This window comes from Sinohyriopsis cumingii, chromosome 3 (genome assembly GCF_028554795.1).
Source record: "Sinohyriopsis cumingii isolate HCF-2022 chromosome 3, ASM2855479v2, whole genome shotgun sequence".
Classification (NCBI taxonomy): domain Eukaryota; kingdom Metazoa; phylum Mollusca; class Bivalvia; order Unionida; family Unionidae; genus Sinohyriopsis; species Sinohyriopsis cumingii.
Genome location: NC_142963.1, coordinates 100,484,680 through 100,556,768, shown reverse-complemented (window position 1 = coordinate 100,556,768; position 72,089 = coordinate 100,484,680). Strand labels below are relative to the sequence as shown.

The window sequence follows — 72,089 nt, the reverse complement described above, 5'->3', positions numbered from 1 at the left end:
ATATATGGTAAACAAGCCAACAAAGTGACAAATTTCCCTCTGACCCAGTCTCAGGGACCCAGGAGGGATTTTCATGGGAATAAACAAAAGGACAGAAAGGATGTCTCTATGACACAGGAATGCAAGTAGTCCTACTGGTATACCAGTTGAAGACCACGGTTCTCAGGAACAAATACAGACAGGAAGTAGAGAGAAGGCAATTATTTTCATCTAAGTTTCTTTCCAGGTCAGCCTACCAATAACATGAAATGACATCATTTTCACACTGCCTTTGCCAGATATTCCAATGGGGCTCCTATTTTTTGCTGCTGAATGGGAAAGTAGTAGCCATTTTGATCAATGGACCTGTCAATTGGTTTCATAGGGCCTCAATATTATGTACAGTGCACCTCCTACGTAACATTGTACAGTGTCCTTTATCTATAGAGGTCCCCAAAGACACACTGAAGGCAGACATTCCACTGCAAGAAATCAATATCCTCCAGAAAAGGGAGATAAATATCTTTCCAAATGCCAGATCATCAGTATATTTTTTGAGCACCCTCAGTTAATTCCTTCACATCAGTGATTTGCAGGAGGGAAGAATTCCATGTTTAATTTAAGCTGCACCTCGGCATACAGAGTCTTCTCAAGCCAGTTATCTATCAAGAAGCTGCATCACATACCCAAGGCAACAGGACATGGCATCTCAATGGTAATGGGAAGTAACTCCCTCTACCTCCTAACTATTCTGTCAAGTTATTATGATCGGGTAACATATTTGAAAAAAAAATGAAACTAGTTTTTCTAGTAAAGTGTTTCTTCGATAATATGTATCCGATCATAATACACATACACCCACCTAGCCCCTTGGCAGTTATTTCCTTCCAGAGAACACAAATTCAGCTCCTGTAGCAACTGAAGTATTCACAGAATTTCCTGTCAGCCATGGTATCTAAGTGAGATCGCTATTTAACTGCCACCTATATTGGCAGGTAAATTTTAGCTCTTTTAGCTGAAAAGTTTAGCCAGGGAGAGCTGGGTTTGCAAGGTAGTAGTATGGTAGAAGGTCTCAAAAGGTATTAATGATTGGGCGAGCATTATCAAAGGAACCTACTTTACTAGAATAATTGGAGGAGGTTCGGGGTTGTCAAATTTAGTAGTATTCATATCAGTGTAGAAGTGCCAGACTTTGCATTTTATATATGGAGTAAAATACGACTTCAGAGAAATGTTGGCCCTGTCCACAAACCCATCTATACTCTTTATTACAGATGGCTTAAACAGTCTCATCAAGGCAAATAGATGTAATAACTTTTGTTCAAGACCTTAAAATGAATTGGGTTTTCACTTTGTGAACTATATCTATGCAAATTAGCACAATGGACTCGCCCACATCAGTCCTCAGAGTTCTTAAAGGAGACCAGAAACCAATGGAAATATAGAATAATAATAAAAGCACTATAGAAGAAAACTTATTCTTAAGTATCATCTGTGACTGTAATGCCAATATTTAAATATTGGCATATCTTCTAGGAGCTGAATTTATGTGACCTCGTATGCAAAATTTCTGTGCTTATTTGGTTACTTTCAGGATGTGACATCATAGTAGTGACTCCAGCATACCAAGGGGGACTTGCTAGAGTAAACGACAATACCGTTTTGTGTTGCTTACGGGTGTAATAGTACATTAAAAAAAGCCTGATGGACAACATATTTTTTTCTTTTCCATAAAGGATACAATATTACAAGTGAGTCGATTTCAAAGCAACAGCATACAGCACACTGTGCTCATTACATTTCTCAAAGGAATGTTACTGTAGGGATTCTGAAAAATTGGCATACACAAATGCTAGGCCTAGAGTAAAAGTTGGCGCTGTTCCAGACATACCGTTGGATATTTTAATCCTGGGAAGTCTTAAATGTGTGAGTTACGAAAATAGAAGGCTGAGTAAGTGACCACAAAATGCAGCAGTCAGTTCACATATCTTTTATCTACACCAGCAGTGCTAAAAAAAAAACATTGATAGCCCGACACCCAGGGCTCCTCTAATTTTAGTTTGAGCCCATCCTGTATTGAAACTGAGGTGCCTGTTGGGCTTGACGAATCAAAAATTTTTTGCCTGAGTTAACTTTGATCATGTTGGTGAAATGAGTAAATGTATTATCAAGATGCTGACATACATGCCTTAACACGGCACAATCTAAATCAAGTCACCACTATCCTAGGCGAAACTGAGATCCGATTTTAATCAAATGGAAGCTTTGCTAAAATTAAGATTCTAAACCTGTTGTGTTTCGAAAAAAAACACAATTTTCAGTAATCTTTAAAAAAAATAAAAATTATATAAAAAAAATTCAGTCTATGTCTGCTACATGTCGTATGCATAAACGGTAATCTGTAATGATTGGAACTTATTGTAGAACTATCCCTTGGGCAGTTTAAATAGCAGCAATTAAAAGAAAAGAGATCAAAGTTTCACATTAACTGGCTGACAATAGATTTTAGAGGGAGGAGATTACTGACCCAACCCCCTTGCCCCAATGTGTGAGTGCCCATGGGATGTGCCATTTCTCCCTGTGATGCCTTATTATTCCCCTAGGACAAGCCCCTTTTTCATATTCTGGTCAGCTCTGGCTAAACTGCAAAATAGCTAAAGTTTTTATTTAAGTACGCAAACAATATAGCCAGTGTGACTAATTAACAGTAAGTCCTTACCCTTGCATTTATCTTGTGAAAAGGGGCCTCGAGTGGTCTACAGCACTCTCCTTTACGGATCACTGCCATCTCACCTCTGTCTGCGTGGGTTCGAGTCTCGGATTCAGCCAATGTGATTATGTGAGAAAGCTTGCCAGTAGCTTCTCGTCGGTCGGTAGTTCTTTCCGGGGTTTTCCTCCACCATTAATACTGGCTGCCAGGTATAGCCTATCGTGTGCTGAAAAATGGTGTTAAACCCTACAACAACAGCAACAACAACAATCTTGTGAAAAGGACTGCCCTTTGGACATACTTAAAACAAACCATGTTCGACAGTTTGTTTATGTAAGCACCAGCAACTGATTGCCATATAAACGATGCCTATTTTGTTGTAACTTATGATGCCTAGACTTCATTATAAGAGTTAAAACCTGCAGTCACAAGTTCACATATATGTGGCAACTGTTTTTCCCACATTTTATGCCCCACCTTATTTCCCTAGCTTTAAGTCTTAATGCATGTAACACTGTTTACTGAATAAAATATTTATTCTGAATTAGTTCTTTGGGGGCACATATGCTGCATGGTATATTTTGCTTTATTCCTTGTTTTAATGTAATCATGGTAATTAAACTTTACATATTAGGTAGAGGAATGTCAGGTGTTTGGCCAAGTTTCTTTGGTGGAAATGGAGATATGGTTTTGTTTGCAGAGAAAATTTCACAGCACTCAGTGATCATTCATTTAAGCTCATTGGTGACAATTTTATTCTTTTAATTTCTTTTTACTATAGTACTGTTGTAGTTGTTTAAAAACATCTGAAATTTACATGAACAATGTTTAATCTGAATGTGCTATTTACTGAAGAAGACAAAACTGTCATGTGATATTATTTCGTCCAGTGCCGGATTTAGACATGTGATTTGGATTGTTAATGTCGCTTTGACAATTTTTCAGTCATATCGCTATGATGTCTGCAGTGTGGCAGTTTAGGCATAACATGGCCCTAAGCTATGGGAAGCAGTAGAGGCTCTATTTGGTATAAAATAAAATTGTGAGTCCCCTTCAGTTGGGACCTAAGCTGTAGCTTGTTTAGCTTATGCCTAAATCCGGCACAGATTTCATCACTACAATATTCATAAGTGATAAAATAGAATATGGCATCTGTGGATTGCATAAGTTATATCTATTTATGTATGGTTTTGTTATTTTATATCTTCTGAGAAATGGAAATTGACAGACATAATGTAATGATCGGGACTTCTCTGCGACAGGTATGAACAACTGTCCGGACTTGTGGAATTTCAGCCAGGGCTTGAGTTTATTTAACACATTAACCCCTGGAGGTTTTTGCCATTTTTGCCTGAAAATCGAGTAGGAAACACATTTTGAAAGCTATTTCTGAATAGACTCGAAAACACCAAATCCCCGGTCATATTTCAACAACATACTGCCTAGTTTAGTAGTTGTGTTAGAAACATCATGTTTCGTTGGCTATTTGACTCGCGCATGAGCATAAGGGTAAAAGTTGGATTTTTTTTTTTTTTTTTTTTTTTTTTTGCTAAACGGAGCCATTATTCTTGTATGGAGACCACTCTTTATTCCAAACACCCATTTTATCCTACTTTTTGCAAAGGCTCATCTGTCTGTTTGCAGTTCATACCGGTTTGCCTTTGATATGAGACCAAAAAGTCTAAAATCCGGACACAAAATGGGATTCCGACCACGGGCGAATTTTGCATTAAAAGAAGTCGGGTCCAAAAAATGAGGTTTTTCTATCTGTATTTTGTAGTGCAGCTAGATATTCCAGATTATTTGGTATCATTGTAGAGCTACATATGTCTACCTTTCTATAATACCATTCACTTTAGTGTATCATGCATGACCATGACGCTACAGAGCTCGGTAGTAGGCTACCACCTCCAGCCCCGTAAAGTCGTCGCTATCCCGTTGCCTGTGTCTAAAAAAAATTTTGTTGTTGTTGAGAAATGACCAGTACAGTACGTAAACTTTTATATCAAACAGCAGATTCAACTGTTGAATGTGCAACTCAAATCTGGTCTCAGGTCAGTCTCGCTCTCCATGTTTATGTATGTAGGTATAACGGTGGGCGGTGCGTAAGGTGTAGGTAACATTGTATTTCGAAATAAACAACAAAACTAGCTGTGATTGGTGCATTATGTAAGAGTTGTACTTTCTGTTCGGAACATGCGAGATTATGTTAATTCCTGTCTAGATCATATTTTTTATTGATTTTTTTTTAAAATGTGGTACACGTGTCTGAAACTGTGTCTGTTGTGACTAGATAACTCTTACCCCTGTCTAGTTCCAGCAGAGTTATCTCTCTTAAATGCAGTGGAGTACATGGTTTTGCCCTTGTCAAATTGACGATCTAACACTGCTCTCTAGAAAAGTGTGACGTGCACGCTAAAGTAGGATAGAAAATATATTTATTAACCCAAATATTAACATTAAGGTCTATGGAAAAACAATTGGTACCGTGATACCTGTATTCGAGGACTGGAGTATTGCGTCAGGGGACCACGCGATCTGTCGTCTCATCAAAACTCGGAAAAACTCGGCAATTTACGGAATCGTGATATCTTCCACGCAATATAATCACTACCCGCTGACGATATTTAATTTATAAACATTACAGTCGAATTGAAATCTGTAGAGAGTTACATACGTAAATGGAAAAAGTTTGATTTCTGGTCTCCTTTAACACATCACTCTAGCTATTGTTAGCCATGTAAGTAATTTGTGAAATGGTGGTTGTTTACACATGGCCTTTATTTAAACTGCCCCAAGGATAGTTTTAAATCCGCTCCAATCTGTAGTGTTTACCGATCATATATGCTACACATTACGGGCATATATTGATGTAGTATTTTTTATTTTTTAAGATTACCGGGAATCGTGTGTCGAAAACAAGACCGTATTGGGGAGAATGTGTACAAAATTGCGTTTTTAGCGTGACACGTGTTATGTCAGGTATGTACATGTACATGTACTAGTGAAATATGACAATAATACATAACACAAAATATGATGGATGTAAAATAGCGAAACAGTTACAAAAACAGACATAGCAAAGGTGTGTACGACGGAATGCAACGGTAAAAGCAGCATGCAACACAGCGATTCTCCAAACACAGAACATACGGTAGAAGATATAAGCACTCAGAAAAAGAAATTTAAACATAACGTGTCAAATATATCACATAAAACAAATATGTATATAATGAGTATTAAATATTGCTACACCATTTACATTCATAACAGGACATACACTTTAAAATGAATCTCTTCAATGTCTTGTATATTGGACACTTTTTTTTCTTTCTTAATGATTGAAAGTTGGTAGCGGATTGCATATCTAGTACAAGTTTATTCCATGCCCTGGACTCCAATCACATACCATAATCGATATGATCTATACCCATAATTTGATAGTAGAGTGTTTAGAAAAGTTGTTTCTAGAACACTGGCGAGTGGGACGAATTTGTTGTCCACTTTAATTTCCTACCGTCATGCTACTGAAATCTTGCTACTATAATAAATGCAGTAGACAAAATCCTATGACTTTGGTACTGATAAATCACCAAACAAAATGGAACAAAGGAATACCAAATACCAACGTTGCAGACAGCTGAAAACCTTTAGCCAGGGAAAACTGGATTTTGTGAGTTAGTAGTAGGTCTCCTATTGTATTATCATTGGGCAAGTATTGTCGAAGGAACCTATTTTACTTGAATAATTGTTGTTAAGTTTAGTAGCATTCATATCACTGCTGAAGTGCCAGACTAATAGACCGAATTTGAAACTGAAAAGGATAAATGTATCTAAAATTGTCAGTTTGCTGTATCTTGTTAACTTTTGACCAGTACATTTAAAAAAAGTTGCCACGAAACTCTCCAGCAGCATTTTTGACACGAGTCAAACTGCAGTTAATATGTATTGTGATATGGAGTCCTCTCTTTATTACACTTTGATGAACCAGTATACCTATGTTTAAACGAGATCATTTTGTGTAACTGTAATGTTTGCGACTTTTTGTATAACTTATGACAGCAAAACTTGCTATTTTTACACGTAGTGTTCCTATTTAGGCGGATTCTGTACACCCCAGACTGACTTATATCGATATGTTGTTTGCAGTATTTTCCGAGAATTATATTCCCTCCGTTAATCATGAGTTATTAAATTTATTTTTCCTGTGCTTCGCTAATTGTTTATTGCTTTCGAAATTGGTTTTTAAAATTAATCACACTTGAACACTCCTCTAACAACTGAAATAATCATGCTTTTCATTTTATATATAGAGTAAATACGACTTGAAAGAAACTTTGCCACTGTTCACAAGCTTGCCATACTCTCTATTACAGATGGCTTAACCATTGTCATTGAAGGCAGTGATAAGTAATAACCTTTGTTCTCCAACACGCATCTACCATCTCTTTGATTTACCTATAACTTCTAACAAATTGTGTTTTATTTATTTAATGAAATAATGTAACTTTACTCAAAGTACTGGCCTAAGGATAATTACTATTAAGACTATATATTATTATTATATGAGGATATTTATTTAAATCCCTATGGTCGACAATATATGGACCTTGATTACTACAAATATTGACACCCTAGTTCTAGTCAAGCAATTCACCTCAAAGTATTTAACACGTAACATTAGTTAGTGTTAGCCAGTTAAGTAATATGTGAAATGGTGGTTGTTGACACCTGATCTATGTTTAAGCTGCCCCAAGGACAGTTTTAAATCGGCTCAAATCTATATTGTTTACCGATTATATATGCTACATGTTACGAGCATATATTGATGTGGAGTTTTTTTTCTTCTTTTCTTCAAAGCTTACTGACAATCGTGAAACTGCACACGACAACTCTTGAAATTGCACAGGACAACAGTATTTAACACAAAATAAGATGGACGTAAAATAACGAAACAATACAACTTGCTGAGCGATGGTACGTATGATACAATATAAAGGCAAAAGCTGTAGACAACACAAAGATTTAGCATGCACAGAAGACACGTATAAAAGAGTATATAAGCACATAGATAAGAAGATATTAAAACATTACATATGAAATCGAAGATCGAAAGTATACTACTATTTGCTGGAAGAATGTTATGATTGCACAATTTAGCGAGACAAATAATAACTGTTGAGTGCAGAGGAGTGTGTGATTAGAATTTTTAACGTAGCTTTTAAAAAATATTTCTGTCATATCGCTACGATGTCTGCAGTGTGGCAGTTTATAGTGATGTTTAGCACTGGGGCATCATGCTGCAGACATGTAGCATGATGTCCCATCCAGACACATTATCCTGAAACCAGTCCGACCAGTCCTAACACTAACCTCTTAGTGCTGAGCGCCAAGCGAGGCAGCTGTTAGTACCATTTTTTTAAAGTCTTTGGTATGACTCGGCCGGGGATGGAACCCACGACCTCCCACTTCCGAGGCGGACGCTCTAACCACTAGGCCACCGCTCCGAACGCAGAGGAAGCAAAACTCTTAATTTTTATAAAATCACCGAGAGCTGCAATAAATGCTCAATGAGCTTAACATAAAAGCGAACAAATATGTCAAGTGATAATCTGTATAAGTTTGGACCGCTCCAGTGGCCTAGTGTTTAGAGTGTACTCCTTGGATGCGGGAGGTCGCGGGTTCGAACCCCGGTCAAGTCCTACCAAAGGCTTATAAAAATGGTATTTACAGCTCCCTCGCTAAGCGCTCGGCATTAAGAAGTTATTGTTAGGACTGGTCGGCCTGGTGTCAGGATAATGTGACTGGGTGGGACATCGTGGTACATGTCTGCGGATGATGCCCCATTGCATGACATCACTATAAACTGCAACACTACAGACATAGTAGGGATATGACTGATTTTTTTAAAAGCTTCATTAAAAATCCAGATCACACACACACACGCGCGCACTTTTGGAAGAGGTAAAAGTATGGTCAAAGCTAGTTGTTTTGCAAAATAAATTATTAGAGAATAAGAATGTTGATTTGTCTATTTCTGTCATGAAAATAGATATCCTGCAATATTTCAGAAAAGATGCGGATTTAAAAAAGTGCACTCAGTTATCACGGCATGGAGGTAAGAAGCATCAACCCTGCTAGCAAGATGGTTAAAACAGTGCAGTACAAAAAAGATTAAATTATACATGTGATGTTGATGAATATACAGATTTGGATTTGGCTAAATTTACAGTGCAAGTAGCAAATCTCGTAAAACTTCACGCGATCGGCATACAACGACTTCTCTTAAGCAGCTATCTAACTTATGGAAAACAAACTTTGCTTTAAATCGGCACATTGGGATTCAGTAAATGAAGTAAATGTCTTTTAATCAAAAACATGAATGGGAAAGGTTGACATGAATCTGAAATAATTCATGTCTGAATGGATTGATTGTTGTTGTGAGGTTTAACGCCATATTTTAGCACACGATAGGCTATACATGGCGGCCAGTATTAATGGTGGCGGAAGAACCCGGGAAAACCCCGGGAAGAACCACCGACCCACGAGAAGCTACTGGCTAGCTTTCTCACATACCCACGTTAGCCGAATCTTAGACTCGAACCCACGCAGACAGAGGTGAGATGGCAGTGATCCGTAACGGAGAGCGCTTTAGACCACTCGGCCACTAGGGGACCCCTGAAGGGATTGAAGAAAGTTTGTAAATTACTGAAAATAAAAGTTCCCTTTATAGATTGATGTCCTGTTGGCTTGTTGGTCATGTCTATAATCAGGTATTACGACTGTTTTGTCCTAAACTAAGTAACAGAAAAGAGCTAAAACCAAAAAGGTTTCTATAATTCAAAAAATAATTTATTTCTCTAGAATAAAAGTGAAAGTTAAAACAAATTAAAGTATTATGATTTAAATCCCAAATATCCTAAAAGTTGTTACAAGTCCACAATATATGAGATTTCAACTGAATTCCAGTTGTGTTCCAATTAAATTCCAATATCGAAACTGTTGATGTGCATGTAGCCTTTAATGCGCTACTGTGCGAATGGTGTGGATTGTGGCCATGTGCTAACAATCTCTTGATGTATGACAATAATTAATCACAAATGCCCTTGTCTGAATTCACTATAGTACCAAGTTAAAGGATTTAGTCAAACAAGTATTATTGAGCACTTTGTAATTCCGGTGAACAATTTAAATAAATAAATCCACCCAAATTTAAAACTGAACACAACGATAAGACTGATTCCGCTTCAGATGTTAAGGGAAAAATGAATAATCCTTAAGTAAACAAGTTTATATACCCCTCCACTTGACCAAATCGCAAATGCCATTTTCTTGAAATAATGTAAAAATTTCTTTTCCGGAAATTTCTAAGGCCAGAATCAAGACTGTATCTTTAACTCAGACTAATGTAAGCATGTTTACAGTTAAAAATTATCTGAATATTTAATTTATAATCATAGATAAATATTAGCTATGTATTATGTTGCTTACAAAATTAATATCACCGGTCAGATAAACCATTAACTTCATTTTGGTCTAAGGTTAATTACACAAAACAAATGTACATAATACATAATCATTGAAAAAGCCAACAAACAATAAACATTAAATATATATAAACCTGGTGTTCAACAAAAAAAATTTCATCTGCCTATTTTAATTTCCCCCGTTTATTATTACCAGTAGACTTTGTATAGTGGCTCAGTCGTATAAATGATTGATGCATATGTACCTAATGAATGATATCTCATCATATTCAGCTTCACTGCTCTCTACGACGGTACAACCTCTGATTTGCAGGACCTGTGCATCACAACAATTTTGTATCTTATCATCTTCGTTTGTGAAGAATTCTGTATTTGATTTTGGGTGTCTGTGTTCTATCATACTAATTCAACCGCGAATTCCGATCTCGATTATTATGGTTTAAACTGTCAAACATTCTGATGTGATTCCTGACGTGTTTACAGACGCATCATGAGCTAAACCTGTTGTTCTGTAACAATGTACTTAGTATATTTATAATCTTTCTTTCTGAAAATTTTAAATTGTTCTAACATGTCATACAACGGTAAAGCATATTTTTAATGTAATAGTCTTGTGGATTGCCTAATTGTTTGAAGACTATTGTGTGACATCACATTTCAAAGCTATATTTGGTCTTTCATAAAAATGTAGGTTTCATTGCAACAAAATGTTTCAGTGCCTCAACGAACTTGTCATCGTCTAAGTTCTTAGACAATAGCGATAGGGATTTGGCTCATGAACCGAAAGCAATCAACAAATCCAATTGTATGTTCCTTATCGTCCATCATGAACCTATCAGTTATGAGATCCGTGATAACAAAAGTTATTTTTTTTTGGTGTGCATATGACTCCATTGTCTTAAGCTAAGCAATAGAAAAGAAGGAAAACCAATGAGCCGACTCAGAATATGCTTTCATGTTTTTAACCTACTTTTATAAATGCCGACAATGATGTACAAGTTAGAGTGCACATTTTCCTGCAGTCCTAAATCGGCAGGTTCCAGTCAAACGCAAAAAGGTTAAGAGAATTATGCAACATGACTAGTTTAACTCTGAAATAAAGGAAGCCATGAAATTGCGTTATTTATGTCACAAACAGAATACCAAACGACGTTACAAACAATGCAGAAAATATGTTGTTATTGTTGCTGTAGGGTTTAACGCCATTTTTCAGCTAAACATGGCGGCAAGTATTAATGGTGGAGGAAAACCCCGGAAAAAAACACCTACCCACGAGAAGCTACTCATCAAATTTTGAACCTATTATATTATTTTAGCATTTATATTATTAAAATTTTTGATAAATGCAGTTTATGTTATGATCTAATCAGCCGAGTTTAATTTTCTGTATTAGTAAGCGATTTCTTGACATCAAACCTTGTCTGTAATCTAATCGATACTGAATATGACCTTTCATTTTACCACAGCTAATGAAAAAAGCAGCAGAATTTAGTTTTGAGTGAAATGATAATGCATAAGTCTTTATGAAAACAATACAAATAAATATGTATACAGTCTAAAACTATTACATAAAATGTCGTACTCTGTTGTACAGTTATGTTTTTATTTCGTTTCGTAAAATCAAAGCTTATTTTACGTTCCTAGCCAAAAATATCATACCAAGCACCCACCCTGCATGTATATATGAACCGCTCCCTAATCTTGATTTAAAGTAACAGTAAGTAAGTTAATGATAAAGTTAGACTGGCAGTACTAACGGGGGAAAAACACAACTCTCACAATCAAATCATGGTACGAGTATGTTCACAGATGCATTTTTCTTGTGTGTGTGGGGGGGGGGGGGTATTTTCTTTTGGATGGTTTTCTATTCACTCAAATTTTATGCTAAGAATTATAAGCAATCACGAACTGTCCTTTATTATTAAAAACACAATTCACGCGAAGACAGCAATCTAACGATTGCCGACAGTGTTTAATGTGATTTTAACATCTTCAAAAGCACGTGCTAATCGGGAGGATACAAAGAAGATGTATAATAAGGAAAGTAGGTTGCATGTACCTATATATGGGCGTTCATGCCATTGGCATCGTGAGTTGGTTACAAATAATAATATCGTACATGGTAGAGACTTTTTAATTCGTGCTCAGCGGAGATTCGAACCCAGATCCGCGTTTAAATAGCACCCATCGTCTTGCCTGCACACACCAGCCCATATTCCATCACGATCAAGCATGCATCACCAAAAATGTATGCTTCTTAATCGGTGTTTTACCATAATATTCGTATAATTCCTAATTCCAGTATAGCTACATGTACGTCTGTTAAATCTTGTCATGTGTGTTCCATTTGAAAAACAGTATGTCGTGTTCCCTTTTGTATTTAAGACGGATTGTAGACTAGGAACTCTTCCAACCAGTAATAAAATCATTTAAGCGTACCATTGGGGAATAAAATATGCGTAGAAGTGTTTCTCTGAACAACAAATTATACCAGCTTAGTTTTCCGATATAACATGATAAAATGACATATTTCGCATTTTCCATTATTTCATTCTTGATTTTTTATATAAAAAAATTTGTTGTTATTTTATTTTTTATCTGTTTGTTTTTAAACCACCATTTTATTATGTTCTCCAAAGTCTTTTTCCACAATACTGATTAATTTATTCCGATGATAATTGTTTTGTTTTTTTTTATCTTGCTCTTTGCTATCTTTATAATCCGTCCGTCTTAAACCCGTTTAATTTTAGTCTTCGAATCTTGTAGCGAAAACAGATTTTGGTGTGGGTGGGTGGATGGTATCATACAGAGCTTATATTGGCGTCACTGTATTCTATAGTTTTATAGAAAATGTTACCTAGTTTATGAAATATGTGTAGATCAACCCATCATTCTGGAATAAATAGGTACATTTCTTGTCATATATGTATTATAAATATCTCTGAATGCTTTCTGTTTAACTTTTAATTCTTTTCTCTTTCATCTGTAACTTCGTTGTAATTTATTGACATGGTATTAAAAGAGAAAGCAGATAAACAGAACTGTGTTATTTTCTTTTCTCCCTCGTTACACTCTTTTGGTAGTTTACTTTCAGTCCTTTCATTTGAAAAGTACGTAGATTAGTCCAGTATCCATAATACATAATCCTTTTGGTCTTGTATAAACACAAACTGAGTTGCTCATTGTTTTGCTTGTTTGTTTGTTTGTTGTTTTTTTGTGGTTTTTTTTTTTGCTGTTCCAAAGAAATTTATACAATTTATTACTATTACTTTTCCACTTAAAAAGTGAGCGCGCTATCCGAAAGTGTAAAACGTTGAATATAATTCTTTTATGAAAAATGCGTGTTGTACGAGTCCTTAATCGTATTGAATATCAATACTGCCAACTATTATCAAGCATTCTCCTACATAATCCAGGAATAGTATTTTCCGTTCTGTCTGGTGTATATTTATAATTCTCTCTCTCTCTCTCTCTCTCTCTCTCTCTCTCTCTATATATATATATATATATATATATATATATATATATATATATATATATATATATATATATATGTGTGTGTGTGTGTGTGTGTGTGTGTGTGTTATTACTGTGTGCATTTTGTCTAGTCAAATTCATATGCCAAAGGTAACAATATGCCTTGAATTTTTCCATTTGAATGTCATTAATAGAATCCAGTTTGTAAGATTTCAAAACCTATTGTTAGCTTGGTGTTCCAACAAATTTGGTTTTAAAATTGGGTTATATTTTTTTATTGGAAGTAAAAAAGTTAAAAACGGGTGCTTTATAAAGGTTGCAGCTCGAATAAGAATGTTGGGAAATGAAACGGTTTATGTGATAATTAAAACATTTTGAAAACCTGAAGAAAATAAGCAACAACAGTTTACAGTGGATGAAAACTGCTTTACCTGTATATATATATATATATATATATATATATATATATATATATATATATATATATATATATATATATGCACACACACACGCGCACGCGCGCACACACACATACACATAAAAATGATCTTTCCAGAATCCTTATGTTAATATTTGCTTTATAAATTGTATCATATATGTGCTGAGAATGCATCAAATTCTATTGAAATTTTTTTTCTTCTCCTTTAAACATATTGACTTCTTCAATTGCTATGTTCATCACTACCCCACTCCGTATACGTCCTCTTCTCTGTTGAAGTGGTCTGCACGTGTTGATGTTAAATCTCAACTACCAAGATGCAGTTAGTTAATTATTTCATCCAAGTCTTCTGAATTTATATGTAGATGACTATATAACAGAATAAATCTTCGTTTTTTTTAAGCATCTTCTACTGTGCATCTAAAACATTGTTCAATTAATTAATTGCCATTCAAAAGAAACTGAAACTAGGCTGAATACGTAACTCTCTCTCTCCATTAGTTGTAAACGTCAGAAATATAAAATTTGGAAAAAGGCGTCATCCTTTTGGAAAGTTCTCATAGAGAGATGGGTGTAACTCAGTGAGGCATATTTTTAATCACTCTATTCATCATAACAATTCAAAGTACTTATGCAGTACCATAATCCAATGACTGTCTGTTCGTTGTGTGTCGAAATCTTTATGATCTGCTATAGATGAAAGAGTACGCCAACTATTGAACGTCAGCTACAGGCAAGCCGAAATAGTGTTCAGAAATGAGCAGAACAAAACTGGTCCAAATTTTAAAAACCTAATCGGTTTCGCTGCACTTATGTGGATTACAGAAAATTCATGTTAACCCAATCTTTAATTTGATAGTTAGTTCAGTCCTGTTTTGGAGAAAGACAAAATTTCAAGGTTTTTCTTTCCATCGTAAGCTGACATTCCTTCCACAAATTAAATACCCGAGGGGCAAATTAAAGATAAAATGACCTGGATTTAATACGAAAAGTGGCTAACACAGATTAGGGAGCAGATCGGAAGGTCTTGCTCCGGTTATTCAGGTCATTAGAAAGATGTTAGCTTGACTATGGCTCGAGTTAACCTGAACATCTTAGTTCCGAGTGCTTGATCCGATTCCGAGTCACTGACTTTGACTTTGTGTGTACATGTATTTAGAACTTCACCGTCAGAAAGCCTCTATGTTGAGGCGAACGAACTATCGCGTTATCTCATACGAAAGAATCTGTCTCTTTAATATATTGCCAAATATCCTCTGAGATGTAGTCCGTAGGACTTAAAACCAAACATTGTACACTCCGAAACCAAACTTAATTGCTCCTATTGGCATTTCGAAATTGCCTGCATTTAGAAACAACAAAAAATAAATGTTGGAAATAATGCACAATTTTATGTGCGGAAATCACCACTTTCGTGATCACTCCGCCACATATTGTCGATTTGTACCCTGTGGGACAGAAGTATTTCGATGCACACTCAACTAAGAAATATATAATGATGTGTCACCTCACAAAAATATTGGTATAACACATTTTGACCAGATGTTTACAGAACTTTATCAACGTTACCTTGATACTTTAACGTGTATATACCATAATAGTAAAATTAACATATGTCTGCTTTGTTGTCTATCTTGTTGTACTTTATGCTTACAAAATTATTTGGAAAGGTTTGTATTTATAGCGTTTTTGTACAGTTGTTTATTTTTCTTTTTTTCGAATTTTAAGTTTAGTTGTCACCATAAAGCTTCTTTTGCAATGATGTGCTGATAACCACTACACGCATACGTGCATATCAATCCGAACACAGACATGATTCGCATAACTTCACGCTTGATGCTTATGGATAACTATCACCACTGGGCAGTTTATACTGTCATATAGGTGAAGAAAGCAAACAATTAAAGACTTAGATAAACAACTGCCATTCTACAGATTACTTAACTTACTGAGATAAACGAGTGTGATTTTGTGAACGGTTTTTTTTTTTTTGAACGAGAATGTTTAAGGAACCGACACTTTAATGTGGTGGGTTGATGATTTTTATATGAAACTATGATTTGTTTATGTTACCTTAATATTATTGAGAGAAGAAAAAAAATCACCCGATACAATGGATGTAATTCTTATTTACTAACAAACATGTAGAAAATTAGTTCAAAACAGGATTTTCACCCCCACCATCCATAAAATTAAATGGTCAAACCATTAGACATCTTTATTTGATTATTGGCTTGTGTTTTACTGCACTGCTTTTTCCTATTTTTTTCTTTCTTTTCTAAAGTCGCTTTTTATTCCAAGCTGAACAGAACATTATATGACGTGAAAGGATTGCAGCTTGCATCTTGTAATTATCTACAGATTTTACTATATTTACCTCTGTAACCAATCCATTAAATCATACAAGTATGTGTCAATATAAAAATGTAAGATTTTATACAAAAATTACATTGAGATAAAGTTTAATAAATTAACAGTCAATATAATAATATGCAATACAATCCGGATCTGCTGTTTTTGTGTGTGTGCTCAATATCCTCCTCCGTACCAACGTATCTGGTTCGTTACTTTATGCTCCCTGTAAGAACCAGACTAGTTGCTTTACTATTTCTTAATTTAGACTAATTAAAGTCTAACATAAATTAGTGTTAAAGATTTAGGAAACCAGTCTCGCTGGTTAACAGGAAGTGAGGTAGGACAATAGAACAGAAATACCCGTATGTTGCTTTCGAAGCCACCTTTGGAAGTTGTGTTCAATGGTGAGTCTTACAAATTTGTAAAAATTCCTTGGACGGAGGCATTTATATTTCATAGAAACAGCTGGACGTACACTTAAAGTTTGTATACATTTTATTTTTGCTGTAAAATTTTATGAAGTCGTTATTAAAAGAGCGCATGTACCGATCCGCTTAGTTTACAATGCAGGATCAATGCAGTATGGCTTATCATGGGGCTGTGGTACATGTGGTTACAGAAATTTCCAGCGGTCTCGTGAATGTAGCGTTGAGTTTGCATTCTAATTTTTTAAAAGTGCTTTTATGATAGTTTGCTTTTTATTGTTACTGTTTATAATTGCACAGTCCTAAGCCATGAGTGTTTTTGGTCTGACCTAATTTAGAAAGGAAGATTGGTGGATCGTTTACTGTTGGTCAAGTTTTGTTTCTTCACCTTTGCAGCATGTTTATTAGCATACACAGTTTATCAAGGATAAAGGTAACAAAAATTAAAGATTGTTTACAGTTATAGTTATGACAACAAGTAATGTGTGGGTGATATTATTCCACAATAGGTACGTATTCAGTAACAGGCACCTCAGCTTATATATAATCCATGTTATTTTATGCAAAGGTAAAATGATATGACTATGTATTTGACATCTTGCATGAAAAGAAACAAATGCCTGGAGTATTACTGCTGTTACATGCATATATCTTTATTGATGCATTTAAAGTCCGAGAGTAAAGTAAAAGTTCTCACGTGGTTACAAATGCAGTTTCCGTTCATATTAGATTTAGGCTGTTGATCAGTCTTCAATATTAAAAACCAGTCATTGAAGATAATGATAAAGTGGAGATAGAATACATAAAAGTCAACATACAGTATGCAGCTACAATATAGACTTTGTGAGACTTGTACATCCCCTTTTCTACATTTAATGATCTTAAAATGGCAGCATCAGCAGAGAAATTAACATATCAGTAGAGTGTCTAGCTGGCATTTTGTGCATAGTAGTTATGAACTTAACAGTGCAGGAATACTTGTAAACAACAAGAACGGTATTTGTGACATCGTATGAATGTTTTACTAAGTGGCATTTTTGCATTCTTCCCCAGCATCATGGGTTTTGTCACATGTAGTATTAACTGCTTCAGTGAATAATAAGAATTATTTTAAGTTATGAATTTGACAAAAGTAGTCTTCTCTGTGTTCCTTCATTTTCTTCTTTGTATTTTACATTCTCTGCTTCATTATGCCTGCAGAGTAAATCAAAGAAGCCTAAAGTGAAAAACCAGAGACATTTTTCTCATCTGGACCACTGTGCAGAAAATACATATTACCATAAAGGTGCATTAAGCAAACTCAACCAGGCTGTGCTTCCTATTAAGCAGAAGTCTGAGGATAGTTGCATGTAGCTTGTAACGCAAGAATATGTTGAAAAGAAGACTGATAGAGAAATTCATATGGAGAAAAGAAAGATAAATTATTAATCATGTCCACACAAACTAAATTCTTCACTTTTATTTCAGTGAAACCAATGATATGCCAGCAAGTGCATCTGATAGTCTTGGTCGTTTAGAGGAGACTTTAAAAGCCTCAATTTCAAGAGGTCAAAGTGGATCTCTAGACGACCATCTCTACACCCATACCAAGAAAGTTCTCTTGCATGAAATTGAGTTCACACCTGCAGCGAAACACTACTCTCTGCAGATTGACACTCTCCGGTCCAAGTATATCCCACTCAACCCATCACATGGATTCAGGAAGTCACTAAGTAGGGCTAGTGATGAGTCCACAGAGGGTGGGTATTTTCTTGCTTTTAAAACAGTATACTACATCTCAGCACTTCAAGTTACATCGTTGACTAAGAATTCAGAATTGCCTTCACTGTTCAACAGGTTGCTGTATGTCAACCTTTAGAATCACAATACAGCAACTACAACATGACATCAGCACTTTGCTGTTTACAAGGATATATCATGTTTTATGCTAAAAACATACAGCAGCTGCAGTTTAATTCACAGCATCATCCTTTTTCTTTTTTGAGACTGCCAGATTTTACATTGTCACCATCATTACATGTGACTTACCTGGCTTATGATCTAATGAAAGCAATAAGTCTTAATATATGTCAAATTAACACAACTGAAGTAATGGTATGGATCATTGAAAATGTGGACATTAAATATGGAAAATGTTGTTGATGGTAAAATTACTGTCATTCTGCTGACAACACAGAAGAAATGAAGGTTATAGCCCATTTATCAGCGTTGTCAGTTGATTTCAAAACTGAAGATTCATTTGACCTTTGACACCAGAATATCAAGAGTCAAAAGTGAAATCTGAAGAGTCGTTTGTTATTGAGTTCTGAGCTCATGGCTGGGATTGTTCATTGCATGTGGAACAAACTGATGCTTAAGATTTCTTACAGTTTTAGGAGATTTATTCATTTTCTTCTCAGAATTTTTATATAGTTTGTTTCTTTGGAGTCTTGAGAGTTGGAATGATCATCACTGGCAGGTCATTTCTTAGACCATGACAGAAAAGAAAATGTACTTTGAGCCATGGTGATTAATTAATTAAATACAAGTCAGTATATGACAAATCAATAACAGATTAGAGGTTTATATCTTATACTTTACTGCAAAGATATTTTTGTCAAATAAAATTGACGAGCAGTTTTAGTTTCCTTCACAAAATCACTGACTGGTGATTGCTGATGACATTAATTGTAATTAAATGTCATTAAAGATAAAAATTGCACAGGCTGTCAATTGTTTTCTTGTCAAGATCTTCCCTTGAATCACCTTTTTTTAAAAGGTTGCTGACTGCTCCTTCAAACCTTCAAAGTATGGTCATCCAGAGGAGACTGTTTGTTTCTTGTTTCTTAGGCAGTTGGTTTTAGTATTGGTTGAAGGCTTTTATTTAAGCTTTTTGACTTGAACTGAACTAAAATATATGAACTGTCCTGAAATATTTTTTTTAAAACATCTTGAACAATGGAATAACAATTAGACAATGCAAAACAATCTAAGCATCTACTTATATGTGTGTGTTAGATTTGGATTTTTTACATAGCTTTAACAATTTAAGCTATATTGCTATGATGTGTGGCAGTATATAGTGATGTCTAGCACTGGGACATCATGCTGCAAACATGTAACATCGTGTCCCACCCAATCACTTTCAGGCCAACCAGTCCCAAAACTAACCTTTTAATGCTCAGCACCAAGTGAGGCAGCTGCTAGTACCATTTTTATGAATCTTTGTTATGATTTGGCTATTGATTGAACCCACAACATCCTGCATCTTAGGCAGATGCTCTAACCATTTAGGCCAGCAGAGTGGTTTCTAATCCTTCTGTATACTGTCTTTCAGACAGAATTTTTATGCCATAGGTAAATCAGGGTTAATTGAGACCGATGCAACATCTGTCAGAAAAAGTCAAATTTAAAATTCCTCATATAATGTGAACCCTGTTATTGATATGAAATTTTATGCCAGGCAGTATATATAGAGGTGGTTTTTAGACCGTATGATATTGTATTTTAATGGGGTTATTTGTTATTGATTATGACTGTTGATAGTGATCCACGCTTTATGATTACTCTGTAATTTGCCTTAGGAAGCTCTGATAGCTTGGTTTATTAGTTTGGACTTGTATTCAAAGGGTCGTTGGATTGATACCTGCCCATGTCAGCTGTCTCAGTGTGTCTGAGAAAGCATAATAGCCAAATAATCCCTGAAAGTACTATGAAAACCAGCTACCTAACCTACTATAGTTTGTTTTAACTAAGACCTTCACTTTTGATCTTCTTTTGTTATTAATACTTCCTTCTGGCTCAGGATTGGAGAATAGGGCCAATGTGCCATCCTGCATATCATAAAATGCAATGTTGGAGGCTGGCTTTATGGTGGTTCAGTGGCTAGCATGCCAGACTTGGGACCAGGAGTGTGCAGATTTGAATCCTACCATTGGATCATCCCAGGTTACTGTTTTGTCCTTTGGCAAGACACTACACTTCAGCTGCCACTTCATGAAATCAGTTACTTGTATTTGCATGCCATAAAATGCCACATCAAACCACTTACTGTGAAATCCACGCTCCATTGTATATCATCTGAGATTTGAAATAATCACTGATATTTTTAAAACCAAAGGTACTAAAACTTGATAGGTACTTGGAGCATTACATTGTCATCTCATTAATCATGGCATGAATGAAAACTATCACGTGAAAGTCAGTTAGAAACATAATTGTTTATCAAGTCACCAGGTTTATCTGGCATTGCTGTGTTGCATCAAGGCCACATGATTGCATGATCTGTGCATTTCCATAACTTGTTGCAGCATAGATAATGCATGATCAGTTGGAGAAATTATATATAAAAATAGTTATAATCCTACACATTCTAATCATGCTCGTGCAGATCCTTGAAAAATGAAAGCCAAATAATCACCCAATTCAGGGATGATAACTTCACTGTTTTATAAGTGAAAGTAAACCTGTAACAACATTACACTCACCTGCTGTACCTTTTGCATAGACAGGTTCTAGCATTCCAATTTCTTGACCATGTCCATTTGAAAAGCTCTCATCCATATTGTATAGTGTTTATTTATGAATATGGATAAGGCAGATTGCAGAGTTCTTCACTAAGAGCTGAGATAATGGAAATTAAGTCTTCAGAGACAAATGGTTGCAAGTAATTCTTCACACTCTTGAACAAGTGATGCAGAACATCACAAACTTTGTAATGCAAGTGTTTAATCTCTGTCAAGAGAGATTGTCCCATTTTAAAAGACAGATGCAGTCTCTTTTTGGGGCTTGATCATTGCACTGTGTTATGATTGACAAATGTAGGGGACATTAATATTATGATTATACAGATAGTTTTCACATTAAATTTTGACTAGGCATCCCTAAACATTTGATTAAAATGCATATTGAGGATACTTTCATACTTAATAGATTTTGATTGGAATAATAATTTTTGTTTTCATTATTATTAGGTACAAAAATGAATGGTACTCAAGATGGTGGAGAAGGTCTGCCTTCCCCCCAAATCATGTTGTATCCTGAAAACAAGATCAAATTGGAATGGAGCAAGGTTCACAAAGTCGGTGCTGGACTAGTGAATCTGGGGAATACCTGCTTTTTGAATTCCACTCTGCAGTGTCTGACATACACCCCACCACTAGTCAACTACTGTCTTAGCAGCGAGCATAATGAGACATGTAAGTAAAGACAGTTTCTGACATAATGTGTGTAGTTGTTGACAAAAATACTTAACTGATAAACAGGTGAATACTTGACCCAAAAGATACATAAGACCTTTATAAATGTTAGTGTTACACACTTGTATTTTATATAACATACTGTAACTTTATAGTTAATAGAACTTGAGAAGACATTCCATTGTAACTGAGCCTAGTCCATTTAATTCGTATGTAGCCCCTTCCCAAAACATGATCATTAAGGTCTTTACAGTCATGTGTTTTGGTAATAATGTAAAAGTCTTGAATTTCTTTGTTTTATATGTATTTTCATTTATACTTTTTAGGCAAACAGGCTGGCTTTTGTATGCTCTGTGAACTTCAGAGACACATCCGACGCTCTTTGGAACAACCAAACAGTGCCATTCGACCTCAGGCTATTCTGCAAAAGCTGAAATGTAAGTGGCTTATATTGTATCTTGCTCATGCCTTTGAAGACTAAAAGAACCTTCTCTATATGTTGGCAGGATAGAGAAATCTAATTTCAAGCTAACAAGATTTGCATCAGTCCTTGTTACAGATTTTACTCCATAACAAATTGAGGTTTCCCTATCCTGCCACGTGAAGTTTTTATTTACCTATTGTGTACATTATTATTTGTCAAAATTGTTGCATGATATGAAATGTGTGTACATTATGCAGGGATTTCCTTATGAGCTGAGAGTTGGGTGATATACCTGGCTGCTTTTCTTTTACACCTGGCTACTTCAAAAAATAAAAAATTGTATCCCAGTTTGGGGAGGTCCTCTTACCCTGAATCCCTCCCCTTTGGCAATTTACCCTCAGTCATTAAATCAAATGGAAGGTCTTAATATGTGCCAATGACATCATGTGGCAGAGGCCAAAAAGGAGGTTTTGAACTTATTGTAATCAAAGAACAAGATAATAGATGTCTCCAACCAAGGAGAAGAAGAAAAAACTTTTGCATTACTGTGTTATGATTGACAATTGTAGGGGAATGTGGCCAAGTTAATATTTTGATTCTCATTAGCTTGTTATACAGCTAGTTTTCAATTACCACTTGAGTTAATGTTCTCATTTCAACAAGAAAAGTAGCTTTTTGCTCATTTTTATATGTTCATAATTCTTTAATTTTAAGACTTTTACCTCACAATTAATTTGAGACATGCTAAAATCTAAGTGACTGTGGTAAATCACTGCAAAACGAAATGGTTTTAGCACAAAATTTAACTTCATGGGAAAAACCAAAAACAGTGTTTTGATTCTTGCATTAAAGTTTAAGCATCATCAACATAAGAGTAATGCAGATTTCTTATTTTCTGTTGCAAATTAAAAATGATGACATTAACGATAAGGCAGCCCTTTGCCTTAAATGTAAATATTTTATCCAGCCTGCTTTTGACCTGAGGAAAATAATAAAGATACATTGTTACTTTCAGTAATTGCTCGGCAGATGAGCTGGGGTAGACAGGAAGATGCTCATGAATTTCTGCGCTTTGTGATAGAAGCCATGCAGAAAGCCTGTCATAATGGCTACACAAAGTAAGTTTCATTGCTGAATTTGTTTAAGTTTCCTTGAATCATCAATTTAATCTGTGACAACACATCATAGGCTGTTCCATTTTAACATACAAGGTACTTCAGCTATGGCACAAGCATATGTCTTTGCTCAAGGAGTTTATATGAAAATAAAATAAAATTCTAAATTGCATTTGTAGGTGTCTACTCTATATTGAGGGTGCATTCCCTTGGTTCCAAGTATCAGGGATGGTCCTGTCTTTTAAAAAGTTGTTACTAAAAAATTCATCAACCTCAATATTTTGTTGCCAGTTTGCAAAAATGTTGCCAAGAATTAGATAGATTCCATTGCATTGTGTGTCCAAGTTTGTGGCTTCCTTTCATGGTCCCTTTGAATGTCTTCACTCCAAATCTATGATTGTATGTACTCCAAATCCATGATTGTATGTACACATTAAACAGTCAAAAAGGTTGTTGCCCAAAAAATCACAATTTGCGACATTGGCAAAGCCCAGGATGATCCCTGAGTATGTTTCATGAGAACAGCGCCAAGCTATGCATGTTAATTATCTGTTTTTTTTTATACATTTAGCTATTGAGCCATCACTGTCATATCTATATTTAACTGTAATCTTCCTTGTGATTATCTGCCCATCTATTTCTCTATGGCATCAGTCACTAAATATCTGTCCAACTCTTTCTTCAGGCTAGACAAATTCAGCAAAGAGACAACAGTCGTGAATCGCATCTTTGGCGGTTTCTTAAGGAGTCAGGTGCTCTGCCTACAATGCAAAGAAAGGTCCAATACCTATGATCCGTTTTTGGACATCAGCCTTGACATCAAGGTAAGAAAAATAGCATTTGATAAACCACTTTTATTGCAAAGTCTTTTACTCCATAAATAAAGCATTTGGATATCTTTCTCACATTAAATATAAATTTCATCCAGCCAAACAGCTGAAGTTATCAGCTCAACTATGCCTTTATAATTTAGTGACATAACAACTTTGTGGTAACTAGCACACATACATGCATGCATACACACACATCACACACATAAAGACATTCTTAGCTGAGATGAAAAGTTTAGTGGTTGCATACTTTTTTTTTTAGAATGTTCCATCGCTTGAGAAGGCTTTTGAAAAATTTGTACACCCAGAAACTTTAGACATCGACAATGCTTACATGTGTGGAAAGTAAGTAGCTTAATTTAAGTGATAAAATAATGCTTTACATCAAAGAATGTGCTTAAACATATATTTTTGTGTTTAAAATTGGTGAGAAAATCCAACTTACAATGTTATTTAGATGGTTTATAATTTAGTAACACTATGTTGAAACTTACAAATTAAATAGAAATTCATTTTCTTAAGACAAATCCAAAGACTGAATTGAAGAATTGAAATGAGATGGAATTTATAGTAGAATTGTATATTCAGAGACGGAAAAGTGTTGAGTACCTCTGTGTCAGCTTTTTCTGCCTTTTTTTAAATAGGTTGATATGGTTAATACTCGCAGAGAAAGTTACAAACGTTTTCATTGTTCAAAAATTCCAAAATATAGAAAATACAAATTAAGGTTGTATAATTTGTCCATCAAATTTTTTTATCAAATATGGAATTAAATTCTTTTCCAGATGCAAGCAAAAGGTGTCAGCACAGAAAAGATTTTCTATTCACAAAGCACCCAATGTTCTGACCATACAGTTAAAGCGGTAATTAAATGTTTGGGTATTTTTTTTGTGTTCTGCTGATCATTGACCAGAAGAGCTTTTGTTTGCCTTATTACTGCTTTCTTGTCATTACCACCTGGTCTCTTTACTGGATCATCATTTTCCCTCTTGGCCTGTTATTACTAGCACATAGTCCAGAATGTACTCTTGGTATGTGCCAATATGGCATGATGAAATATGAGTACGTAAACTATGTTATTTGGAAATGACAGTGAAAGATATAATTGCAGACAAAAATTCTTTTTTTTAAATCAAGGTTGGAATTTGTTCTTCACATTGCTTAAACTTTTCAGTGTAATGAATCACTATTTAGGTAGATCTACCAGTTTTTGTGTGATAGTTTGACATTTGAGAAAACTGAAGAGCTTGCTGACTTAATCAAGACATTGGTGACAAATGTTCTACCATCAAAACAACAGTGATCATTGTTTTTTATCTATTTACTTCATGGAGTTACAGGATGCAGATACCATCAGCATTTTGTATGGTCTTTAATTCTTACTGGTCCACTGTATTGTGACATGATTACAAAATTTAAAGCTGTTGTTTCAGAAGAGTAATTGAATTATAAGAAATAAAAAAAGAGCTATAAACCATGGCTCTCTTGACATATTTGTATACAAATAATTTCAATATCTTGTGAATATTTTTAAGTGTTTATAACAATGTACATGTTACTACAATGAACTCTTGGTACTTAAGTCCCATAATACAGTGGACAGTCTTGGGTTAGTGAAATTAAGTCTGAACAAGTACATTTTTTTAAGACATGTGCCTGTGTCTGAAATAAACTTGTTTGACCCTTGAAATGCTTAACACTAACTGGATTTAAATCACAAATTTGGTATGTGGATGTATTTGATTTAATGACAGATCAGCACAGTCTTGGCTACATTTGTTGTGCAGCATATATAGTAAACAAAAAAAATAAAATCTTTGGATGGCTAAAGCCTATAAACATCCTCACGCGAGATAAAAGCCTCCAAAAGGAAGATATAAGAATTCTGAAACGGGTATATAAATTTATAAACAAAACCTCTAGAATCATTAAAGCACCGGGTCAAATTGTCTTGTATAAATTGCATTCTTTAAAAAAATCTTGATTTTTCTTTTCTGGTGACAGCATATTGTTAGTAAGCTTCTTAATAGTCAGCATAAAAAAAGTAAAAGTCGATACACTTGATGGTAGATGATTCTCAATTGTGCAAATGAGAAAGACTAGTCAGCATCTCAAGTATTTAATAATGTTATGTACTTTCATTTGCATATATTTGACTTTGTTTAAATTTTGGCTGCATCAGTTACCACAAGATAAAAATTACCATCACTGATAATAATAGCGAAAAGTAGTTTCCTAATTGAGAAAGCTTGAATTTAGTATTTGTTAAAAAATGATATTTGCAAATTGATCTGTTATTAAAAACTACCCTCCAAAAAATTGAGAGCTATACAGCTATTCATGTAGCATCATTTTTGTTCAAGTTTTCAAAAACATATCACAAAGGAACTTGAACTTGGGCCTGATGATCATATATAATCATTAGAAAGTCCTAATTATCATTCAGTTCTTTGATGTGTCTATATCATTCAATGCTTTGATGTGCTCAATTTTTCATTTTTCATTTGGTTCACTCAGAACTTTTTTCATACAGATTTGACTACAACAGAATGTTTGGCAAAGTGTCCCGTCATGTTGAATTCAAAGAGAAGTTGAACATTCGCCCATACATGAGTAACAGACAGGTATGTGAACAGTACAGCGAAGAATGAAATCTTGGCAATTCACTTCTCACAGTTGTAGAAAGCAGTATATTATTATTTTCACACTGTTGCTAAGATTCTTTAGATGTTGATGAAAGTTACCATGTCACAATTATAAGTTGGTCAGTGGGCTCAAATAAAATGAGATTGTGTCCGTGTGTGTGATTAGGATTTTTAACATAGCTTTAACGATTTTCCAGTCATATTGCTATGATGTCTGCAGTGTGGCAGGATATAGTGATGTCTAGCACTGGGGCATCATGTAGCATCATGTCCAACAAGTCACATTATCCTGACACCAGGCTGACCAGTTCAACACAAACCTGCCAAGTGAGGCAGCTGCTATTGTAATTTTTGATATTTCACCTCAGTACACTTTCTTGATGGGGATGGTTATAAAACCTGATCAGTTCTGAAGCTACATGCTCTTTAATTCAAATTCCTCAATGAAGCACGCACATGCATACACAAAATACAGTATAATAAAGACATTGATTCCAATCAGTTTAAATCAAGCAAATAGCCACATAAATCAGTAATTGTATACACAGTGTAAGGGGTATGCTTATCTAAAATTCTTATATATGAAGAACAGCTGATAAATGCATTAAATATATTTCATCGGCCATTTGTTTTCAGGGTGAGGCAATTATGTATCAGCTGTATGGCGTCCTGGTACATTCTGGATTTAACTGCAACTCTGGACACTATTACTGCTACATCAAGGCACCTAGTCAAGTCTGGTACTGCATGAATGACAGTAGTGTAAGTTTGTACTGTATTATCTGATACATATTTGTGACATGAAGAATGAATGTATACTTTGTAGACAATTGTCAAAATTTTATCAAGAAGTTGCAGTAAGAATGTTGTAAGTTAGTAGCAGATATTTATTAAAAGATTGCATGACAGTGAAGAAATTATTTGGATTGTTTTACTCTTGAGATTTGTTGAAGAACTTTTTGCATGCATTTTGGTGGGGTCTGAACCTTTGTTTCTTTTTTTTTTTGTTAATTCTTTCAATTTGTGGTATCCTTAGCAGAGAGTGATTTTTGCACCCACTATTTGTAAATATAAATGGAATGGCTCATATGTTCTATGTGGATACGTAAAAAATATTTTCTTTTGCTAAGAATACTTAAAGCCATTATCATTTTGTGAACAGTGACATGGAGTTGAAAAGATGGAAGTAAAGTTGCCATATATAATAGTTTCACAAAGGCCATTAATTTGTACCATGTTTTTCAAACAGATATAAAAGCCGACAATTAGACATTGGTTTTTAAATCATATTTGACTCCTTTCATTGTTTTCACTGATGCTTGAAACATTCTTTTTGGAGATTATGCATATTAGATGAATGAATTTAATTGTGAAAAAATTAAAACCAAGAAAGTAAAATGCAATCTGTTTATAGTGTCCATGTGATTTTTAATTTCAAAGACTTCATAATTATTGGATTGCTAATTTTTAAAACAATTTAGATACGTATTCATAATTTCAGGTTACACCTGTCAGTGCCACAAAAGTTCTTGCTGCTGAGGCCTATCTCTTATTCTATATTAAATGCAGCAGCTCTGTGTCAAAAGAGCAACATTTGGTCAAGGTTGGTAAAAAAATCATTGCTACGTTTTGTCTTCTTTTATTGTATATTATGGTGTAATGTGTGTTTGAGGGTCTATAAACCTTTGCTTTGTATTACATTATCAACCACTGATAAAATCAGTCACATTTTATTCCATCTTGTTTGATAAATTGTCTCCTTTAGCATATTATAGCTCTTTTTGTTTGTTCTGTTCATGCACAAATGACGCATTGCTTTAGGCATTCATTTGGAATCTGTAATTTCCTTAAATTGCCTGTAAGAAATATTTTGATGAAATTTCTTTTGTTTTTCATTTCAGTCAATTCTCATTGATAAGTCTTGTTTGATTTCAGAAGATAATTGGTCCAACATTTCCACCAAATCACACTGTTAGCTGCAAAAGCTTGAAGATGGTAAATGGAACAGTTGGAGGTAAATATAAGAATTGCTTATTGGCATGAAATTTCTAGTTGTTGTCAAGGCTTGATAATTAAAACGTTTCCTTGATTATCAGTTGTAAAATATTTTTTGCTTTGTCACTGTTAGCTGTCATTAGTTGACTTTACGTAGAAATATGGTTTTATGAAAACATTCAGTTAGTATGTAAAATATATCCTAATAGATGTGGGAGGTACAGTCCATGACCAAGAGGCTAGGCAGTCTTTATATTTGATTTTAGTATGTTCTTGTTATGATTGGTTGAGCAAATCAACAAAACTAATAGTTTTAAATCAGATGATGGCATTATGTTCAGAATTCAAATGGATTTCTTCAACTTTGCCAGTGTATATACATGTTTGATTTAATAGTCATCAACTTAATTTATTTCCAGCTGTTTCAGGTGTTCAACCTATCAATGAATTGGGGAAACCATTGAAGAAAGGAACCCCTGCTTCAACATTTGCACCAACATTCCATTATAAACCAAATACCTTTCCTGCAGCCACAGATCTACCAGAAAAGAGAGACAAAGTGTCGTTTGGTTTGAAAACTCCACAATCAAAATCTTCATTACAGCAGCAGCAGCCATCAGTTGATATCTCTTCCACACCAAGAATTGTCTTGAAGATCAGTCAAGGCAAGGCAACTGCTGTGGAAAGATCTCCAGATGGCAAGGACACAGTAATGAGTGGAGATGATGATGAGATTTCCTCAGAAACTGTTGTTAAAAATATATCAACCTCAGTAAAGTCTAGATTGGTTCCCTACACAGCTGATTCAAACTCTTCTGATTCAGAACAGGAGGCAAAAAAGCGAGCACAGGCTGAAAGAAAAAGAAAGTCATCCAGTAACAGCCCAGAGCACAAGAAAAAGATGGCACGCCTTAATGGAGATGTGTTGGAAAAACCATCAAAGACCACTGAAGCTTTAGTGGAGGATGACAGATTGAAGACTTGCAAAGGGGATAAATCAAATGGGATTCCTGGTAATCTTATCTTTGACAGTAAGCTGAATGCCACCACCTCTGTCCCTGGTAATGCTCATCTCTTGGAAACAGCAGCTGCAAGAGATCGTTTGTCCCACTCTGCCCTAAATCTCATGGTCAGCAAGCCTAAAGACATTAAGATACAGTCAAGAGCGAATCCTCTCAAAAGGTCACTCAGTGAGAATGGCTCAATTAGTTGTGTAACATCCCCAATCCGATCAAAGGTCAATGCCACATCCAGCTGGCACATTCATATGCAGGACTCAGAACCAAGTCCATCTGTAGGCTCTTCCTCCAGCAACATTAGCATCAACTCAACAACAGAATGGCAAGTGACAGAGAAGATTGAAATTGGTGTGTTGCCCAAAATTCCAGAGTGTCAGCATGCTGGGTGGAAAGTGGTGGAGGAAAATCAGGTAGCTTCAACAACAGATGCTGCAAGTAAAGGAATAGAAACATCAGTTGACAATCAATTAGGTCTCAAAGTCAAGAAGCCACTCAGTACAGATCTTGACAGTAAGGTAGACTCCTCAAAGTCTGTTGTGTCATCAAATTGTAAAACTGATCCTGACACAATGGCTGATGCTTACAAGGCTGTGAATAAAGAGATACAAGAAAAGAATCTTACAAAACCGAAAATCAAAAATGGAGACATTTACACTGACAATGTCTCTTACTCTGATAAACAGCATCTTTTGGCGGATGAAAAGGAAGAAAGAACCGTACTTGAAAAACATCACAAGAAACATAAGAAGCATAAAAAACACAAAAAGCATCGCAAAGACTCTAAGTATGAGAAACTGGTTGATCAGAGTCCATCCTGTGCAGATTTACATAAGAAAAAGAAAAAGCATAAGCATAAGAGGGATCATGAGGAGCGTAGGCATGACCATGACGAGGAAAGACGAAGGCACAGAAAGAGAGAGGCGGGTGAAAATGGATATGAGGATAGTAGACCATGTTCTCGCCAACAGAAGGATTCTAGCAATAATAGAAAGTTTGAATGGGTGGAAAAGACTAAAGATAATTGGCATGCAAAGGCTTCAAAGTCATGTCCAGGTTAGTGTTCATTATTTACTAATAGTTAATTTTCCAGTTATTGCAGGATTCAAAATTAGTTCCCAGTTTAAATGTTGAAACAATAAATTTCCCGATTGACTAAGCAGATTTCATTTTTACATTTCTTTATCAAATACATTCCCCAGTCAGAATAACATCAGAAAATAAGCTCCTTAATCTTCTGAATCCATCCAGCCTGGGTTTGATGCCTTGGTGTATCTTTGGAAGAGGCACTAAGTTCCCATTATCTCTTAATCGTATAGTCAGTAATGTGTTAAAAGTGCGATTAAAATGCCCCAAAAAACCAGCAACTCCCAAAATATTATTGGCAGTCCTGTCGTCCGGGTCATGACTCCAAATGCTTTTTTACTGTCAAACATGCTAGCCATTTAAGAATAATGAATGAAACCTTATTCTAATTTATCATCATTTATTGGTAATTGTGCTTTAACCAATATTGTAAGTATTTTACATTAATTTTATTATTGGGATTAAATGTGCATGAATACAATGATATGTGCTTTAAGAAGGATTAAAATGTTTCTACATTTTCACTCGAATGAAGAAACGGTATGAATAAGTATTAAATCACATATTCCATTTATATTATCATTTCTTAATCTTTTTCAGTAAGAACAGTGTTCTTTTAGCTTTTTCTTGTTTCTCTTTATTCTTGTGTCACAACATATTCAAATATAAAATGCCTGTTATATATATATATATATATATATATATATATATATATATATATATATATGTGTGTGTGTGTGTGTGTTTGATTTATTAGATAGCTTTGTTGATCTCTTGTAATCAAAAACAGTTCAAATGTAAGTAAGAGGAGGGGGCTTCTGTTTCATACATGGCTAATTTTTTGTTGTGTTCTTTAAATTTGTGATTCAGGGCAAAAACAAAATCTGCAAAAATTTATACCCCACAATAATTACCAATACTACAGTGCTTTCTTCATATCAGCATATGTAGTTAAGCAGAGTAAAGTTATACTTGTTTCTAGTGATGCACCCTGTCGTTTAGGATATGGTCATATATCCACTTCAGATGTTATGGAAAAGTTTTAAAAAAAGCAGATCTTGAATTAAGAAAGTTATGTTTTCTAGGCTAGATGTTTTTTTTTACTGAGTTTAATAAGGGTTCATAAGTGAACCATGAAAATATAAATGTCATCCAGGGAGTACATGGAAAGATATAGAAATTTTATTGGAAAAATTATGGCAGCCCTGCATACCACATTGGGATCCCATCTTTAAGTACATGGGTAAGAAGGTCATTATTTTAGGTTTTCCTTTGTACTTTAGTTTTCATTCTGTAACTACAAAGCCATTTTAAAGCACAGAACTGGGTACACCACTCCCTCAACAACTCTTGCCGTGATAACCTGCGAACCACCTTAAAATGTGGGGTCAGGCATGGATCCCATTTTTTTACCACAAGAAAATACTCCCAAAAATGTATCCCTATTTCCTGAACTTGAAAAGAATTGCAATCAAAATTGGTAACATAAATGTTGCTATACCTCTTATATTATGGTTGAAAACGGTAGATATGACCTGGAAACTTTAATTAACATTTTGAAATTATCAACTTTTAATAAGTCACATAATTGGTTACATTTTCTTTCCAAACAACATTTTTAGTACACTGTAATTAAAGATATTCAAGGAAATTTCGATCAGTGAAAATGTCATTTACACCTAGTGTAGGCCGTACATAAATATTTAAATGCTGATTAAATAATTTTTATTATGTGAGATTTGTGTTTTAATTCTATCTTTTAGTTTCACTTAAGTGTAATAATCATAATGCAATATGTATTTAAACGTAAAATGTGTCAATGTACTCTAACAGCTATGTCTGCAAGCGTTTCTCTGAGAACCTTATTAAGTGCCAACTGTGTTTTGATAACTGACCTGTGGAAGTACTTTATTTGTTGTATTGTTGCAGTGAATTAACAGTTTGCCTCCTTTGTATTAGGCCCTGTGATGTTAATTATGTGTTTTGAATCAAATAAAGGAGGTGGAATATATATAAAAAAAAAAACAAAGTTAAAAGGCATGCAAATCCTACATAAAATAAACAAAGTTAAAAGGCACGCAAATCCTACATACTTAAAATCTAGTGGCCTCTGTCGTATGTCCGGTGAATTCGCTTCAGTTGATAAATCGAACACTGTTATAAATTTTATTGTGTATGTAACATAAACTATCTTAAATTAACCGACTCTTTCATAACTGTGATCAAAGATAGCAAGGCAGCCAAGTGAAACGAGTGCTTCGTAAAATAAAGAGCTTGGTTTCACAGATACTGACCATTGTGGGCAAGAGATTTTCTGAGAATTTCTGAACTGGCACTTACAGATATCCCCAAGGATGATAAGTTCCACTATTACTTTCAATGAAATTACAACATCAATATTGTACTAATTGAACAATACAAAAATTGAGTTTCGACATATGTGATTGTCTCATGAAATAAATGTAGTTTTTGGAAAAGAAAAGGAATTTTATTTGGTGGTATATCAACAGATACTCTAGTTTCCAGCTACTTTGACTCCCAACTTGCTTGTATACTATTTATTACCACTCTGAGAACCAGACTAATAAACAAAACAAAAAGCACTGTTGTAATACACATTTTTGCGTTCACATGATGGTTGTTGAAACTGGTTGTAACTATCTTTGGAAATTTTGAAAATAAATGTTATTTATAGAGTAATGAACAACTTCATTTGAGAAAGCTCGTTAGTAACAGTTATTGACGTGATTGTAAAAGAAGGATTCAGTCATTATACAGCCCCCCCCAGGTTTTCTTGATGTATAGGTGGATTCGATTTTTGGAGGTCCTTCGATAACTTGTGCCCGCACACTTATAGTGTGGTCTATGTTTGTGGACCCTGTTGTGTGTGAGTTATCAAGGGAGAGATGTATATTTGTTGTGTACCTCGTTGGGGATTCCATCTTTAGGGTCATTGTTATGTGCTAGTAGTTCAGATTTCAGGAACATTTTCCCATCGGGTCCCTAGTTTGTGATAATTTGGTATTGTCAGTTTCTACTAGAAGATGTTTTTGGTTCTACTTTAAATGTTAAAAGTTGTCCGGGTTCAGTGATGGGCCATGGTATGGATATGTTTTTTTAACAGTATTTTATGTGTCACAGACAAGGTTTTATCTTCAGGGTCAAAGTCTCTGGTCAGTTTATTGTTCTTTTCAATGCTTTTAGATAGAGTCTTGAAACTTTCATGTCAGCCTAGTTAACTCAAAAGCTGTCACAAGATGAGATTTCATCACTGTATACTTTTGGCGATTTAACCACAGTAGGTAAGGGACAAATATTCACTTAATTTGCTTGTTTGTTCAGATATCCCAGCACAGAGGTGGGACCAGCATTCACACAGTGGCTTTAAGAGGCCTTCAGAATCTAAAAGCTGTGAGAGCAGGATGCCCACATGGGATGGACTCAGATCAAATGGAGTGGTTGCAGAGCTGCAGAAAATGTCATCTCAGGGATTTGGGTCCTCAGGTTAGTTAAACAATTGTGGTACAAAATCATTGTGTTTTTTTATGCACCGACATAAATGTGGAAGGGGAATAAGTGTTAACTTTGTCCAGTCAAGTTGTGCATTTAGGTCTTTGCTGTGAAGTATTTGTATAAACACATTTGTCAATTAGAAATAAGTGCATGCTTCTCATTAGGATCTGATGGTGGTATATCGGGTTTTCTCAGCACAGATCAGATGTCTGTAATCAATAACATTTTAAGTGAGCATTTTTTAAAAGTGGTCAGACTTCAAATTGATAAATAATGAACGACCAATTGTTTGATAATTATCACCTTTGATGCATCATAGTAATCATGTCTTTTGTAGAAAAGTATTTTATTGAATAACCAAAGGTGTACAACACCTATTATTTTTGTGTGAAATCTTGTTATTTTAGAACTTACCTTTAATCAGCACCATATAGCTATCATGCCTTTGAACCTTGATACATCATCTTCTCCAGTTTTCATGTAATCCAGTCAATAGCACATATTATGACTGTTTCTCTAATTTATGATTCTTTACCTTTTTTTATCAGTGATGTCATGGGAAGGTGGTCCAAGTAATCTAGACAAAGAGGTGGAGAGTGAAAGGCAGAAATTAAAGAGAAAACACTGGATGGATGATGATTATGATGCTGAATATGACAAGGGCAAGGTAAGGAGACCTGCATGAATAATAATTCACATTTTGAATGTTGGTTTATGTATTTATCACAGTAATCATACTTATCTTAAGAATTACTACTCATCACTATAGTCTGAATATACCTCCCTGTTTGTTTGTACCCCCCTACTGATTTGAAAGATGAAAAGCACAAATTAGATAAAAGAGTCACAGAAATTATTTTATTTATTGATTTATAATTTCAAACCTGATTATGCCCAGTTGCGACCCTAACACTATTATCCTTTGCGCATTTCATTCCAAATGAAAATTTTCAGTGTGTAAGACAACCTGTTTGCCAGTCATTTCCAGTTCCTGGACCATTTTCAGTGGAGTGGTATATGCACAACTTCACATGTGTGTCTACTTAGAAGGAAAATACTTTGTTGTCTGGGACTTCTCTGTTGGCCTAGTGGTTAGAATGTCTGCCTCGGATGCGGGAGGTCGTGGGTTTGAACCCTGGCCAAGTCATGCCAAAGACTTTTACAAAAATTGTACAAACAGCTGCCTCACTTAGCACTCAGTATTAGGAGGTTAGTGTTAGGACTGGTTGGCCTAGTGTCAGGATAATGTGACTAGGTTGGAGGGACATCATGCGGCATGATGCCCCAGTGCTAGGCATCAATATAACTGTCACACTGTATACATCATAGCGATATGACTGAAAAATTGTTAAAGCTACATTAAAAATCTAAATCACAGACACTTTGTTATCTGTTTCCAATATTTTCACTGTCAAATCATTCAAAGGAAAAGAATGACAATCACAAATTTGCTTTTCTCATGGATTTAACAAGGGGTATAAATTTTATTTACATATGTGCAAAGGATATAACTCTAAACTCTCAACATTATGGTAATTTACAGAATTATACATCAGTTACCAAATAGGATGAACTATATCATAATGTTGTCTGAAGAAGTAAACTTGCTCATAGTGTATGCAACATGGCACTGTGTTAGGATGGAAATTCCGTTAAGCATGAAAGGCACAGAGAATGCTAGTGTTAAGGCCACTCTTTTCACATTCAGGTTAGAAATTATAAATCAGTGAATGAATTGACTAAGTTATGTGCACATTTTATCACATTAAAGATTACCATTATTGAAATCAGTAGAAGGGTACAAACAGACTATACCAAAGAGTTATACAGTCCTAAATTTTATGTTTCAGTAATAAAGTTTTGCATCATGACAGTTTTACTATTATTTAAGTTCATGAGTTTATTTATTTTGTGGAATACTTCATCTTTTAGAAACGGTGATCAGATTGACATTTTGTACATGTGATCGTTCATATTGGGTTTTGGAATCATGTGCCACACCATAGTAAAGGCTTAGCGGTCTATATTATTTCTTGTTGTAATTAAAGACCTCTGTGTTCAAGGTTCACATAATCTTGCTAAATATTTGAATTTTGGTTATTATCTTAAAAGTGCATGAGTTTGTTGTAAACTCCAAAATGTTCTGAAAACAAATGCATTTCAATCAGAAAAAAAAAATAATTTACTGACATAAATATCAAGAAAGAAAACAAAAGATGTATTAAAAGATTAGAAACCCAATCTTCTAATAGCACTGGTCCTTAAAGACATGTTTCACTTTATTTTAAAATATTTTAATTCTGAGGCTAAAACATGAACAATTTAGAGTGGTTCATAGCATGTTTATTTTAGGTATATGCTGTTTACTTCATAAGGTCACCTAAAAGTTAAATAGCCTGTGTTAATGTTGGAAACTGGAACATCTAATTCTTATATTCAGTTTCTAATCATTTTGCCATTCTGTGCACTTCATATATATTGTTGTTATTGTGTGTGATAAAATACAATTTCTTGATTTATGTCTTTTGTATTTTCCTTTTCTTTTAGACCAAGAAAGTGAAAAACCATCACTTAGAACCTATAAACAATGACTTTAATGCATTTCAAAAAGTGCAAGATGATAGAAACAGAGGAAAAACTCAAGTAAGAGCAGTTCATTTTATTTTATTGATTAAACTTACTAAATAAAGAAAAATATAATAAGTTCTGGTAAAAGTAAGGATTTTGAAGAAGGGAGACCAATATTTTTTATAGTATGCAGATAATAGTTGAATTGTTTATACCATTAATGAAACAGATGGAAAGAGGACAAGTAAAGTGAAAATATTGAATAATTAGAATGTCACACCATACACTTAGTGTTTCATGTTGTCATTTTTTAATGAAATAATGAACTAAAACTCATCTTTATCTCTTCATTCCCTTAACTATTCAACACATTTGTATTTATTTTTTGGCTTAGTACATTCCTACCTTGTTTACTTATTAAATGATAAACAAATAAGTAAAATAATATTAATTCCTTTCAGTTTGACAGTTTCCTCACATCTGGGAAAAACAGAAGCAGCAGCAGCCATCAGTACAGTAACCAAATATATGGCGACCATATCTATAGCAGCCCTTTTAACTTTGAGCACCTTCACCAAAGCAGCAAAAATTCGTACAGGCATTAATGTTAATTTTCTTTTACTCATTCACTCACACATGTTCACCGTTTGATCAATGCTCAACTTCCACATGAACTCTATTTAGTTGAAATGACTGTATATTTGTAATTTATTTAGCTCGTCAGACTGAAAGGCCAAGTGTGTTTATGACATGGCCTTGCATCTGTCAAGCAGCATCCATTGTGCATCCATCATCAGTTACTTATTACAATTTTGGTGTCCGTATTTGTGTTATGATTGTGATGTAACTTGGCATATGTAGTGGTATCTTGGACAATTCTGATACAGTTTGAGAACCATAAATATTAAAGAGGTGATATTGCATCTGATTGGCTCAACTTGTTATTCTGAAGATGTTTCTGATCCAGTTTTGGTATTTAATATAATTGTATCATTAACATTTTGGATGGTTTTTACCATGAGCAAGATCCAAACATATTAATGAGGTTATCTTGCATCTGATTGGCTGAGATTGTTACCAGTCTGGAGGCTTTATTTATGATCCAGTTGTGATCATTTTTTAAATGAGGGCTTATGTCAACAAGAATTTGGATCAGTTTGATAACTGGTGAGAACTATACAGATTTTTGAGATGATCTTGCATCTGATTGGCTTATTTTGTTACCACTCTGGAGGCCATATTTCTGATCCAATTTTTTTATCAAACCTGGAATATGTAGTTATATCTGTAAGAGTTCATACAGATTTGATCATGAGGGAGATCCATGCATGCTAATGAGATTTTGCATCTGATTGGCTGAGCTTGTTACCACTCTGGAGGCAGTATTTCTGAACCGATGTTTATCTTGAAATAGATGCTCAAATCATCAAGCTTGTGTACAGTTTCTGTAATGATGGAGAGCCATACATATTAGGGGGTCTGGCATCTGATTGGCTGGGCTTGACATTACACCATATGCTTTAATTCTGTGCAGTTTTAATCAAAACTTGGAATCTGGGTTTTTATCTTCAAAATCATGAATAAATTTAATAGTGAGCCTGATCCGCTCATGTACATGAGGTAATGTTGCATATGATTGGCTGAGGTGGTTACCACTCTTAAGATTATTTCTGATACAATTTTGGGGAAGTCTACACATATTAATGAGGTGATTTTGCTTCTGATTGGCTGGGTTTGTCAGCACTTTGTGGACTATATTTCTCATTTTTTTTTATTTTAATAAATTTGTTCAATAGACATATGGTACAGAATTCAGTGTCATAAAATAAGTCATAATCTTAGACTAGTTTTTTGCAAAAATTTTATATTTAAGTAGATGTTTTGGTTCAGAAAAATATAATTTAAGACACAAATGAGATCTTTGTTGATAATATTCTCAACAACACTGAAAATGTGATTGTGTGGCAAGAGACATCAAACCACCATTCTTAGTTACTGTATTAAACATTAAGATCATTTTGTGAAAATTAATTGGTTGGAGGTGACAGTTTTGGTTTTTCACCAAATGTTATTAAATACGTTAGGAGAATCTCCAAGTGATTAGTCCTGTACTGGCAAGATTTAGGTAGTTGACAAGTTTTTACATCCTTGTTTTACAGTTTTATTGGGTTCATATCCTTAATTTGGTTATTGTAAATTGTCATGTCTTTTGTTATATCCGTGAAAGGGTTTGGCTTTCTTGGAATCAAACGCTCATTACATCATTTAATAATGTATGTTGAGTCATATTTTTCCACTGTTATTCTTTAATTTTTTGGTGGAGGGTTTGTTTGTTGGGTACAATGTGTTGTCAGACCAACATTCACCTTATCATTCCATGGACAGGAGACAGTAGGGTACATGTCACATTGCAGTTACAAGCAAATATTCTATATATAATGTTTGAGATAAAACCATTGCCAGAAAATAAGCATATTTCTATTTTGTCTGCCACTTAAGTAAATTCTCTTTTTCTGACTTCAGGCTGTTGTGAATGGGTAGCATATAGATGTAAAGCAAACACTCATTGATGTAGACAATGTCAGCTATCTTTCCAGTTGCTGCAAATCTTTCCTACAATTTCAAAAAGCTGTTGAAAATTTGGTAAACATGCACTTTTCATGTAAGGAGAAGCATGGTTGAAAATTGTGAGATTGGCATACAATTTTTTCCAACTTTGAAACATAACAATTAGGACATGTATATTACATCTAAACTTGTAAAGAATAATAATTTATTATTTGGTTTTGAAGATCTCTGCATGACTTCAAATGTAAATAGTTACATTTTCTCAGTAGACTGTATACTACTGACCACTCTTGCACAGATCAGCTGGGCATCATGATGGCATTTAATCACTACACCCTCCAATGGACATTAAAAAACTTGAGATTGTCCTTAACATTTACAATTCTTTTTGTATTTATATTTATTTTATTGATAGTAAATTAAATATCTACCAGTGTTATCTCTGTTCTTGAGTCCAAGTGAACACCAGCTTTCGGTTCTTTTGTTTTACTTTTTCGGAAATACTGCAGATTCTTAAAGGCCTAACACTTATTTTATGACATTAGATTTTTTCCCATGTATCATGAAGATAGTTTTGAGGAAGATCTGTTTATATTAAAGAGGCGATCTTGCTTATGATTAACAATATTTGAGAAACTATGTTTCTGACCAGATTTTAATGTAACTTGGTAAATAGGCTGATATATCATCAAGATACTGAATGTTTTGTAATATGAGTAATATTTGTGATTTGATTTTGAGCAGACTTCACATACTTGATTTGTATCATCAGAATCTTGGGACAAATTCCATATGGTTTGAGACCATGAATATTAATGAGGTGATATTATATCTGATTGGCTCAGCCTGTTGTACTGCAGAGACTATGTTTCTGTTTAAGATTTGGTCAGGCTTGGTATTTATGCTTATATCATTAACATTATGGATGATTTCTGTCATGAGCAAGAGCCAAGTTTATTAATGAGGTTATCTTGCATCTGATTGGCTGAGATTGTTACCAGTCTGGAGGCTTTATTTATGATCAAGTTATGATCAGACTTGAAATGTGGACTTGTATCATGAAGATCTTGGACGAGTTTGATAACTGGTGAGAACCCAGTATATGATTATGGTGATCTTGCATCTGATTGGCTTACCTTTTTACCATGCTAGAGGCCATATTTCTGATCCCATTTTAATCTTGAAATAGATGCTCATGTCATCAAGCTCTTGTAGAATTTCTGTAATGAGAGAGTTTCATGCATATTAGTTAGGGGGATCTTGCATCTGATTGGCTGGACTTGATACTACACTCGATGCAATAATTCTGTCCAAGTATGATTGAAGTTGGAACCTGGCTTTTTTTTCTTCTTTCAAGATCATGAATAAATTTAATAATTAGCAGGAGCAATGCATTTTCATGAGGTAATGTTGCATATGATTGGCTGATGCTGTTACCACTTTTAAGACTATTTTGATACAATTTAGGGGAACTCTAACTGTATTAATGAAATGATTTTGCTTCTGATTGGCAGAGTTTTTCATCACTTTAGTCACTCTATTCCTGATCATAATTGCTTTTTTTTATTTTTTTATAGAACTTGGTAAATAGTCATATGGTACCAAATTCAGTGTCATAAAATAAGTCTTAACCTCAATCAAGGTTTTCCAAAAGTTTTTACATTTAAGTTCCCCAATATTAATTTTGAAACATGTGAGGAGGGGCAGTTTATTTCCATATGAATGGAGATGGTTTCTCATTCATACTCATTAAAACTTATCTTTTTTGGTTCAGAAGAAATATATAATTTAAGACACCACTAGGATCTTTATCCAACAGTTTTCTCAACAACATTGAAAATAAGCAGCTGATACTGTGATTGAGTGACAAGAGACACCAATGTACCAATCTTACTATATTAAACATTAAGATCCGGATATGAAAACTGTAATCATTAATTGGTTGGAGATGAAATTTTGACTTTTTTGCCAAAGTTAAATATGTTAGAGGACACTCTAAATTAATAGTCTTGCATTTGTAAAGGTATAGGTAGTTGATAGAAGTTTATTACATACTTGTCTTGCAGTTTTACTGGGTTCATATTCCTGACTTGGGTAATTAAAATTTTCATGTTTTTTGTTATATCCATAAAAAAATTTTCTCCCCCATTTGGCATTCTTGGAATCAAACACTCTCATTACATTATGTATGATGAGCCATATTCCATTTTCTCTTATTTTATAATTTTTTTTTTTTTTTGGTACAATGTGATGTCAAACCCGATTCACTTTATTATTCCATGGACGGGAGAGACAGTGGGTTACATGCCGCATTGTAGTTATCCAATATGCCCTTAACAGGATGCTTTTTCTTGTGTTGATTTTACTTGGCAACTCTCATCATTTTATCCTGAAAGAATTACTGTCATGAAACCATTCTCAGTCCTTTATCAAAAAAAGTTATTTAAACTTTAAATCTAATGAGGAGGTAATAATGGACATGAAAAAATACAAAGATATTCACAATGAACAGAACCTGAAAGACTAAATTACTTGGAAATCAGTTGTGTTCCTTGAACTGTTCATGATTAAATTTAAAGTGAAATATCTTCTAAATTGAACTGATCTACCAATTTATAGTAATTATTAATATTTTAATTCCCTGCAAGCAATTATTGCATTTGTTATTTACATAGATGTAACTATGGCCAGAAAGTAAGTGTAGTTTCATTTTATCAGCCAGTTTAAGAAAATTGCTTTTTCTGACTTTGAGCTGTTGTAAGTGGATAGCATATAGATATAAAGTTAACACTGCTTGATGTAGACAATGTCAACTGTCTTTCCCCTTGCTGCAAATCTTTCCTTCAGATGCCAGAAATGGTTGTAACTTTTATTGGCACATTGTTTTATGACTTATACATGTATCATTTCTTATGAAGTCAAAGATGGTTGGAAATTGTGAAATTGGCATGCAGTTTTTCCAAGTTTGAAACATGACATATATTAGATGAATATTCCATCTAAACTTGTAAAGAATAATAATTTATTATTTGGTTTTGACGATCTCTGCATAACTTCAAATGTAAATAGTTAACATTTTCTCAGTAGACTGACTACTACTGACCCCTCTTGCACAGATCAGCTGGGCATCATGATGGCATTTAATCACTACACCCTCCAAGTGGACATTAGAAAACTTGGGATTGTCCTTAACATTTACAATTCTTTTTGTATTTATATTTATTTTATTAATGGTCAGTTAAATATTTACCAGTGTTATCTCTGTTGTTGGGTTCAAATGAACAACATCTTTCAGCTTTGTTGACTTTATTGGAAATACTGCCCTTTGTTACATGCCTGACACTTTATTTTCTGACCTCCGATTCTGTCCCATGTATCAGGAAGATAGGTTTGAAGAAAATCTATGGATATTAGAGAGGTGATCTTGCTTAGGATATTAATTATTTGAGAAACTGTCTTTCTAATCCGAGTTTAATGTAACTTGGTAAATAGGCTGATATATCATCAAGATACTGAATGTTTTGTAATATGAGTAATATTTGTGATTTGATTTTGAGCAGACTTGACATATTCGAGTTGTATCATCAGAATCTTGGGACAAATTCCATATGGTTTGAGGTCATGAATATTAATGAGGTGATATTGCATCTGATTGGCTCAACCTGTTGTACTGAAGAGAGCATGTTTCTGTTTAAGATTTGGTCAGACTTGGTATTTATGTTTATATCATTAACATTTTGGATGATTTCTGTCGTGAGCAAAATCCAAGTAATGAGATTATCTTGCATCTGATTGGCTGAGATTGTTTCTAATTTGAAGGCTGTAATTTTAATCCGGTTGTGATCAGATGTGAAATGTTGACTTGTATTATCAGGATCTTGGATGAGTTTGATAACTGGTGAGAACCATGTGGCTTACCTTGTTACCACTTTGGAATCCATATATTGGATCAAATTTTATATCACACTTGAAAACTATATTTATAAAGATTTCATACAGATTTGATTGTGAGGGAGATTCGTGCATACTAATGAGATTTTGCATCTGATTGGCTGAGCTTGTTACCACTCTGGAGGCAGTATTTCTGAATTGATGTTTTTCTTCTTTAAATATATGCATATGTCATCAAGCTCATGTAGTTTCTTTAGTGAGGGAGGTCCATGCAAATTAATTAGGGGATCTTGCATCTGATTGGCTGGACTTGATACTGCACTGAATGCAATAATTTTGTCCCAGTTTGATCATATTTGGAACGTGTTTTTTTTTTCTTCTTTCAAGATCATGAATAAATTTAATAATTAGCAGGAGCAATGCATTTTCATGAGGCAATGTTGCATATGATTGGCTGAGGTGTTACCACTTTTGAGACTATTTTGATACAATTTAGGGGAACTCTAACTGTATTAATGAAGTGATTTTGCTTCTGATTGGCAGAGTTTTTCATCACTTTAGTCACTCTATTCCTGATCATAATTGCTTTTTTTAATTTTTTTATAGAACTTGGTAAATAGGCATATGGTACAGAATTCAGTGTCATAAAATAAGTCTTAACCTCAATATAGGTTTTCCAAAAGTTTTTACATTTATTTTAAGTTCCCCAATATTAATTTTGAAACACACGAGGAGGGGCAGTTTATTTCCATATAAATGGAGACAGTCCTCATTGGTATTGTGTAAAATTTTAGCTTGTTTGGTTAGTAAAGTTATAATTTAAGAAACAGATAGGATCTTTGTCCAACAGTATTCTCAACAACATTGAAAATAAGCAGCTGGTAATGCGATTGAGTGACAACAGACACCAAAGAACCAATCTTACTATATTAAACATTAAGATCAGTACATGAAAGTTGTTATCATTAATTGGTTGGAGATGAAATTGTTACTTTTTAACCAAATGTTAAATATGTTAGAGAACACTCTAAATGAATAGTCTTGCATTTGTAAAGGTATAGGTAGTTGACCTAAGTTTATTACATCGTTTTCTTGCAGTTTTACTGGGTTCATATTCTTAATTTGGGTAATTTAAGTTTTCATGTCCTTTATTATATCCACAAAAGGTTTTTTCCCCCATTGCCATTCTTGGAATCACTGTCATTACATCATGTAATACAATTAATGTATGATGAGCCATATTTATATTTCTTTCAATTTTCTGTTATTCTTACATTTTTTTTTTTGTTTGTTTATTGGGTACAATGTGATGTCAAACCCACTTTCACTTTATCATTCCATGGACTGGATACAGTGGGGTACATGTTATATTGCAATTATCCAATATGCCCTTAACAGGATGTTTTACTTGTAATTATTTCATGTGACAACTGTCTTCTTTTTATCTTTTGAGAGAATTATTGTTTTGAAACTGTTCTCAATCCAGTATCAAAAAGAACTATTTAAACTTGAAATTAATGAGGAGGTAACAATGGACATGACAAGAAATCACTATCTAGCAGGAACAGAACCCGAAAGACTAAATTTCTTGGAAATCAGTCGCAATCCTTAAACTGTTTCTCAATTCAGTTAAAGTGAAATATTTTCAAAATTGAAATGATTTACCAGTTTATATTATTGATAATATTTTCCATTCTACCAGCAAATAGTGCATATAAAACGGTTGTTTACATAGCTTTAACTGTGGCCAGAAAGTAGACCTACTTTCATTTTGTCAGCCATTTTAAAATAACTTGCTTTTTTGGTTACTTTAGGCTGTTGTAAATGGGTAGCATATAGATGTAAAACAAACAGCATATAGATGTAAAACAAACACTGCTTGGTGTAGACAGTGTCACCTATCTTTCCAGTAGCTTCAGATTCCAAAAACTGTTGAAAATTCTATTGCTGCAGTATTTTTATGACTTGTACCGTGAATTTGGTAAACATGTACGTTTCATGTAAGGTCAAACATGTTTGGAAGCTTGTGAGATTGGCATACAATTTATCCAACTTTGAAACATAACATTTAGTACATGAATATTACATCTAAACTTGTTGAAGAATAATAATTATTTGGTTTTGAAGAGCTCCACATGACTTCAAATGTACAAGTCAGACTTTCTCTGTAGATCAATTGGTACAATCCACTCTCATAGATCAGCTGGGCAGTATGATGGCATTTAATAACCGAATTCTACAAGTGGACATTAGAAAACATGGGATTGTCCTTAACATTTAAAAAATTTTGTGTTTACAATTTATTTTGCTTTTTGTGAATTACATATGTAACAGTGTTATCTCTGTTGTTGAGTCCAAATGAACACTAGCTTTCAGTGTTATTTACTTTTTCGGAAATACAACCATTTGTTACAGGCCTAACACTTATTTTATGACATCTGATTCTGTCCCATTTATCATGATAGGTTTGAGGAAGATCTATGCATATTAAAGAGGTGATCTTGCCTAGGATTATTATTATTATTATTTGATCAACTGTCTTTCTGACCAGATTTTAATGAAACTTGGTAAATAGGCTGATTTATCATCAAGATGCTGAACATTTTATGATATAAGTATAATTTTTAGGTGATCTTGGATCTGATTAGCCATTTTTTGTCACTCGAGATCTGATTGGTCATTTTTTGCCACTCGAGATCTGATTGGTCATTTTTTGCCACTTGAGAAACTTTTGTTTTTGATAGAAATTTGATAAAACTTGGTAAATAGCTTATGTCATGAAGATCATTTTGAATATGAGAGAAAATGTAACAAGTGAGATGTGAGCATATTAATAAGATATGTTGCCTTGGCTACCTCTATAGAACTAGAAACTGTTTCTCATCTATTTCCTCTCAGATATGGTAAGTGTGTTTTAATCAAGATCTTTGCTGAATTTGATTATATGCAAAAGACTGCATATTAATTATGGCTCTGAATGAAGTTTTTGTCATGCTATAGTAAAATGGGTCAGATCTGCATGAGAATGAAACTTGGAATATAGTTTGCAGTAGCTGTGTTCTTACAATACTGTGTAAGTAGTGAACTGTTAAAATATAAGCCAGGTGACGATATCGGGTCATTTTTGAGCTGTTATCTTTTGTTTTGTTATGTTATTCTTGTATTTGCTTCTTCTTCAGCACAGATTTACAACACAGTCATAAAACTCCATTATCTCGGAGTTTTCATATCCAGTTAGATGATTCTTTGTATGCCATGAATGAATATTTATGTATCATAATGTTGGAATAAAGATTTTAAAATATTTAGGTCTCTTTTTTTGTTTAACTTACGATAGAAAGATGTAGTAAGTTTTGTTTTGTAATGCCATTCAGAAATCAAACATGGTGTTCAATGGAACACTCATTTGTACTACAGAAGTTTTGTCTTCAAACATATTCACAACTTTTTGTACATAATAAAATGTGTACAGCTCCTATCCACCCTTTCTGTCGCTCGCTTCTTTATTTTGTAAAACATGTGATTTTTGCATCAGTCATACTTTTGTGCAATTAATTATGTGATATTCATGATGATGTAAACCTGTTGCTTTTTTTTCTTCCAAATTACTTTTATGGCATCTGTTTAGATTATTTTGGTATATTTTCTTTTGATCATGCCCAGATTGAATGACCTGACATCTTATAAATGCAGTTGTCATATTATAAGAAAGGTAGAAATGATGCCAGCAACAAGTGCATGGTGCAGTCCTAGTATTCAGTCACTTGCAAGTCTCAGGGATTCATTAGCATGTCCAGAGTATTGTCTATTTCAGTAACAACCCAGTCAATCAGTGGTCTTTGACTAGAAACAATCAAATCTCAGATTGCTGTTGAGAAAAATATTCATTCCTTTTTATAAAGGTTATTACCTCTTTAATCCACAGAAATTAGATTTTAGATTATCCTTGCATATATCTTTAGTAAGTAATGGTAACAATTATTACAGACTTTATTATATATTCTTTGAGCTTCTTGTAAATGAATGTTAATTGCCTGTCATTGCTTTGATATTATGGCTGTTTCAGGCATGGATTGTTAGCATCATTTCAACTTTGGATTTGACAGTGCAGTTGGTCTTGTTTCTTACTTGGATTTATGATGACTGCTTATAATTTATCTATCCCTGTATTTATGGCATTTACCTTCAGTCACTGTTTTGTCCATCTCTCACAGCAAAGTTTATGTTAGATTATGAATATGATATAGGTCAGCTGACATTTTTAAAGATTTATCCACTAGTATTATTAACTGCAGTTAATCAGGGTTAATGAGTTTATACAGCATCTTGCCAATCTGGGAAAGTTGTATATCCATCTCTCATACCTCAGATATACTTTGTACACATCAATAAGTTGACACACACACACACACACACATATATATATAGCCATTCATTCAGGATGTGACAGATTTTGTTGAAGTACTGTTAATTTTTTCATTTTGCTTGAAAGTTGATGTACATTTTTCATCATGTAGTTGTACCTTTCAGGAAACATTACCAGTCATAGAGATGAATTTGATGAGATCTACAATTACATCTAATTCTGGACTTTGTTCAGTTTAATGAGATTCATAATGGTGTTGAAATTGTAGAGCTAAATAAAACTCACTAGGAAACTTTTGTGTACAAAGCCAAGTTCCAGTGATAAAAAATTGTTTATGTGTAGAAATCAGCAGTGTGGAGACAGAGAGATGGTTAATATGAAAGTAACTGCAAAAAGAAATTGATAAAGTCTTTTCATTTTCTTGACTCGCAAAAATATTCTTAGAAATGCTAAATTTTAAAACATTTTTCAAACAGTGTGGTATTTTATTATTTATTGCACTTAACATGATGAGAATCAAGTTTTAAAAGTTTCTGGGTTTGTTCAACTGTTAGATAGGTTGTAAACCTACTTAATATTCCATTTTAACATTTTTTATTGTGCTTATCTGATGCCATCACAAGGTTCAAATAGACAACCTACTTCTGTGTTTTTGTTTACATGCAGTTATTCGAATGACCTAGATTATTGTACCAGGTGTACATAGCGAGAAAATTTCAAGTGATTTTTTTATCATATGTTAGAATTTCACCTTAATGGAAGTGGTGAAAACCGGTGACATATTCAGTGTGTGAATTATGAAAGGTGCAGTATATGCAAATGTGTGTACAATAAAGAATGAAGTTTTCAACACATGTTCATGACGAATCATGCAGCTAAAATTTATCTGATAGTAATAATAAATAGAAGGTAACATAAATGTAATTGAAGATAGTGTCACTTGAATGGTAATCAGTCATGTTGATTTTGAAGTAAATTTAAAGAAATTGTTATATTTACAAATCAACATTCATTTTGAAATGCAACCTTCTGCAGTATGATTAAAAAATACATTTTTTATTGTTACTGGATGTTACATTGAACTGTCATGCATTGATATTGAGCATTCATTTCAATTATTAATCAGTCTGCCAAGGCCTTAATATTGCATGCAGTAAATTGATCATTTCCGTGAAAGTGCTATGAAACTTGAAGCGATTTAGCATATGGCATAAACATTGGAATTTGCATCCTGTACAGTGAAGACCACAATATTTTTTTAAAAAGGTTTTCTCAGATGTATGAATAAATTGTTTTTTTATGACTGGGCAAGTAATTTGTTTTGGGTGTGGTAGATTAGATGTTGCACATTAGTCTTCATCCCTCTCTGTATTGTTAATTTGTTATGAGATGATCCTATTTATACTGGATACTACATTATTTATTTTAAGATGTCACTGACAGCATTTTATACCAATAATAGATTTTCTTTTATTGAAATGAAGCCAATTTTATTTATGTATTGTTACAATGAAAGGAGTATGAATATATGCAACTATGTATCAGTGTAATTTGGTTTTACCAATACAGAATGGAAGACAAAATAAAATGGGTTAAATAGAATGAGTCATATTCTTTATACATGTGTTAAAAGTGGAGCGTATTGTATATATGTTGTCCATCCATCCGTTATCAGTTTGATTGGCACATACTAACTCTAGTTGTCCAACATCGACCGTAGCCAGACTTTGTGGCTGGCTTGGACTCGGTGTGAGGAAGCAATCTTTTTTATTTTATGGTCAGAAGATTAAAGATCAAGGTGACTGAGAAAATAGTTTTTAAAAAATGACTAGTTGTCCAGAGTTACCATACTTTGTGGATTGGCTTGCACTTGTCGTAAGGAAGAAACCTATTACTGTTTGGTTAAATAACGTGGCAACGGACTGAAAGAAGAAATCATTTCTGCGCAGTAAGATTCTGCATCACTGACTAAAACTTTGTGGATAGCTTACATTTGAAGAAGGCTGTTAATGCTAGGGTTAAAGGTCGAGGTCACTAGTAAAACAAGGAAAGTCTTTGCATACAAATTGCAGTTTTCTATATAGAAGACTATTAAACACGGAGTGTTTCCATACTGCGCAGTTGACTGTACGCGTGTTAAATTGTGTGGACATTATTAAAGACTCCAGTATGATAATAAAAGCATACATGAACAAGAGAAATATATACTCTTAAAATATACGACAAAAAAGCGGTCACAATCTCCGTCCATGTGTCCATTTTAGCAGAGTCGACTCCTAATTGGAATTTTTAAAAGAAAAGCCTGTCTTCTATTTCCAGCTACAGATTGTTGCAAAACCTGGCAATTATGCCATCTTGTTGGATGAGATTCCAAGTGATCATGTGGTTAAAAAGTTGGAGGTCACTCACCAGATTGCTAATGTGGCAATCTTCTTGTGCAGATGGGCCCAGAGTGACCGAGTGGTCTAAAGCGCTCTCCGTTACGGATCACTGCCATCTCACCTCTGTCTGCGTAGGTTTGAGTCTAGGATTCGGCCAATGTGGGTATGCGAGAAAGCTTGACATTAGCTTCTCGTGGGTCGGTGGTTCTTCCCTGGGTTTTCCCGGGTTCTTCATCCACCATTAATACTGGCCGCCATGCATAGCCTATCGTAAGTTGAAAAATGGCGTTAAACCCCACAACAACAACAACAACAACTTCTTGTGCAAACGTGTGTTGTTAGAATCAATATGTATATACAAATTAGCTCGGAAGTTATTCTTTTTAAGTAATCATAGAGCTCAAAACTAATGCTTTAAAGCCAGCCATTTGTCTTGAAAACAAACTAAGAGGAATATCATAATTTAACCACTATATGGAGAGACCGGAAAGAAATTGGCAAAATTAAACTTGCCTTCAGATTAGTTTCTTTCAAAATGAAATATATATATATATATATATATATATATATATATATATATATATATATATATATATATATATATATATATATATATCTTGACCCTCAACAACTTAAGATCTTGATTTTCAGCATATTCTCCATCTATCGAAAGGTCCAAAAGCAAAATATTGTTTTGTAAAAACAATCGATTATTGTTTGCCGAGGGTAGGATTGTTATGTCGGTGATTTGAAATACTACGGCGACGAAGATGACTGGTAGAGGTTCAGTGAAAGCGACAAAAAAGGGACAGTACGAATAGCATCTCGGTAATAACGGCAGCAGCAGTGACGACGACAAAAGAGGAAGACGAAGAGACGAGAATTTAAAGCAACTGAAGCAATAATAATATAAACAATAGCAAATAAGAAGTCAACGTTAAAATTCTTGAAACGTCTTTGTAATATCAAGGTTAGCACTTCATAAACCCTTCCAAATAGAAGGTAATATCGTTGGCTTGAAACATAACAAATATAAAAGTTAAAGATTGCAAATCTTTTTGCAAAATGTATTGCAATGCTTAACATGCATATTGCACACGTGATATATAATGTCAGGATAATTATTCATCAACTTGGAGATAAAGACAACAAGAAACCTAAGTAGGTATGAAATCGCTCTTCTGAGTGGCTCCAGTCCAATAGCCAATTCAAGATCAGCTGCCTACAAAATATCAACCAGTAGGATGTTAATTGTTAAAATCTCTTCCGAAACTTTCGATTGCATATATTATCAAAACGATCATTTCAGAGTCTCTTGTTTTTATACATTCATCCATATTTAATGCCAGATCAACATCATTTGTCAGACATTGAAAGGTTCGTTAGCAGGAAGCTTTCTGTTTGAGTTGGCCAGATATGTAAAGCAGTTAAAAAAAAAAATGTAAATTAAATTCGTGTAGTTGTTTTACTCCTTTTAGTAATGGCCGTCATATTCAATAGTGGGTAAAGGCCTTTAAGCTAGGACGTTTATGTCAATTCTGGTTAAAGTCCGCTAAGCCACTCTTTAAAAGAATTTATTAAGAGTTTTTCAATGTGATGACAGATTGGCATCATTTTCACAAACGTAAAATCCCTTTAAATTAAGATGCGTTCATTTAAATTTGGTAACATTTTTAAAAATGATTTTTGAAAAGTAGTTCAGCGACTTTTGATTTTAGTTAACAGTCACAATATTTAACGGCGATTAGGCATAATGTTTTTAAATTTTGTATAGTCTTTTTGCAAAATTTGGTCAAATTCTGATGAGCAATTATCGAAAAGAAGTTGTTTTCATTGTTTTTGTTGGTATTTTAATCACCGCTGCCACATTTGATGATTGATCGGTATCATTTGAATAACTCCGAAGAGTTTAAGGCATGGAAGCTTTCTGACAAATTTAATCAAATTCATTTTAACTTCTTTTGAGAAGAAGTTGTAAATAAGAACTGTGAATAGATGGACAAACTACCGTAACATAAGATTACTTGGTTTTACGGCTAGATGAGCTAACAATTTTTTAATATATTTTCAGAGCTATCGAAGAGATTTTATTTTCTTGGTTGCTACTAATTTTGAATCAAGGTCGCGATCTAGATCAACACTTGGTGTTTACAAAACGAACAGTCAAGGTCAAACTATTTTCTGAAAAAGGTCTCATCTGTAGTGAAGAAATTTACGTTACAATATCATGTAATGAAACATAAAAGTGTAAGCTGACAAACAAACAATACAATTGAAATAAATATATATTAGATCAGATATAATTAAATCAGATATACACAACACTGTATTAAAATAAGTAGTAATATTTAAACATAGACAGACAGACAGACACACACGTGTGCATACGTCGACAAACAGGAATAATGGCTTGATGTGTGCAACATTTAATTCGTGTACAGCGTCACATGTAAGCTTTTATATTCTCTGGGCGGAGTAATATAAACATTTAAAAGGCGTGACTAAAAGCAAGTTCAGATTAATCGAATGAATAAATACTGCACCCCTTGATTCGGTTTTTAAAGTTCCTCCTCCTTTTCCGTCAAACTGGCTGTCTCGTAAATCCTTTGTGTTACATTCCTTTCACAAGGGCACATGTAAGGTTTTATGTTTGTTTAAAGGAAGACGATTGTGTGCTTTGATGTTCAACATCATTGCTTTTACAAATAAATGTAATTACATATATAAAATGGACACTAAAACAGATTAGGTAGAAGAAATTTAAAACCGACAAAACTTTTTGGATGGACATAATTCATTCAACCGCAATCAGGAGAGCTGTGGAGTTACCTCCCTTAGCTCAATAAACGGCGTGGGGCCATGCTTTATAGAGGAAACTGAATTGTATGGCCTTGATGACATCACCCTCCAGGATTATAAAAAGGGTAAAGAAATTATTATTATGATTCTGTTAAAAAGGCATTGAGTACGATGTTGGTATGGTTAAATATGAATCATTCATAAAATCCCAAACAGACAACGTTTCAGTTGATTATCTGTCAATCACGATCTTTAAATCTTTAAATAAATGAACTTCAAACAATTAATCAGTTTCATCAACGTGCACGTGCGTATAATTCTCAACGTTCATTGTTCTCAGACCTATATAAATGTAAATCAGTGTATACATTTTACACAAGGGTAATCTGACACGCCAGGGGCAATTTTCCACAAACAAGGTAATTTTACACACCAAAGGTAATTTTACACAACAACGGTAATTTTATACATTAAAGGTAAATATAATGAATTTATCTCAAAGGGACAAAGTAAATTTAAGAAAGGGACAAAGTAAACAGTAGAAAATATTGATAAAATATACAAAAAGCAATGGATTGCTGTCCTTTAAATATATAAATTTTGAAAAAATCTTTCATCCGATTGTTGTTTCATTAGCAGAGATTTAAGTTATGAACTGACGTTAATTATTACAGTAGCAATCAATTTAATGAAGAAAACAAAATTTAAAAAAAAATTATGAAAATTAGTGTTGGTTCTTTTATCCAGAAATACATTCACATGTAATATATATATATATATATATATATATATATATATATATATATATATATATATATATATATATATATATATATATATATATATATAGAGAGAGAGAGAGAGAGAGAGAGAGAGAGAGAGAGAGAGAGAGAGAGAGGGGGGGGGGACAAAACATATTTCACTTTATTGCATACTCATTAAATCTTGCTTGCTTGATCTGGCAATCGATAAGCTTTCTTGCATTACACAACACACCTCGATTCCAACTACTTAGGTGCCTTGTTTGACGTCCGCATGTCGACTTTTTTAAGGCGCAGTGAATCGAACTTTTAGAAATGGTTTTCTTAAATAGAATAATAAGATTGTTAAATATCGTTTAAAGGGTCAATCACTAGAGCAATTTGCTTAAACTTTAAACGATGACAAATTTACTGTAACAATCAACAGTCTTGATGGACCAACGAAATAAAAAATATACGAGAACTATCCTTACCAATACACTGTTTGATGAAACTAAATTACCACCAACCGGAAAATTTATTCAAGCCTTCGTCGATCATGAGTTAGTGAAGAAAATGGCCATTTGGTTAAAAATGTCATGAAACATTTAAAATTGAATTCTCTTGATGATATTCATGACTACCACGTATAGAACGATACTGATATGTATCATTTTTATTATTAAGAATTCCTATCTGTTTGTTTAGTTAACTACAGACTAGACCTACACATTGCTTTCGTGTACTGGAATAGCATACGATTCGAGTTTGAGAGAAAGTCAGGTGGAATTAGAAGTATTCATATATTATAATAGCTCTTTTTCAAGAATATAAAATTAGAGGATGAAGTGGGATGGTACCAATTAGATATGCTAAAGCAGTTAATGAATTTATCACGGATAACGCTACTGACGTGTACATTGAAATAAGAAATTAAGAAAATTATGAAGAATCAAAGTCATGGACATTCATTATTTGGCTAGACATCAACCATTTGATAAAAGGGTACAAAACATTTAGTAGTAACTTGTTATGTACGTTAAAAAAAGAGATATTTTTTTAATCCACTATTATAATTCAAAAGTGTATACTAAGTTAGGATGATACGTAGAGCAGATTTAATCCATGAAAACACACTGACCAATAATGCTGTTTGGAAAACAAATAGAAAATGTATGAAAGAGAACAAAATGTAAAAGAAATATGCACAGACGAAAATATTTAATTTAAACTTCAAGAAGACTTTTCAATTGCGAGATGAACAATATGTGGAAAAAGATCTGGAATTAGTTTAAAGAACAAAAAAAAATGTAGTCATCGGTGAGAAAAAATGTATTAGCTTCCTGGTATATATCAATAATTCATTCAATCCATATCTTTCTTTCTTTGTTTTTTTTTTGTTTTTTTTTGTTTATACCAGGATCTATTACAATTATATTGCCGACTCTATAAATCAGTTTTTATTTGCAAGTCTTAGCTTGCATAAATTTTGGATATGTACTAACTATATACTAATAAAAGAACATAATCCGTTTCAATCAAATGGAATGCGAACTTTGTTCACAAGTTTATTGGTTTGATCTTGTGTTTCACGGCACATTAATAACAAATAGGTTATATAGTGCTTTACTCGTTAATCCGGCACGCTAATCAATGAGTCACTGCAGCTCACTCCACACGTTTTTACAACACATATAATAATATAATGAAGTTCTTCTCGGAGGTTAAAGAACAAATTCACTCGATTTAATGAAATTATAATAAAATAAAAAATTTCTGATTGTTATGAATATTATAACTCAATTATCTGCATCTTCGTTAACCTTAAACGATATGTGGGGAAAACGACATAAAAACACAACAAAAGAACGAAAACAAAAGCAAAAATAAAATAAAATACCAAGGTATAATCAAGACATTGGGTCATAACCTTAATATGGCCACTTCTAAACGCTCTTCAGGTTTTTGAGTATTTTATAGTGCAATGATGTGATAATTATAATGTTTAGCACTCTGTTGTGTTTTAACCTTCGTCCTATTATATTTAGCTAAATTGCAGATCTTATTCTCCTTGACCCAGATATTAATATCCCACATCAACAACATCACCCTTTACAATTACAACTGATCTTGTTCTCCTTGACCCAGATATTAATATCCCACATCAACAACATCACCTTTACAATTACAACTGATCTTGTTCTCCTTGACACAGATACTAATATCCCACATCAACATCACCCTTTAAAATTACAACTGATCTTGTTCTCCTTGACCCAGATGCTAATATCCCATATCAACAATATCACCCTTTACAATTACAACTGATCTTGTTCTCCTTGACACAGATACTAATATCCCACATCAACATCACCCTTTAAAATTACAACTGATCTTGTTCTCCTTGACCCATATACTAATATCCCACATCAACATCACCCTTTACAATTACAACTGATCTTGTTCTCCTTGACACAGATACCAATATCCCACATCAACATCACCCTTTAAAATTACAACTGATCTTGTTTTCCTTGACCTAGATACTAATATACCACATGAACAACATCACCCTTTACAATTACAACTGATCTTGTTCTCCTTGACCCATATACTAATATCCCACATCAACAACATCACCCTTTACAATTACAACTGATCTTGTTCTCCTTGACCCAGATAATAATATCCCACATCAACAACATCACCCTTTACAATTACAACTGATCTTGTTCTCCTTGACCCAGATAATAATATCCCACGTCAACAAAACATCACTCTTTACAATATCAACTGATCTTGTTCTTCTTGACCCAGATAGTGATATCCCATGTCAATAACATCACCCTTTACAATTACAACTGATCTTGTTCTCCTTGACCCATATACTAATATCCCACATGAACAACATCACCCTTTACAATTACATCTGATCTTGTTCTCCTTGACCCAGATACTAATATCCCACATCAACAACATCACACTTTGCAATTAGAACTGATCTTGTTCTCCTTGATGCAGATACTAATATCCCACATCAACATCACCCTTTAAAATTACAACTGATCTTGTTCTCCTTGACCCAGATGCTAATATTCCATATCAACAACATCACCCTTTACAATTACAACTGATCTTGTTGTCCTTGACCCAGATACTAATATCCCATATCAACAACATCACCCCTTACAGTTACAGCTGATCTTGTTCTCCTTGACCCATATACTAATATCCCACATCAACAACATCACCCTTTACAATTACAACTGATCTTGTTTTCCTTGACCTAGATAATAATATCCCACATCAACAACATCACCCTTTACAATTACAACTGATCTTGTTCTCCTTGACCCAGATACTAATATCTCAGAACAACAACATCACCCTTTACAATTACAACTGATCTTGTTCTCCTTGACCCAGATAATAATATCCCACATCAACAACATCACCCTTTACAATTACAACTGATCTTGTTCTCCTTGACCCCGATACTAATACCCCACGTCAACAAAACATCACCCTTTACAATATCAACTGATCTTGTTCTCCTTGACCCAGATAGTGATATCCCATGTCAATAACATCACCCTTTACAATTACATCTGATCTTGTTCTCCTTGACCCAGATACTAATATCCCACATCAACATCACACTTTGCAATTAGAACTGATCTTGTTCTCCTTGATGCAGATACTAATATCCCACATCAACAGCATCACCCTTTACAATTACAACTGATCTTGTTCTCCTTGACCTGGGTACTAATATCCCACAACAACAACATCACCCTTTACAATCAGAACTGATCTTGTTCTCCTTGACCCAGATGCTAATATCCCTCACCAACAACATTACCCTTTAGAATTACAGCTGATCTTGTTCTCCTTGACCCAGATACTAATATCCCACATCAACAATATCACCCTTTACAATTACAACTGATCTTGTTCTCCTTGATGCAGATACTAATATCCCACATCAAGAACATCACCCTTTACAATTACAACTGATCTTGTTCTCCTTGACGCAGATACTAATATCCCACATCAACAGCATCACCAAATAAGATCAAATAATTAAAAGTGATAACTACTTCCTGTCAATGGTCAGCAATCGCTACACATATTATCAACGCTGCTGTTTTCAATTTGTTTATTGTATTTAACAATAGTTAATGTTTTCCTCCAGTTTTGACTCTAGAGAACCTGAATGAAAGAAATAAATGCATCACGAGTTTTAAATTTTCTTTGGTATTCAAATCCTCCCGCATTCAACTGTTTCAGTTTCATATTAAGTTTATAAGAATATAACAAATCAGCTGGTGTAATTTCTCCAGTTGCTTAATGTTTCCTTCTGTGTTCTTCAGGCCATTCTCATTAAGAAATTAAAATATTTCTATTCATTTTATGTTGATGTTTCCTAGATTGAAAATTTGATCTTCTGGCAATGGTGTTGAACATCCAGACAGCAGTGTCAGTATCTAACAGTATATATGAAACCTATGTATTGATTTTAATAGCTCTGATTTACTTTTATGTAATAAATGTGATATATTCACCATCCTGACTTTGCCATCCATAGTGCACAGTTCAACTGATTTTGCCAAACGTTCATATTGCATTGTGATCTATATTCATTGATTGAATCATCATACTCAAATTTGAAAGTACAATTACATAAAAAGGTTAGTAGCTGCTTGCAGTCTTCTTTCTAATACATTTTTTAAATCTTGTTTCGTTTCCTATATTAACTTGTTTTAAGGTGAATAAACTAATTTCTTGTGCTAAAGTTTTTGATGGACAAGGGTAAGGTGCAATTTTTGTTTGTTAATATTGTTGTCTTTTTTCGTTGTTATTATTTAAGTTTGTTTGTTGTTTCTTTAAAGAAATATCTGAATTTCATTATTTATTTTTAAATATTTCTCATGATTATATCAGCTAAACAAATATTAATATTTAAAATGCTTAATCTATCAAACATAATAAAGTTAGTCAAATATGAGAGGCAGGGTGTCCTCTAAACTTAATTGGGCTTTAATGCTTTATGTGTATTAAAGTAATTTCATTAGGTAATTCTTTACACTTGTGAATTAGATCCTGAAGTAAAAAAGTTATCGCTCTTATAACAAAGCCGAATTCCTTGAAGTTTATACTATGCCTCTAAGAAGTTATTCAAATGGACATAGATCTCATGAATGTTCAAACAAACCATTACGATGTTGGATTAGCGTGTTGGTCTCTAAAACTTGTGGTTTCGGTGTTTTTATTTTGTTGTTAATTGGAGAGTCGTTTTTTTATTATGTATAAAATCTGGATTAAAGTAAGGTCCAATAGTACATTTCTAAATTCTGTAGATAGGCTCGTGAGTGTTTTTTTTTCCCTTCTCCATTTGCAGACAAATATCATAGACCGACGACTAGCAAAATATGTGTCTTTCGATTGGTTAATCAGCAACCGTGACGTCATCCTCAAAACAACTAGTTTATAAACTCGCCCCACGCCCCCCAAATGCATTGACTGCATAATGATGGTAGGTTTACATCGGCGCTTCGCATGAATGTGAAAACATATTGAGATTCGGTCTGGTCCCTAAGATGGTCGATAATAATCTGCGGTCTGACGTGCAATGGCAGTTTAACGCAGGTGTCAGCACAAGAATATAGCAGCAGTGGTAGATTTTTTCTCCAAAGGAATAAATTAAATCATTAATTCAAAATTCAATAAAATGAGAAGAAAAAAATGTTTTCACAGCAGCAAAACAAAACTGTTGACAGCAATCTATTTTTAATTAGGAAATGTATTCGTATTTAATCTGAAGATTACTCAAGGGGAGTAATCTTGATGTGATATTTTTCAAAGGAATTCTTTGGTGATGCTCTACAGTTTTGTATATTTAGATTTTTAAAGAAAAAGAATTTACCCGGTTTTCCTCATTGGTTATAATAGCTATTTGAAAAAGATTCTCCGCATCTTATGTATTGTTAAAAGAAAGTTTCATTCATTTATTTTGATGTATGATTGACTGGTATAATATGGGTTATGAAGTATACAGCTCGGCCTTACTTCAGATGTGTATCTATAAAATAAAACTCTTGGTCATTTTCACTTCCTTGAGTTCAGAGGTAAATTTCAAAAGTTAGTATTGTCTAGTGTGCCGAAAAGCATCTTCCATATTTTAAAAATATTAAGGATAGTGCACTTTGGACTAAATCAGTCTCATTTTTCAAGCACATGGGAGCAGTAATTTTGGTTATCTGTGTGCTTACATTATTCACAATTTTCACAAGTACAATATACAAATAAATTTCAGCCATAGTGCATGAAAGTAACATAGAGGTATGACATCATTCTCTTCATTGCGCATGTTTCAAATGCTAACAACATTTCCGTACATCTGTCATTCTCTCATAAGTTCATAGTATCTTTAAAGCATCCCTTTTATAAAAACGATATTGCGGAAAGGAAGCAGCTTTCTCGTTCCATCTGCGAGAAGGAGAAATGGATTTTCTAAAGTGTGATAGAATGTTATATTAATCATCGCACTGTGATATTATCCTCTCTTTGGTTTCTTCTTAAAAGATTAATTTGATTCAAATAATGCACATTAGGTACTATTAATTACATGCTATCTAATACGAAAAAGACAAAGCCTAGGAGAAGCGAGTGCTCAGCTTACGATCTGTGTAGTAACTGAATTAAAGAGCGTGTGCTGACTGAACGTTTCTCAAACTTTAATCGGAGGAGTGGAAGGTGATGACGTATGCTGTGCTTAGCGTTCTTTGTTGAATCACAGAAAATAATTTCCAGTGTTTGAATTCTGTGTACATTTCGATAAATGTCATTGTCCTAGAATTAATTTAGAGCACTAGCATATCCAGGGAAAGCAAACTTTAAATCCAAATAAATTGAAGAAAACCAAATAATTAGCTAAAATCTGGTCACAACATAAAACACTTTGACTCCTCAAGTGTTAAGGCGCTAATGACAATTCTTTATCAAAACATCAATAATAAATCTAGCTACAACGCAAAAGAGATGCCCAGATGTGGGTCAATCCTTTGGAAAAATCTAATTGATACATGTTATTTGTCGCGTACTCCAAGCCTGGCCTCGATTTCGTTTATGAATCTTACCCTGAGAAAGAATTTTACAATTGTTTTAAAAAGTTGTTACCTAGAACTCTTACTGGTTCTGAATCAAGGTCAGGAACTAGGTCAGCATTAGTAACAATGTCTCTATAAAGTTGTTTACGTTAAAAATAAAAATAAAAATCAGTAAAAACTGAACTGAATTTCTGGACATTATCAAATCCAGTCTGATTGTAGGAATTCCACAAATAGGTAACAATACCCCCACCCCTCTCTAATTCTGTGGTGTTGCGCTTGTTTCATTGCTGCTATCCATAAGCATACTTTTATTTGTTTCTTGTTAGTAATAATAATGCGTCCTCTTTATTAGATTTTAGATATCCGATACAGGTAACGATGAATTGTTTTTATTTTTTCAAGCAAAAGAATACTTCCTTATTGGACTGTCTTTCTCAGCTTCATATATAAAATATTAATAGGAAAATGGTTTACCCAGCACACATATTGAAAAGTTACTTTGACAAGAACTGTAAAATGGTTTTCAGACACGCAGTATGTAAAGGGGTTAGTGTACCCAACGAATATGTATTTTCTTTAGATCAATTATCTCATGTCCCCGTTTCGCTTTCTCTGCATACGTTGTGAAATTGTAGTTGTGAATGACCGAATCGTGCCAAATATCAGTTTTAAATCAGAATGCGTACTCTAAAAATTAAAGAACAATAACTGCTTTAAATTATTCATCTTGCCTGCTCCTTGGTTTACGCAAGCCAGACAAGTAATTTTATAGCATATGAACACATTCATCATACACTATAAAGTATGTGACTGAAAAATGGGAGGGGGCACTCTGAATTTTAATGTTTGGAGATACATTTATGAGGGAACATTTTTAAACACACAGTAGTTAGATTTATTTAGCGATCATTAATACTTTGCCAAAGTACACCAGAAACTCTTGGTTGCACGGTTATATCGGATTGCGTTATGTCTTGTCGCATGAGTGAAACATCAAGCAACCAGTCCTATCGAGTTATTGCTAGATTGTATATTGTTCTAGGTGGGTATTACTAGCTATCGACAGAAGTTTAGTGATCGCAGACACTTTTGTATCAATCTAATTAAAATCGACATCTCCAATATAACGGAGACCTGAAGGGAATCTAAATGTTCGGTTGACTTTTCAATTGATTCATCAAAGCATAGCATGTAAGTGGAAATCGTCATTCGAAATTTAACGTTTCTAACGATTACTCTCCCCAAACAGGAAAACCAGCCCTTGATCTGATAGGCTACATATAAAAATTAATTAAGTAGGATCTGCGATTCCAAAGGTTACCTAACCGTGAACATGTTTTAGTGACTACCACATTTGAAATTACCGCAGACAGAAGATACGTATCGGTTGTAGTGGCATACATGCACTTATGAATTTCCTCTGACCTTCCCATCCCGTTTTATTTATAAACAGATCTCGATTTTGATCAGTCTGGTTTCGTGCATTACATTTTGAAAGAGACGAAATGGGTTTTAGTTATTATGGATAAGAGGATGACAGTTTTGTATACTTATCAGTATCACTTAATTTTGGCAGCCTTTGTTTAAAGCAACTGCCCTTTGCTGCTACCGTGTTGTTCGGGAGAATTCCATAGTTTAGACCTAACAGCCCAATATAACAGTCCATTTATAGGTGGGAAAAGTCAGAGAAAACTCGGACTAGTAAGTTTCATGTACTATGGATTAATTCAGTTGCAGATAGAACTATTTCCAATAAATTATTGCATGAGAATTATTGCATGCAGAACTATTTCCAATAAATTAGTGCATGAGAATTATTGCATGCGGAACTATTCCCATTAAATTATTGCATATATAACTATTTCCAAGAAGTTATTGCATGTAGAACTATTTACAATAAATTACTACATGTAGAACTATTTCCAATACATTATTCGATGTAGAACTGTTTCCAAGACATTATGGCATGTTAAACTATCTCCTGGACTATACTGTGTGTAGAACTGTTTCCTAGACATTATTGCATGTAGAACTATTTCCTAGACATTATTGCATGTAGAACTATTTCTTAGACATTATTGCATGTAGAACTATTTCCTAGACATTATTGCATGTAGAACTATTTCCTAGACATTATTGCATGTAGAACTATTTCCTAGACATTATTGCATGTAGAACTATTTCTTAGACATTATTGCATGTAGAACTATTTCCTAGACATTATTGCATGTAGAACTATTTCCTAGACATTATTGCATGTAGAACTGTTTCCTAGACATTGTTGCATGTATAACTGTTTCCTAGACATTATTGCATGTAGAACTATTTCCTAGACATTATTGCATGTATAACTGTTTCCTAGACATTATTGCATGTAGAACTATTTCCTAGACATTATTGCATGTAGAACTATTTCCTAGACATTGCTGCATATATAAATGTTTACTAGACATTATTGCATGTATACCTGTCTCCTAGACATTGTTGCATGTAGAAATGCTTCCAAGACATTGTTACATGTACAACTGTTTCCTAGACATTGCTGTATATATAAATGTTTACTAGACATTATTGCATGTATAACTGTTTCCTAGACATTGTTGCATATAGAACTGTTTCCTAGACATTGTTGCACGTTGAACTGTTTCCTAGACATTATTGCATATAGAACTGTTTCCTAGACATTATTGCATGTAGAAATGTTTCCTATACATTGTTGCACGTTGAACTGTTTCCTAGACATTGCTGTATGTAGAACTGTTTCCTAGAAATTATTGCATGTAGAACTGTTTCCTAGACATTGTTGCATGAAGAAATGCTTCCTAGACATTGCTGCACATATAACTGTTTCCTTGACATTGCTGTATGTAGAACTGTTTCCTAGACATTATTGCATACATAACTTTTTCCTTAATATTATTACATATAGAACTGGTTCCTAGACACTACTGCACGTTTAACTATTTCATAGACTTTATTGCATGTTTAACTATTTCCAAGACAGTAATGCATATAGAACTGTTTCGTAGACATTATGACATGTAAAACTATTTCCAAGACATTATTGCATGTTTAACTATTCCCGAGACATTATTACATATAGAAATGGTGCCTAGACATTACTGCGTATAGATGTGTTCCCTAGACATTATCGCACGTTCAACTATTTCCTAGACATGATTGCATATAGAAAAAACTTTCCTAGACATTATTGCATGTATAACTATTACTTAGACATTACTGCATGTATGGTCATGAAATCCGTCGTGTCCATTAAGGTTTGTCCCTTACGTTAGTACCCATAAAAATGAAATTATAATTGCAATGACATACCCTCTTGAAGTAACTTTGCTAACTTTTTGGTCCATGTGGCAGACGACACAAAGCATTCAAAAGTTCTCTTTAAGTTAATTCTTGGCACAAACCATGACTGATTTTTGGTCTCAGTTTTAAATATACCAGAAAAGAAAATCTAACTGGGTTGATGTCATGGATGGGATATGAAGTAGCAACTCAGCTTCATGCAGTTAAAGTCGCGTCCTCGCTTCGTAATTTTCTATCAATATTGTTCTTTTGAATCTCTATGATCGAGGCGGTCGCTGCATGATTTTCCCTGTCCACAATAGTTGATGACTCTGTAAAATAATAACGAACCAGCTCTTTCGACCAGTGTAGCTGTGCGTGGTTTGGTTCCAGTAATATCAGTACCCCTTGCTTTAGACCAGGAGTCTCAAACTCAAATCACCACGAGGACTATATGAGGACAAATTTATTGGCCCGAGGGCCGCATCACTGAATTGGCACCTTACCTCCTGTGCAAGCAATAACTCAAAGTAACCAATGTAACAGAAGTTGGATAGACAAAATATATCGTCACAGTCGCACGCAAGAAGAGACACAGTTTAGACATCCCCCACCCCCTCACTCCCCATATATATATATATATATATATATATATATATATATATATATATATATATATATATATATATATATATATATATATATATATATATATATATATATATATATATATATATTGATATCGCATGACGGCAGTCGTTGTAAACTACACCTTCAAAATCCAAAACGTGCGTAATATGATCATTTTCTTGCAGAAATGACAGACACAATAATAACAGTGCATTGATGTAGGAAGGGACTAAATGAGATATCGTTGTATACTCCTAACTGAAGAAATATAATCCATATTACAGCTACCAAATTGATGCTCGGATGTAGGCTGTTCATAATTTCTTATAGACAATTATAATCATTATTAACAGTTGTAGAAGAATATTCTTTTTAAAACAGTAATGGCTTTAGGAATTCTGGCATTGATGTGAACACAAATTGTTTAACTACTCTATGTATCATTTGATAACTATATCACTGTTTCAGGCTTTCCTCAATTATTTTAATTGCCTAGCTCTGCTTCGACTATATACTGATACGGGTCTATCCTGAAATGTTTCGTATCTAACCGCTCAAGCACTAAGGATCAAATTGTAAGGCATGACGTATAATTTAGACCAGGCACAAACGAAAACGAAATTATAATTCTAATGTCATCTATCATGGTAACTTCATCTCATTTTGATAGAACTGCACAATGCCTCCTGTATCTAGCAATTACATTTGTGGCTACATGATAATGCTGGGCATTGATCTTGTACATCAGCCGGATACTTATATTTTGATTTATGGTATTCTCGGATTTCTCAAAGAGCATGTGCTTTAGGTGTTTTGCCACCTCAATATATCCATTTTATACGTTGATCAATTGGTACAAGACAGTCATTGTTTGATATGGTGCTAATACATAATCCATATAATTCTTCACGTGCTGTTTTTAAAGAGAGTATGTATTATTTCATGAACTAGAAGCCTAAGAATTTCACAGGAGCCTCTATAAGGAACATTTCTTAAGCACACGATATGTTTGTAATACTGGTCCCTAGCGCTCTATCAGGAAGCTTTACTTAGTCGAGGAAATATATATATATATATATATATATATATATATATATATATATATATATATATATATATATATATATATATATATATATATATATATATATATATATATATATCCTGAGGTTGCCTTGCTCAAATGTTTGTTTTTATTTGGCAAATTTATGACATTTGCAATCTTAGCTGCAGATGTTGCAAATTTAAATCTTTAAATCTCATTGTGAAAACGCGTCTGTCCGTCTGAATATAGGTCCCTTATAATGATTCATTACATGTTTAGAGACCACTAGATGTTACCAAGTCTATACACCGGTCCAGATTTACTATTATCCCACTCAACAAAATGTAAACAGATTTTTAACAATTTTCAGGTATTGTTAAACTGCATAAGGCAGAAGAAACAATTAGTAATGTTCATTTGGATATTTTAGCAAGACATTTTTAAACAATATTGTTCTATTTTCTTCTCTTTCTTTTCTATTTAAAGAGTCGCAAGAATTTAAAATGCAAAGATAACACTTCCCTGTTCGTGCCCCGGTGATAAAGCTCAGCATTCGAACAAGATGTAGTTCTTCCCTGTGACACTTTTACAAATAAGAGAAGAGAACTATGTTGAAATTCATTAATGTGTAAAAGAGTTTAAATGTTGCTGGGGAAAATTTAAAAATCTATCCTTGAAGGTTGAAAATATAAAACAAGAAAACGTTCCATTGTAACCAGGTTTATACTATTTAAAAATGAAAATTAGACAAAATTAAAAAAATTTGGGTAATCTTTTGCCACAAATGATATCTGGAAGATAATGTGGACTCGGCTGGTTTGGCAGGAACAACTTAATCCATTGGTACACGGCTTCTGATGACACGGCTGGTTTGGCAGGAATAACTTAATCCACTGGTGCACGGCTTCTGATGACACGGCTCGTTTGGCAGGAACAACTTAATCCTTTGGTACACGGCTTCTGATGACACGGCTGGTTTGGCAGGAACAACTTAATCCTTTGGTACACGGCTTCTGATGACACGGCTGGTTTGGCAGGAACAACTTAATCCTTTGGTACACGGCTTCTGATGACACGGCTGGATTGGCAGGAACAACTTAATCCTTTGGTGCACGGCTTCTGATGACACGGCTGGTTTGGCAGGAACAACTTAATCCACTGGTGCACGGCTTCTGATGACACGGCTGGTTTGGCAGGAACAACTTAATCCACTGGTGCACGGCTTCTGATGACATGAATGTTTTCGGCATTTCTTGTTTTTAAACTACCGCACATGTCAAGCTGTATCAGTTCAAGAAATCCTTCCGGAGCGTCATAAACAATGCTTCTGATGACTTGAATGTTATCGACACTTCCCTGTCTTAAACCAGTACACATGGCTAACTATATCAGTTATAGTAATTACTCTGAAGCAGAATCTACTAGGTGTACTAGCAAGGTCACTATGTAATTTTCCCATACTTGCGATATCACATGGCTTGTAAAGCCTTGGACGTTTTGTTCGTCATTGACGGAACGATGGTCTGTAAAAGATTAATGTTGACAAGATATTTGTCTTTAGGTATGTCACTTTTGACAACATTCCGAACATAAACATGATCACTCAACACCCAACATTTCAAATGCCGACATTTGTATATTTTAATAGTTTTAATTTAAGATAAAAAAAAACCATTTGCAATATATTTATCAAAATTAGTTTTAACATGCATGTACTTATTGACAACCTGATTATTACCGTTGGTTCGTGGTACTGCTCTGGAAAATGCACTTGTTAACATATAGGCCTAATGGATTCTGTGAGACTATGCTGATTGGAAGAAATTTTCATTATGAGATTACATTGCTTTTAGGTTATGTTAAGGGTTCATTTGATTGAGGAAAACATGTTTAATTCCAGATTCATCCATGATTCTTTTGAGGACTTATATGTCACAATGCAGATACTAAATAGACCATTGTACGTGAAATGAATGAATGATTTGGGATTTATATTACATTTTCTTCTTCCGAAAAGGAGAGAACGGTATTGTCTTGCAAAAATAATAATTATGAAAACTGAGTTATACTCGACTGAACATCTGACTCACTTGAGATTTTGGTGTGATTAATACACTCTGTGATGGAGAAAACTGAAGTATTTTCGAATTTTGAAGGGCAGTCTTGTGGCACATTGTAGCGAAGGACTTAACCTTCTTTAGGATACTTCGAGGTTTACTCTATCATCATAGATATACTACCGTTCATATCTTTGGTACAGTCATAGTGCTCTAATCATTGTGGATGTTTCTTTACAATTATTTTTTGGATACATGATGCATTTCACTGGTTAGCTGTCCGATAGATACAGTAACTGAGTTGAGATATTCTGGTAGTACGATCGTGATCTGCAGCCATTTAAATATAATATCTAAATTATATCAAGGCTATAGACATCGCGTAGAACAGATAATAAAAACTTTTATTGGCTGTACGTATAAAGAAGACATTAGCAATCAACTAATCGAAGCCGTTGTAAACAGTTCGTCACAACGAAATGGAACGGCATGAAACACACATTCTGGTAAAACGTATGTTTTCCTTTTGTTCATTTATAATGGAAATCTACAGAATACATGTTTTTTCAAACTGCCAATGATTCTTGAAGATATATTGTTAGGATGGCACGCTGAAATGACATTGTGTAAAACCAATTTTGATACTTCTGGGGTTGACACATTTTGAGTCGATGCAACATTTAATCCCTTTATCTAATGTATTAATCAAAAGTTTGGTTTGGCGAACGTTTTCACACAGCGAATTGTGTGTCGTCCATGATCAATCGATAAAACATGACATGTATAACAGTAATAAACAATAAAACCACGTGGTCGGGCAGCACATGCAATTTCAATGTTTACATCAAAGAATCGGACTGGATCTACCATCCCGAAACACGGGAATGTAAAAATATTTCAAATAGGGAAGATTACAGTCATGTTAAAGGTCAAACGGACGGTGAAAATAATGTTATTTTGCAATATCAATAGTGAATGTTGTAGCAAAAGGAACACTAGAACCGACATTAGCAACTTCTGTTGCAATAGCTGTATTTCATTTCTAATATTTTGAGTACTCGTGTAATAATTGGAATCAATAGGAGTGGCATTAGTGTGTTTAAGGATATATTGCTCTATTAAAATCAAGATGAAATTTTGCAGGTGAATTGCTGTGAGAAGATCGTTTAAAAGATTCGATAGGTTAGTATTGTGGCGCAATCCATGCTTGGTCAAGGGAATATCTGAGAAATACAGACAATTCGCTCAAAACTGATAAATTGTAATATCATTTAACGGATTTGCCTTTGTATCAAAGATTTTGAAGACAAATCATATTAAGACACAATATAAATGGACATTTGATAATAGTGGTGTAATCTGTTTCTCGTTAGAGATATAGTCGGTAGCCAATCTTCATTCTTATTGTTGTAAGCGTCCCTAAAATTCTATAATATCTATAAGTCTTTAAGGTGGCGCTCTACAGTTTCGTATTTAGCATAGGGTTAGGATTTTAAAGAAAAAGAATTTCCCTGGCTTTCCTCACTGGTTATACTGGCTATTTAAAAAAGACCTTGTATATCTTAGGTATAATTCAAAGAACCTTTAATTCCCTTTATTTTGGTGCATGATAGTAGTAAGGTGGGGCACCCTAGGGACAATGGGACTTAGCATTAAAAAGACCCCTGGGCAACTCTAGGGACAATGGAAATTTAACATGGAGAAAAATCGTGGGTTACTCTAGGGACAATGGGAATTTAACATAGAGTTTGGGTCTGTCTAGGGACAAGGGAAATTAACATGGGGAATAGAGTTTGGGCTTTTGGGATTTTTTTTTTTTTTTTTAAATTTTTTTAAATTTAAATTTAAATTTAAATTTAAATTTAAAAAAAGGGGTAGGCAATGGAAAGGCTATCTCTTTTCGAGAAATATGGCTGGCCCTGAAAAGGGCCTTTGGGTTTTCTTCTTCTTCTTCTTCTTCTTCTGCTTCTAGTTTCTTCTTTTTCTCCACCAAGTTCTTATTTTATCTCCAACACTCTTTCTCTTCTTTTCTTTCTTTTTTTTCTCCTGCTCTTCTTTCTTCTTCTCTTCCTCCTCTTCTTTCTTCCTCTTTTCATTTTCTTCTTCTTTTTCAATTTTTTCATTCCATGCTCTCATCCTTATCCTTTCCTCTTCATCCTCCTTCTCCTCCTTTATTTCTTTCAACAGATCACTGATGATTACCTTCATTTTTCGTAAATTGTTTATCTCCATCTTCACTCGATGGGGACTATAAGAATAGTGATCCTCGTTTAGGTTAACCAACATTTGCTCTATCATTCCTAAATTGTCGAGGACGTTTTGCAATTTTTCCATTTTGTCCATTTGGTTAGAAGCCATCTTCTTTTTTTATTCTTTGCAGAATGGTTTGAACGACGAATACTGTGGGTTCTTATACGAAAAACGCGGACGTGAAGGAAAACATCCCCCTACTTTTTCATTTCATATAATAAAGCCCAAACTATACTTTCTCATTTCATATAATAAAAACCCAAACTATACTCTCCACATACGCTAAGAAACAATAAACAAAATCCATAATCTACTATCCACACAATCGTACGTGAGCGCTTACAAAACCCAAACTATACTCTTCACATACGCTAAGAACAATAAACAAATCCATAATCTACTATTCACACAATCGTACGTGAGCGGGTACAAACACAAACACAAACACACAAACACAAACACACAAACACATACGCTAAGAAACAATAAACAAATCCATAATCTACTATCCACACAATCGTACGTGAGCGGTTACAAAACCCAAACTATACTCTCCACATACGCTAAGAACAATAAACTAATCCATAATCTACTATCCACACAATCGTACATGAGCGCTTACAGAACCCTAACTATACTCTTCACCTACGCTAAGAAACAATAAAGAAACCCATAATCTACTATTCCCACAAACATACCTTAGCTCTTACAAGCACCAACACACAAACACATACCCTCACACTATCTTAAAAAAGAGTTAGTGTTTATAATCACACTACTCTACCTACACACATTGGCAAATCGATCGTTATTTCTTTTCTAGAGTATTGGGTAGCCCTGAAAAGGGCTGTTTTTTTATTGGAACTTCATGGACACCTGGTTAATGGTGGCACCTTCCAGGCCTGGCGCCGCATACACATCTTGTCCCCCAGTTACTTTTTACCTTTTTGGGGGAGAGAGCAGAGGCAGGATATGTCGCTTCAGAATCCCAATTTTCGCTCTCTGGGATTCTGAAATTTCTTCTTCTTCTCTCCTTTTCCTCCTCCTCCTCTTCTTTGTATCTTCTCTCCTCCTCTTTGTATCTTCTTTCCTCTTCTTCTTTATATCTTCTCTCCTCCTCTTCTTTGTTTCTTCTTTCCTCCTCCTCTCTTATCCTTCCCTCCTCCACAATGGCTTCCGCGGCCAGTTCATTTAACATGCGCCTGGCATATTCCAGATGCACATGAAGTTCCAACAGTTTCTCCAGTCTCGTGTTCATTTTTGGTGTTGATCAATCAACAAGGGTAGCTGGACTGTCGAACGAGTTTCAATTTATAGTGAAAGCGCGGACGTGAAGGAAAACATCCCCTAAAAACATAAAATTGATCTTACCTACATCATGACCAAAAAACAACAACGCGTGGACCTAAAAGAAACACTCACTCACTTTTTATGCTACCCATCACTATTTTAAAATTTTTTATAAATCACTTCAATAGACTATCCACATACGCAAAGCAATCCAATCTAACCCCAAATTTACACCTCAAACACCAAAAAAAAAAAAAAAGACATCATTTTAATCTACTATCCATACCAACTTACTTAACCACTTACAAACACAAACACACAAACACATACCCTCACATTTTTTAAAAAAGAGTTAGTGTTTATTTTCACACTACTCTACCTACACACATTGGCAAATCGATGGTTATTTCTTTTCT

General features: G+C 34.1%; 1 protein-coding gene across 1 annotated transcript; it reads left to right on the top strand.

Moving 5' to 3' along the window:
* The first annotated feature begins 16,773 nt into the window (after positions 1 to 16,773).
* LOC149803395 (uncharacterized) lies at positions 16,774 to 49,668 on the top strand. The gene is made up of 17 exons (XM_089953099.1): positions 16,774 to 16,851; positions 18,340 to 18,611; positions 21,825 to 22,049; positions 22,376 to 22,486; positions 23,489 to 23,591; positions 24,274 to 24,412; positions 24,681 to 24,763; positions 25,204 to 25,281; positions 26,952 to 27,042; positions 27,700 to 27,825; positions 28,565 to 28,666; positions 28,999 to 29,077; positions 29,478 to 31,130; positions 34,503 to 34,664; positions 35,222 to 35,340; positions 37,221 to 37,316; positions 37,703 to 49,668. Exons 2-17 carry the CDS (start codon positions 18,353 to 18,355, stop codon positions 37,844 to 37,846), a joined length of 3,570 nt encoding a protein of 1,189 aa, XP_089809225.1. The 5' UTR covers positions 16,774 to 16,851; positions 18,340 to 18,352; the 3' UTR covers positions 37,847 to 49,668.
* Positions 49,669 to 72,089: the final 22,421 nt, after the last annotated feature.

What these genes read in the sequence shown, in the direction of transcription:
- LOC149803395 (XM_089953099.1), top strand. Translation starts at nt 18,353, where the DNA reads ATGCCAGCAAGTGCATCTGATAGTCTTGGTCGTTTAGAGGAGACTTTA. An exon ending in CAGCGAGCATAATGAGACAT is followed by an intron (nt 22,050 to 22,375) that starts GTAAGTAAAGAC and finishes TATACTTTTTAG; the next exon opens with GCAAACAGGCTGGCTTTTGT. An exon ending in ACTGCATGAATGACAGTAGT is followed by an intron (nt 27,826 to 28,564) that starts GTAAGTTTGTAC and finishes TCATAATTTCAG; the next exon opens with GTTACACCTGTCAGTGCCAC.